Consider the following 71,400-nt stretch of genomic DNA (forward strand, 5'->3'; position numbering starts at 1 on the left):
CTCTCTCCACCTGTCCCTCTCTCTCCACCTGTCCCTCTCTCTCCACCTGTCCCTCTCTCTCCACCTGTCCCTCTTTCTCTCTCTCCCCACCTGTCCCTCTCTCTCTCTCCACCTGTCCCTCTCTCGATCTCTCTCTCCACCTGTCCCTCTCTCTCTCTCTCTCTCCACCTGTCCCTCTCTCTATCTCTCTCTCCACCTGTCCCTCTCTCTATCTCTCTCTCCACCTGTCCCTCTCTCTATCTCTCTCTCCACCTGTCCCTCTCTCTCTCTCTCCACCTGTCCCTCTCTCTATCTCTCTCTCCAGCTGTCCCTCTCTCTATCTCTCTCTCCACCTGTCCCTCTCTCTCTCTCTCCACCTGTCCCTCTCTCTCTCTCTCCACCTGTCCCTCTCTCTCTCTCCACCTGTCCCTCTCTCTCTCTCTCTCTCCACCTGTCCCTCTCTCTCTCTCTCTCTCCACCTGTCCCTCTCTCTCTCTCCACACCTGTCCCTCTCTCTCTCTCCACCTGTCCCTCTCTCGATCTCTCTCTCCACCTGTCCCTCTCTCGATCTCTCTCTCCACCTGTCCCTCTCTCTCTCTCTCTCTCTCCACCTGTCCCTCTCTCTCTCTCTCTCTCCACCTGTCCCTCTCTCTATCTCTCTCTCCACCTGTCCCTCTCTCTATCTCTCTCTCCACCTGTCCCTCTCTCTATCTCTCTCTCCACCTGTCCCTCTCTCTATCTCTCTCTCCACCTGTCCCTCTCTCTCTCTCTCCACCTGTCCCTCTCTCTCTCTCCACCTGTCCCTCTCTCTATCTCTCTCTCCACCTGTCCCTCTCTCTCTCTCTCTCCACCTATCCCTCTCTCTCTCTTCACACCTGTCCCTCTCTCTCTCTCCACCTGTCCCTCTCTCTATCTCTCTCTCCACCTGTCCCTCTCTCTCTCTCTCTCTCCACCTGTCCCTCTCTCTATCTCTCTCTTCACCTGTCCCTCTCTCTCTCTCTCTCTCCACCTGTCCCTCTCTCTATCTCTCTCTCCACCTGTCCCTCTCTCTCTCTATCTCTCTCTCCACCTGTCCCTCTCTCTATCTCTCTCTCCACCTGTCCCTCTCTCTATCTCTCTCTCCACCTGTCCGTCTCTCTCTCTCTCTCTCTCCACCTGTCCGTCTCTCTCTCTCTCTCTCTCCACCTGTCCCTCTCTCTATCTCTCTCTCCACCTGTCCCTCTCTCTATCTCTCTCTCCACCTGTCCCTCTCTCTATCTCTCTCTCCACCTGTCCCTCTCTCTATCTCTCTCTCCACCTGTCCCTCTCTCTATCTCTCTCTCCACCTGTCCCTCTCTCTATCTCTCTCTCCACCTGTCCCTCTCTCTATCTCTCTCTCCACCTGTCCCTCTCTCTCCACCTGTCCCTCTCTCTCCACCTGTCCCTCTCTCTCTCTCCACCTGTCCGTCTCTCTCTCTCTCTCTCTCTCCACCTGTCCGTCTCTCTCTCTCTCTCTCCACCTGTCCCTCTCTCTATCTCTCTCTCCACCTGTCCCTCTCTCTATCTCTCTCTCCACCTGTCCCTCTCTCTATCTCTCTCTCCACCTGTCCCTCTCTCTATCTCTCTCTCCACCTGTCCCTCTCTCTATCTCTCTCTCCACCTGTCCCTCTCTCTCTCTCTCTCTCTCCACCTGTCCCTCTCTCTCTCTCTCTCTCCACCTGTCCCTCTCTCTATCTCTCTCTCCACCTGTCCCTCTCTCTATCTCTCTCTCCACCTGTCCCTCTCTCTCTCTCTCTCTCTCTCCACCTGTCCCTCTCTCTATCTCTCTCTCCACCTGTCCCTGTCTCTATCTCTCTCTCCACCTGTCCCTCTCTCTATCTCTCTCTCCACCTGTCCCTCTCTCTATCTCTCTCTCCACCTGTCCCTCTCTCTCCACCTGTCCCTCTCTCTCCACCTGTCCCTCTCTCTCCACCTGTCCCTCTCTCTCCACCTGTCCCTCTCTCTCCACCTGTCCCTTTCTCTCTCTCCACCTGTCCCTCTCTCTCTCTCCACACCTGTCCCTCTCTCTCTCTCCCCACCTGTCCCTCTCTCTCTCTCTCCCCACCTGTCCCTCTCTCTCTCTCTCCCCACCTGTCCCTCTCTCTCTCTCTCCCCACCTGTCCCTCTCTCTCTCTCTCCACCTGTCCCTCTCTCTCTCTCTCTCCACCTGTCCCTCTCTCTCTCTCTCTCCACCTGTCCCTCTCTCTCTCTCTCTCCACCTGTCCCTCTCTCTCTCTCTCTCCACCTGTCCCTCTCTCTCTCTCTCTCCACCTGTCCCTCTCTCTCTCTCTCTCCACCTGTCCCTCTCTCTCTCTCTCTCCACCTGTCCCTCTCTCTCTCTCTCTCCACCTGTCCCTCTCTCTCTCTCTCTCCACCTGTCCCTCTCTCTCTCTCTCTCCACCTGTCCCTCTCTCTCTCTCTCTCTCTCCACCTGTCCCTCTCTCTCTCTCTCTCTCTCCACCTGTCCCTCTCTCTCTCTCTCTCTCCACCTGTCCCTCTCTCTCTCTCTCTCTCCACCTGTCCCTCTCTCTACCCCACCCTCTGTCATTTTCTTTCTCTCTCTCTCTCTCTGTCTCTGCCTCTTTCCCCCTCTCTCTCTGTTTCTCTCTTTCTGTGTGTGTGTCTCTCTCTCTCTCTGCCTCTCTCCCCCGTCTCTCTGTCCTTTTCTCTCTCTCTATCCCTCTCTCTCTCCCTCTGGCTCTCTCCCGCTCTCTCTGTCTTTATCTCTCTCTATCTCTCTCTCCATCATTCTCTCTCTCTCTCTGCCTCTCCCCCTCTCTCTCTCTGCCTCTCCCCTCTCTCTATGTCCTTTTCTCTCTCTCTGTTGTCTCTGAATTTTTCTTGATTGAAAAGTACTCTGAAATATTTCAGTCTCACTGTTTGAAGTAACAACAATTAAACAGACCAGAGAGGCCTCTCTCCGTCCCTCTCTCTCTCTCCGTCCCTCTCTCTCTCTCTGTCCCTCTCTCTCTCCCCCTCTCTCTGTTTTTCTATCTCATTTAAACAGAGAGAGTCTGACCGAACCGATCATTTTCTCTCTCTCTCTGTCTCTCACTCTATTCACCTTTCTGCAGCATTTTTATTTATTAAAATGTTTTCTATATTAAAACTTCAATTAGAGGCTGGAAACCTGTCAGTTAAATCTCGTTTCTCAACCTTTGGATGATTTGTGTGTTTGAAATGGTGCTGTGCCCTGAGCTCGGAACCTGTTTGCCATCCAGACCCGGGGAGGTGAGAATGAGATGGAGTCCCTGCTCCCTCCACAGCTCTTTACAGTAAACACACAGAGAGAATGAAATGGTCAAACACTGTCTGAGAAACAGCAGCCATTCCAGCTCTGCAGCCCTTGTGTATTCGGAGCAGATTCCGCCCAACTTTAGTTCTTTAAATGTGGACGCCGGGCAGGGTGGGATGTGACGGAGGTCCCCGGGGTGTTTGGGTCACGAGGGGAGAGGGGGAGACAGGCTGAGGGTGGGGGGGACTCGGTTTGGGGTGAGGGAAGAGGGGGAGACAGGCTGTGAGGGTTTCAAATCAGTAAAATAGGTCCTTGAAATGTGGCTCATTCCAACAGACAGGTCTCCTGGTCAAACCAGTCCCTGAGGGAGACCCATTGAGATTCAGTCTAATATCTCAAAGGCTGAAGCAGGGAGCTCCCCGGGGGTCGGGGATGGCCGTGTGTCTCGTCCCAAACCCTCCCCAGGGGCGGGGACAATCTCTCAGTCTGCCGGGGTCCTTCAGCCTGTCCTGAGTGTATTTCTCCCTCTCTGTCTCTCTCCCAACTTTTCTCTCTTTTTAGATTCTCTGGTTTGTAATCGGGATTTGTGTCTCAGTATTGGTGCTGAGGGATTGTTGGTGTAACTGGGAGTGGGAATGGGTGTGGGGGAGTTCTGGGCTCTTGCTGTGCCTTTTTAATCCCTTGCTTTTGTATTTTAATCAATTCCCTCTCTCTCTCTCCCTCCCCTCAGGAAACTTTTCGATGAAATGCTGCAAGGAGATGATCCAGAAAGAGACATTTTGTGAGAAGGAGGAGGAAGAATCCTGGGCCAAGAATCGTTCTCTCGGCTGGGGACTGACTGACTGAGACCTTCACCGCAGCCTGGACCCGATGGGGGCCACGTGAGTAATGTTTAGGTTACTCTGGGGACACTGGGGATCACTGGGACATTCTGGGGACACTGGGGATCACTGGGACATTCTGGGGACACTGGGGGATCACTGGGACATTCTGGAGACACTGGAGGATCACTGGGACATTGTACAGGAGCTGACACTGAGACACACACTGACCGTCTGACAGTGCAGCGCTCCCTCAGTACCGACCGTCCGACAGAATATCACCATCTGTTCGAGCCCAAATTCCTCCCTTCATTCATTACAAGTGCAACTTTTCAGAAATAACACAAAGTGGATCAAACTATTATTCAGAGGCTGACAATGTGACATATCTGGGGTCTTAATTGAAATTAAAAGCTCTTTCAGGAAGCGTCCTGCAGCACGCAGAGGGCCCAAATGTGAAAACAGCCTCCAAATGTTTTCTTCGTTTGAAGTTTAATTTTTGAAAAGGTCACTGACAACTCAGAAAAAAATAGTGTTAATTCCGAAGCCATTTTGGGCCCCCATGTGAAATTGTATTGTAATGGAACCACACAGACACATGGGGAAGCTCGGGAGCAAACTGATTGGAATTTGAGATTTTAATCCCATATTCATTTGTGGCACAGCTCAGCTCAATTCAAACCCAATGTCTGTGCAAAGGACACGTGTCTCCTGACTGTACAGTCTGTGTGTGTGTGTGTGTGTGTCTCAGTCTCACTGGTCCCATAACATAACTTTAAAGCAGTAAAATTAACCAGAACCTGCTCCAAAGACAAAACCGATCCAGATCTTGAAGGTGTGATGATTTCCTCCTTCTCTCTGCTCTGTTGGTGGGAGGCTCATTTCCAGTCCCAGGTATTTGTCTATTCCCCATGTCTGATGGGTTGGTTCCTGTGAACAGTTTGTCAGAGAGTGTTTCACTGCCTCAGGGTGTTTGCAGAGAGAGAGAAGCAGCTCCCATCTTGGTCTGAAAGACCCAGTCAATGAGAGATTTATAAAACAATCCAGCCCAGTGGAGTTAAACCGAGTCCCCCATTAATCCAAACACACCATATTGTGAGCAAAATTCAACATTTCACAGGGCCAGTGAGTCCCAGACACGGATTGTACCCACCTCCCTAAATTAAACTCAACTCCTTACTGCAAAAAGTGTCTGTCAAAACACAGCCCGTTTAGGGACTGAACCCCTCAAATAACCGTTACACTCAACATTGCAATCTCTCAGTGAATCGTTCCCTTTTACCCACTGTGTGCTGTACATGAACAGGAGCTCACACTGAGGCACACACGGGCCGTACAGTACCAGACAGGAGTGAATCGTTTCCTTTTACCCACTGTGTGCTGTACATGTACAGGAGCTGACACTGAGACACACACGGGCCGTACAGTACCAGACAGGAGTGAATCGTTCCCTTTTACCCACTCTGTGCTGTACATGTACAGGAGCTGACACTGAGACACACACGGGCCGTACAGTACCAGACAGGAGTGAATCGTTCCCTTTTACCCACTCTGTGCTGTACACGTACAGTACAGTTGTGGTGGTGGTTGTTGTGGTGGCCCAAACGCAAAGGCCGCCGCTCTGGCATCGCTCTGGGATCCCCAGCTGCACCCTGGCCTCACTCTGGGCTGACTGGGTGCACTCTGGGACCCCGGCATCACTCTGGGGTCACTGGGACATTCTGGGGTCACTGCGGGATAACTGGCGACACTCTGTCGGCCTCTTGCCGCCATGTGACAAGATGGCGGCGGCTGCCATTTTTTCCAAGATTGTGGCCGCGCTTGCCGCTATTTTGCCCAAGATGGCGGCCGCGCCTGCCGCCATGTTTTCCAAGATGGCGGCCGTGCTTGCTGCCATTTTTTCCAAGATGGTGGCCATGCCGGCCGCCATTTTGTCCAAGACGGACTCCGAGCTTGCCTCCATTTTGTCCAAGCTGGCTTCATTTATTGTATGAATAATTGAAAAGTTTAAAATGTAATATAAATAACTCAATAGTTTCATTCATTAAATAAATAATGAATTGCTTATTTTATTATATCAATAATTAAATTGTTTTCAAGTGTTTAATTTATTATATGAATACTTCAAATGTTTCATTTATTATAAAGAGAATTCAATAGTTTAAATTATTCGATTGATTAATTTATTATATAAATAACCAAGAGTTTAATTTATTGTATAAAAAATTCAATAGCTAAATTTATTATATAAATCATTCAATTGTTTAATATATTATAAATAATTCAAGTGTTTAATTTTTTATGTAAATTATTGAATTGTTTAATTTATTATATGAATAATTAAATTGATTAATATATTTGATAAATAATTCAGTAGTTTAATTATATAATAATTCAAGTGTATAATTTAATATATAAATAGCTCCGTTGTTTAATTTATTGTATAAATAATTCAATTTGTGAATTTATTATACAAATAAACAAGTGTTTAATTTATTAATGAAGCATTCAAGTGTATAATTTATTACATAAATAGTTCATTTGTTTAATTTATTATTTAAATAATTCAACTGTTTCATTTATGATCCAAATAATTCAATAGTTCAATTTATTATATAAATAATTAAACGGTTTTATTTATTAAATAAATAATTCAATAGTTTAATTCATTATATAAATAATCAATTGTTTAATTTCTTACATAACAACTTCAGTTGTTAAAATAAACTATTGAATTATTTTCATAAGAAATTAAGCATCTAAATAATTCAATTGATGAAATTATTATACAAATAAACAAGTGTTTAATTTATATAATAATGCATGTCTAATTTATTATATAAAAAACAATTGTTTAATTTATTATATAAATGATTGAACTGATTATTTGATTCTCTAAATAATTCAATTGTTTAATTTATTATATAAATAATTCATGTTTAATTCATTATATAAATAATTCAAGTGTTTCATTTATTATATAAAAAAATCAATTGTTTAATTTATTATATAAATAACCAATTGTTTAATTTATTATATAAATAACCAATTGTTTAGTTTATTATATAAATAACCAATTGTTTCATTTATTATATAAATAACCAATTGTTTAGTTTATTATATAAATAATCCAAGTGTTAAAATTATTATATAAAGAGGTCAAGTGTTTAAATTATATAATTAATTCAAAGGTGTAACTTATCATAGAAAGATTCAAGTGTTTATTTAATCATATTAATAATCCATTATTTAATTTATTGCATGAAGAATTTCAAAATGTTATTTATTATATAAATAATCAATTGTTTAATTCATTATATTCATAATGAATTAAACAATTTCATAATGAATTGTTTAATTGATTATATAAATAATTCAAAGGTTTAATTCATTACACATAATAAATTGTTTACTTTATTATATAATGAAGTCTCGTGTTTAATTTATTAGACAAATCATTCAAGTGTTTAATTTATGATATAAATAATTCAACTAAATATTGAATTCTTTATATAATAAATTAAACGAAGGAAAATGTATATAATGAATTAAACTATTGAATTATTTCTACAATAAATTAAACACTTGAATCCTTTATATAATAAATAAACACTAATTGTTTATGTAATAAATTAAACAATTGATTATTTAAAGAATTGAACTATTCAATTATTTATGAAATGAATTGAACGATTGAATTATTTATATTATAAATTAAACACTTGAATTATCTGCTTCCAATGTTTTTGTTTTTCGGCCTGGTATTAAGATCATCAATGGCGGCTGCATCACCCAGCATGCATCGCGGTGCAGATTGTGCCCTATCTGAATCCGTGGAGCCCAGTGCGCAGGCGCAGTAGTGACTCATTATCGGGCAGTGTGTCCTGAGCATGCGCGGCCAGTCGAGGCTGCGGGAGGAGCGCGTTCGGTGCAGGTCAGAGGATCGGAGCAAGAGGCTCAATAAACCCCGGGGCCCGGGTCCGGGCTCAGGCCCAGGCTCAGGCTTTACAAACCCCGAGTGCGGCCCCAGACCCGAATATAAAACAGTGAACATTATCCCCCCCTCACTACCCGCCGGGAAATGAAGGGGAAATGGGGATCGGTCAGGGAGCGTCTGTAAATGAAGGAGAAATGGGGATCGGTCAGGGAGCGTCTGTAAATGAAGGAGAAATGGTGATCGGTCAGGGAGCGTCTGTAAATGAAGGAGAAATGGTGATCGGTCAGGGAGCGTCTGTAAATGAAGGAGAAATGGTGATCGGTCAGGGAGCGTCTGTGAATGAAGGAGAAATGGTGATCGGTCAGGGAGCGTCTGTAAATGAAGGAGAAATGGTGATCGGTCAGGGAGCGTCTGCAAATGAAGGAGAAATGGTGATCGGTCAGGGAGCGTCTGTAAATGAAGGAGAAACGGTGATCGGTCAGGGAGCGTCTGTAAATGAAGGAGAAATGGTGATCGGTCAGGGAGCGTCTGTGAATGAAGGAGAAATGGTGATCGGTCAGGGAGCGTCTGTAAATGAAGGAGAAATGGTGATCGGTCAGGGAGCGTCTGTAAATGAAGGAGAAATGGTGATCGGTCAGGGAGCGTCTGTAAATGAAGGAGAAATGGTGATCGGTCAGGGAGCGTCTGTAAATGAAGGAGAAATGGTGATCGGTCAGGGAGCGTCTGTAAATGAAGGAGAAATGGTGATCGGTCAGGGAGCGTCTGTAAATGAAGGAGAAATGGTGATCGATCAGGGAGCGTCTGTAAATGAAGGAGAAATGGTGATCGGTCAGGGAGCGTCTGTAAATGAAGGAGAAATGGTGATCGGTCAGGGAGCGTCTATAAATGAAGGAGAAATGGTGATCGGTCAGGGGGCGTCTGTAAATGAAGGAGAAATGGTGATCTCTATACCTTTAGTCATCCAGGGAGCTCTCGCTTTGGATGCTGTTCCTTTCCTCCTCGTGGGAATCTGTCTACTCTGCACCCAAACCAACTCCTCCTTGAAGGCCTCCCACTGTTCAATTACTGTTCTGCCTGCCAATTTTTGATACCAATCCACCTGGACAAGATCCCTTTTTAACTCACTGGAATTAGCCCTCCTCCAGTTAAGAATTTTCACATTTGACTGTCCCCTGTCCTTTTCCATAACTGTTCCAAACCAAATGAGATTATGATCACTGCTGCCCCACTGAAACATGCTCCACCTGCCTCACTTCATTCTCCACACCCAGCCCACTACTGTACTCACACTCTCTCACACCCTCTCACACTCACTCTCTCTCTCACACCCTTTCACTTATGGTTTAGGGCCACTGAAAGATGATGCAATGGGTTTGGATTTCAGCACAGGGAGGAGGGAGAGTGTGTGGGACGGGGATTTACAGCTTTGAGGAATGAGAGAGGAAATAATGTTCCATAGAAAGTAAAGTTATCTGATCTGAATTTCTATCCTGTAGTTACAGTGATAACTTTTATAAACTACTTTTACAGGGGAGGATTTGCAGAGGGAAACTCAAACCAAAGATCACGTCAAGATCTGACAGAGTCACTCGATTCATCAGGACCTGAATATCATCGACCTTTGAATGTGGAAGGAGAAATGTTTGTCTGTTCTGTCTGTGGGAGATGATTTTAGACATCAGTGTGAGTGGAAAAGCACCGAGACACACACCGAGTGAGAGTGTTCCAGTGCACTGACTGTGGAAAGAGCTTTAACCAGTTACACAGCCAGAAAAAACATCGCACCATTCACAGCGGGGAGAAACCGTACACGTGTTCTGTGTGTGGACGAGGCTTCAACTGATCATCAACCTGGAGAGACACAAGGACACCCAGACCATGGAGAAACCGTGGAAATGTGGGGACTGTGGGAAGGGATTCAATTACCCGTCCAGGCTGGAAATTCATCAACACAGTCACACTGGGGAGAGGCCGTTCACCTGCTCCGTGTGTGGGAAGGGATTCGCTCAGTCATCCGGCCTCCTGACACACCAGCGAGTTCACTCTGATGAGAGACCTTTTAAATGTTCTGACTGTGAGATGAGGTTTAAAAGCAAAATTAATCTGCTGATACACCAACGTACCCACACTGGGGAGAGGCCGTTCACCTGCTCCGTGTGTGGGAAGGGATTCACTATTTCATCCAGCCTCCAGACACACCAGCGAGTTCACACTGGGGAGAGACCTTTTAAATGTTCTGACTGTGAGAAGAGGTTTAAATGCAAAAGGAACCTGCTGACACACCAATGTACTCACACTGGGGAGAGGCCGTTCACCTGCTCCGTGTGTGGGAAGGGATTCACTCAGTCATCCGTCCTCCTGACACACCAGCGAGTTCACACTGGGGAGAGGCCGTTCACCTGCTCCGTGTGTGGGAAGGGATTCACTCAGTCATCCCTCCTCCTGACACACCAGCGAGTTCACACTGGGGAGAGGCCGTTCACCTGCTCTGTGTGCGGGAAGGGATACACTCGGTCATCCACCCTGCTGACACACCAGCGACTTCACTCTGATGAGAGACCTTTTAAATGTTCTGACTGTGAGAAGAGGTTTCAAAGCAAAAGTAATCTGCTGTCACACCAACGCACTCACACTGGGGAGAGACCGTTCATCTGCTCTGTGTGTGGGAAGGGATTCACTTGGTCATCTGAGCTTCTGACACACCAGCGAGTTCACGCTGGGGAGAGGCCTTTTCAATGTTCTGACTGTGAGAAGAGGTTTAAAAGCAAAATTGAACTGCTGAGACACCAACGCACTCACACTGGGGAGAGACCGTTCATCTGCACCGTGTGTGGGAAGAGATTCACTCAGTCGTCCATCCTGCTGACACACCAGCGAGTTCACACTGGGGAGAGGCCATTCACCTGCTCCTTGTGTGGGAAGAGATTCACTCGGTCATCCATCCTGCTGACACACCAGCGAGTTCACTCTGATGAGAGACCTTTTAAATGTTCTGACTGTGAGAAGAGGTTTAAAAGCAAAATTAATCTGCTGATACACCAACGTACCCACACTGGGGAGAGGCCGTTCACCTGCTCCTTGTGTGGGAAGAGATTCACTCAGTCTTTCATCCTGCTGAGACACCAGCGAGTTCACTCTGATGAGAGATCTTTTAAGTGTTCTGACTGTGAGAAGAGGTTTAAAAGCAAAATTGAACTGCTGAGACACCAACGCACTCACACTGGGGAGAGACCGTTCATCTGCACCGTGTGTGGGAAGAGATTCACTCAGTCGTCCAACCTGCTGAAACACCAGCGAGTTCACACTGGGGAGAGGCCGTTCACCTGCTCCTTGTGTGGGATGAGATTCACTCGGTCATTCATCCTGCTGAGACACCAGCGAGTTCACTCCGATGAGAGACCTTTTAAATGTTCTGACTGTGAGAAGAGGTTTAAAAGCAAATTTAATCTGCTGACACACCAACGCACCCACACTGGGGAGAGGCCATTCTCCTGCTCTGTGTATGGGAAGGGATTCGCTGGGTCATCAACCCTGCTGAAACACCAGCGAGTTCACACTGGGGAGAGGCCGTTCACCTGCACCTTGTGTGGGATGAGATTCACTCGGCCATCCAACCTGCTGAGACACCAGCGAGTTCACTCCGATGAGAGACCTTTTAAATGTTCTGACTGTGAGAAGAGGTATAAAAGCAAATTTAATCTGCTGACACACCAACGCACTCACACTGGGGAGAGGCCGTTCACCTGCTCAGTGTGTGGGAAGGGATTCGCTTGGTCATCCTCCCTGCTGAAACACCAGCGAGTTCACACTGAGAGACCTTTAAATGTTCTGACTGTGGGAAGAGATTTAAAATCAGAAACGAACTGCTGAGACATCGACGCTCTCACACTGGGGAGAGACTGTTCACCTGCTCCGTGTGTGGGAAGAGATTCACTCGATCATCCCACCTTCTGAAACATTAACTTGTTGACACTATTGAGTGACCTTTTAATGCAGTGACTGTGAGAAGAGCTTTAAAAGCAGAAATGAACTGCTGACACATCAACGCATGCCCATTGGTTGAGAGACTGTTCACCTGCTCCGTGTGTGGGAAGGGATTCACTCAGTCATCACACGTGCTGAGACACCAGCGAGTTCACGAAATGAGCAGGTCCAACGAGCCGGTCTGTAACACAGGCCAATGACTCAGTGCAGCTCGTGACCCAGTCACTGGGCTCCGTTATAGCCTCTCCTGTCAGTAACACACAAAGAGAAATTGTAAATCTGAAACAGAAAGAGATAATGTATAACACTTCATATCAACCACCAGTTTTTCCCTCTTTCCGGCTTTTAAAACAATCTGTTTCACAGTTTGTCAAACCCGAAACAGCCTCTGGGATTTGCTGATTGAGAATTTCAGTGGAAATTGGGACCGTCATTAAGTATCGGAACAAATATCCCCGCTGAGGTTTCGGGATTGTTACTGGTTTATTTATATCAGTGAGTGACCGATTTTAAACCAGGTGAGGGTGTAAACTTAAGGTAAGAGCCTGGGATACACAAGAGACTCTTCAATGTATCAAGTTAAATTACACTGATTCCACCAACATTGGACATCACATCCCTCAAACATTGTTACCTGTTGCTGTATAAAACTGTTGAGGGTGGAAATGGGAAATAACTGAAAAAAACTTCATTGTATCAAAGTTAATTCTGATCATTATTATTATACAAACATTCGACAGCCTATCCCTTAAAAAGGACCCAATATCAAACCAGTCCCCAGTCCTTGGGCCTGTGCCGATGTTGTGATTTGCACCCGCTTCTGACTGACTTGGTATCAGACCCTCTCTTCACTGAAGGGGACCGATTCAGCACCAACTCACACACCCACCATTGGATCATTGAATCACCTTCAACACCTGAATTACATCACCACTTAATCCTCTATACACGAGGAAATACAAACCTTGTCCACGCAACTTGCCCTCATAATGTAACCATTTTAGCCCCGGTATCATTCTGGTCTTTCTGCGCTGCACCTCCTGCAAGGCCAATATATCCTTCCTGAGGTCTGGTGCCCAGGACTGAATGCCGTACTCTGAATGTGGCCTTAACAGAGTTTATAGAATTCTAACATAACTTCCACCCTTTTGAATTCCAGTTCCCTTGAGATAAAGGCCGATATTCCATTAGCCATTTAAATTATTTTTTGCACCTGTCTGCCAACTCTTCCTGATTTCCCGAAGTATCTCTGCTCACCCACAGTTCCTGGCTTCTCACCATTTCGAAAATACTCTGATTTATCTTGCTTCGGGCCAAAGTGGATGGCCTCACACTTCCCCAGATTGAAACTTTGAACAGTCTGGGGCTCTTTTGTATAGAAAAGAGAAGGCTGAGGGTGACCTGATACAGGACTTTAAGATTATGCAAGGGTTTGATAGGTCAGATGTAGATAAGGTGTTTGTACTTTTGGGAGTGGGGACGTCAGAACTTAGGGCCATGAATATAATAGTCATCAATAAATCCAATCTGGCATTCAAGAGAAACATATTTATCCAGAGAGGCGTTAGAATGTGCAGCTCTCTCCCACACGGAGTAGTTAAGGCGAATATCATGGATGCATTTACGGTGAAGTGAGATAAACACATGGAGGAGAAAGGAATATTCGGGTTTGCTCATCGGGTTAGATGAAGAGGGGTTGGAGGAGGCTCGTCTGCAGCATAAACACCGGTATAGTCTAGTTGGGCCGAATTGCCTGTTTCTGTGATGTACATTCGATGTAATTCTATGTAAGCTCCATCTGACACAGTTTTACCAACTCACTGAATCTATCAATTTCCTTTTACAACTTTATGCTCCCATCTACACTACTCACTGTGCCTCCTAACTTGGTGTCGTCAACAAACCTGGATATACCGCTCTCTATTCCTTTATCTGCCTCATTTATACAGATCCCTGGGGGACACCACTAATCAAATCCTGTCAATTTGAGTACATCCCCATTAACCCGACTCTCTGTCTCCTACCTCCAAACCAACTCCCTCCCAATGTCAATGGGTTGCTTTGAATTCCACATGTCAACAGAAATGAGAATAGTCTCTGATGTTAAACCTTAACGAATGCCTCTGGAAGTCAATATACACATAACCCCCATAGACACTCCATCATTTACCACGTTAGTTACATCTTCAAAAAGTTCAACTATTTTCGTTTATCCAAGTGCTCAGTCATTCTTTCCCCAATGACAGATTCTGGTAACTTCCCCACAACAGACGTCAGACTAATAGGTCTATAATTTCCTGTTTTATCTCTCCTACCCTTCCGAATTAATGGAATGATATTTGAATTTTTTCAATCCATGGAACAATTCCTGAATCAAGAGAGTTTTGAACGATCATGACTAAAGCATGTACAATTTCCTCACCTATTCCCCTTAGTCCCCTGGGATGGTAAACATCAGGCCCTGGAGATTTGTTTATCTTTAGTCTAATTGTTTTCTCCAATACCATTATTTTACTTACACTGAATCCCCTTGATTTATTTTCAGTTTTCCTCGTGTCTCTGGTTTATTATCCTCATGCTTTTCTGTGAGGATTTAGCAAGTCTGCCATTTCCTGATTTTCAATTACAATATCACCTCCATCTGTCTTTAAGGGGCCCACATTACTCTTCGTCACCCTTCTTTCTCTTAATATACGTGTAAAAACCTTGAAAGTTGTCCTTAATTTCATTCACAAGTTTTTCTCGTTTTCCCTCTTTGCACCTTTTACGATTTTTTTTAGTTTCAGCACCACAATAAACAACACTTCACTGTGAAATTTGCTCAATTAGTTCTTCAGTGTCAGAGCGAGAATTGTCCATCCCTAATTTATTTAAAGTAACAAACAAACACAAGCACAAATATTCATTCGTCTATCAAAGCACTGATGGACACAGAAAGATAAACACAGCTTGAAACGCAGTCAGTATCGGGATTCACAGGGAAACAGGCAAGCGAAAGAGACAAAGATCAAACAGTCTGAACCCACAACAGAATGTGACGTGTAGCTGATAGATATTAATGAGAGGAGGTGGGAAACAGTACCATGAATTGGTACCGTGGCTTAGTTGGTTAAAGCACCTGTCTAGTAAACAGGAGATCCTGTGTTCAACTCCCAGCGGTGCCTTTGTGTAATTCGTGGTGTTTAGTGAATTTGAGAAGCACACAGTGCTGTGTTTTGTTCAGGATCCAACACGGAACTGATCAGGAGGTCTTTTCAAAAATGCCTTTTCATCATACAGACAGCCCTCTCATAGAATGTGTCCGTGACACGTTCTTGTTTCTGGGCTCGTTGAGGTCGGGGTATAATTCTTGATTCGATGTTTCATACCCTGGAGAAACCCTAATTTAGCCCTGGACTTTGGATCTTGATCTGCGGTTCAAAGTTTTGCGAAGAGGGAAAAGGAGTCCCCAAATCACTCCACCTGAATCTCAAGCGCTTTTGAAAGAAATTCAGTTCAAACAATCAGGACTTTAAAGGCACCTCAATGACCTGCACTTTCATTGAACGAGCTTTGCTTCCAATTACATTCAACCTTGAAACCGCTCTGGGTTTTCCCCTCACTGAAGCAGAGTGTGGCCGCTCTGTATCTGTGAGCATGTCGGTGACGAGGTTCGCTCTGATATTGGTCGCTTTCAATTTTTAAGATCTCGCCAAGCTCAGGGAAAAGAAACCGGGTATCGAATTGTCCCTGTAAGTGATGAATTGAAGGGATTGGTGCTCCAAGCAGATCTGGAAAATTCACAGTGCGGTCACTCAGGAATTCCAAATCCACCCTCTCGCCACTCCCCCCGTCTCAGTCTTTCCATCTTTACCCTTCACTGCCGGTGTTCCAGGTTCGATCATCCGTGGCCGTTCAACGAAGCCTGAGAAGTCCATGAGGGAAAAACACAGCGAGTCAAGAGACAGAGACAAGGTGGGATCAAAGTATAGGAAGAAATAGGATCAATGTCAAGTTCTGCGAACGGGCAGAATTTAAGATGGAGCTTGGGAGAGATTCCTTCACGTGTCTTGCAATTTTGCAAGAGACCATTGGGCTCCGAATTAAAAGCATGAGCCGCGCTGGAGAGTCTCTCTGAGAGAGGGAATGCGGTTCGTCAACTCCAGTTCATCGTTATTTGAGCAGTAAACATAACTTTAAGAAGTCGCGCTGCGAGGAGGATTCGAACGTACGCAGGAAATCCCCAGGGGATTTCGAGTCCAACGCCTTAACCACTCGGCCATCGCAGCTACAAACATCTGTTATGCACGGCTGTAAATCAGAATGTGTAGGTTTATCACAAGCGATCTGTGATACAATGTTCTCTCCGACAGGTGAAAGGCCCTGATCCCTGGTCTGTGCTGATTCTCTGATAGTTTACTGGGTAAAGGCCCTGATCCCTGGTCTGTGCTTTTTCCCTGATAGTTTAGTGGGATTCATTCTGTATCTCTCAGTCTCTGGTACTGTGTGTGAGTGTGGGATTCATTCTGTATCTGTCACTCACTGATACTGTGTGTGAGTTTGGGATTCATTCTCTGTCTTGTCAGCAGTGTGTGTGAGAGTTTGTGATTCATTCTTTATAGGCAGTCTCTCATACTGTGTGTTAGTGTGGGATTCTTTCGGTATCTGTCAGTCTCTGTTTCTCCATGTGAGTGTGGGACTCATTCTTTATATACAGTCCCCAGTACTGTATGTGGGAGTTGAATTCATCCTAAATATGCAGTTACTCATACTGCATGTTAGTGTGGGATTCATACTGTACCTATCAGTCCCTGGTACTTGATGAGAGTGTGGGATTAACTCTGTGTCTGTCAGTCTCTAGTACTGTATGTGAGTTTGGGATTCCTTCTGTATCTGTGAGTGTTGGATTCATTCTGTGTCTGTGTGTCTCTGGTACTGTATCTGAATGTGAGTTTCATTCTGTATCTGTACATAATTATTCTCTCAGATTACATTATTGCGTTCAATACTTCAGCTTTAATATCTTAATGTTTGAAGAGTTTTACTCCTTATTTAATTTGTAAATATGGACGAACTTTAGGATTTAATGTTGGAGGTTTTAATCAGATAATTTGTGTGCTTTTTGGACCACTATTAAATCTGTATCTCTGTGAGTACGATTGTGGATGATAATGAATCTTTCAAACTGATATGGTGACATTTTTGAATTGGTTTGTAATGTGCAGATCAGTCTGTAGAAATGGAATTGATACTGTATCTTTCAGTCTAATATTGTATGAGATTTTTGGACTGGTATATAATGTGTATCTCAGTCTGCACTAATAGAATTGATACTCTATCTTTAAATTTCATTCTACGAGTGCATTCTGAACAGGTATCTAATTTGTTTCTCAGGTTTACTATCTTTCAGTATTTCTCAATCGATACTGTACGTGAGGTTTGGATTTGTTTGCAATTTGTAGCAAATGGTTCACTTTTCGAATGGATATTTCATGTATTAAAGTCATGTGTGAGAGAGTTCTGGGATAGTATTCAATTGGAATCTCAGGTACATTATTGGGATTCATTCTGTCCCTTTCAATCGGATACCATGTGTGATTTCTCTCTGGTATTTAATTCGTAGCTATGTTGCCCGATTGTGAGATTGACACAGTTTCTTTCAATCTGAGAGTGTGATTTTGGACTGGGATTTTTGTATCTGCCTGTCAGCGGGACTGAGTTCGGGGCAAATGGAACAGTGTCTGCCTCACCCGCTCTGTTTGAATGTTGGATTGAAAGTGTGTCTCTGGAACTTGGGATCAGTGTGGGACTGAGTACTTCTGCTGTCTGAGACTGTGGAACTGATGACCTGTCTGTGTCTCTGTGCTCTGTGGGTGATAATGTACCTCCTGTGTGTGAGAAGGAGCTGGCTGCACTCCTCCTTGTGCCTCGGGTGGAGGAAACATCACATTCATTCTGGATCATTCAAGGATTCGCCTGCAGGAAGAAAATGATCTGTTGTAACTCAAGAAACAGCGAGGTTGAAAATAGAATAGAGATCAGTTTAATATCTCTAATGATCATTTTGAATATCCACAAATGAAAACCAGTGATACAAACAGTGTCAGTGTCTGACTCCACTGCAGCACTCAGCTTCTGCACACCAGGTGTGTTGGGCTATTTTACAACAATTTAGTGACATCCAGACACAACCCAACCCCTGCACTGATCCATGAATGGGACCACCCGATGGGGCAGGGACCTTTGTCCAGGTCAGGTTTCTAATCCCCTCTCCCATGGGACTAACCGTTCAATCGAAACCAAACAGCCGCTGTTGAAATTGTGTCCTTCACACTTCTCACCTGCTGCCTGCAATAGATGCTCTTTGTATAACTCCCCACATCCTTACTGTCCGGCTCTGTTCCCACTCTTCACTGTCCAATAACAATAAACAGGGTGAGACTGGAACTAAACCAGGACCATTCACTCCTGGTTTGGGGAGTGAAAGCAGCAATGGTTTTAATAGCAGGTTCTTCCCATTCTCTCTCCCTTCCCCTGGACACACCCTGTCCACACACAGCCCGAGAATGACCTCTCCCTTCCCCCCTCTCACTCCATGTTCCGGGACCAGTTCCTGATCCACTCCGCCTCTTACAAACAGCCCCCGGACTCCCCCTGCCCTTCCCCCGGACTCAATGCCGATCTCTGAGCCCATCTGCGGACACAGTCCCGGAGCGATGAGCTGCTGTAACGAGGCTGCTCTTTGCTCCCTTCCCCCGGGGGCCGTGATCTCTCCATTCCCGCCTGTCTGAGCAAAGGAAGTGGGTCTGGGGGAAAGGTCAGAGGGAATGGGCTCCACAGGCAGTGCAGGAACAGGCACCAGAATGGGAAACAGATGGGATTCCACCAGTGCCCAACGCTGGAATCCAGACTGACTTTACAATCTCCAACTATTAAACTCGAGGTTTCCATCCCTGCTGTTTCTCTCGGGGTCTTTTGATGGGAAAGAGTCTTTCAGAGATAAAGTGAGAGGCTGTGGAATGACCCAATGGGTTCTGTTCATTCTTGGCTCCCTTACTGATAAAGTAACGTTTGACTCCGAAACTGGAGGGAGGATTCCTCAAACCAATCCTGGAGAAACGGGGGAGGAAAGTGGGAGTCGGTGTATTTGCTGGGACCGTGTAGGATTAATATCAGGCAGCAACAGTCCCAGTTTATTTCAATCGGAGTGAAACTCTCGGTCACTGAGAGTAATACAGAGCGGCCCTGAGCTGCAAGATTGCAGAGGGGACAACATGCAAGAGAGGGTTAAATGTGTGACACTGTCCCTGAGAGTGGGATTAATAATGTGTCTGTCTCTGAAATAATATCAGTGAGAGATGAGACTGCATCTTCTGTCACTCCACCTTGGAATAGCAATTGGAATGGAATATTTTCCAATTTGTTACTGGGTGAAAACGGGACATTACAGGTCAGTTTCTCTCTCTCTCTTTTGTACAGATTATGAAGGTGGGATACTGTTCCTGAGAGTGATACAGAGACACTGATAGGAAGTGTAATTCTGATACTGTGCCTGTCTGTTTTTATCTCTCTCCAGCGCTGTACATGAAGGTGGAATATTGTTACTGAGTGTGAAACGGACATACTGATGGGAAGTGTAATTCTGATACTGTGTTTGTTTGTCTGTGTCTCTCTCTGTCTGTCTTTCCCTCTCCCCAGTGCTGTACAAGGAGGCGGGATACTGTTACTGAGCATAATATAGACACACTGATAGAAAGGGAAAGACTGATTCTGTGTCTGTGAACAAACCTCCGGTGCTATTGGTGAGACGGTCACTGTCCCTTTTACTGTATATCAGCCGGTCTGACGGGGCATTCATCATTCGCCAGTCCTGTAAGGAAAGGTGGAGAGAAACCGTCTGTAACTGTCTGACACTGGACTGTCTGTGAGTGTTGAATTTATTCAGTAACTTGTCGTGTCTGGGTGTTGAGAACGGGATGGAGAGGACACCAGTTACTATTATCTGTCAGTCAGTTTAGGAGGAGAGAGAAACACAGAGAGACTGGAGGAGCCCAGAGCGGATAATTTTAATTTTCATCTTAACCAAACGGACAATACAATAATGTAAAAGGAGGAGGACAAGGTGAGGCACAGACAGCATTGAGTCTCATTTCACTATAGACGGACACAGGACTTGTCCCAGGTGAGGGTTTTGTGTTTAAAGATCACTTCACGAAAAACACCTTGACGATCTGGGGTTACAGACGGACATGACGGGCAGGAAAAGACCAGCTCGTTCATCAATCCTGCCCCACATGCCTGGAGCATCGTGACTGGACACTTCCTACACACACCACCAGCCCCACCCACCGGGAACATGGAATCTCCTGGGAGCGGTTACAAACCAGAAAAAAATCCAGGGCCAATCAGGAGGGGAAATTCTGGGAAATTCCTCCCCGACTCCCTCAGGCTATCGAATCGAGTCCAGTGGATCACACTGACCATGCGTAGGTTAACTGTAAAACCACTCACCTTCCATATGATGCGATCTCTGCCCCAGTCAAGAACCGGTCCAGATCCCTCGAGAAGGCAGGGAGAGAGTCAGCACTTACCGCACCAAAGAGAGTCAGAGTCAGCGCCCACCGCACCAGAGAGAGTCAGAGTCAGCGCCCACCGCACCAGAGAGAGTCAGAGTCAGCACCCACCGCACCAGAGAGAGTCAGAGTCAGCACCCACCGCACCAGAGAGAGTCAGCACCCCCCGCACCAGAGAGGGTCAGCACCCACCGCACCAGAGAGGGTCAGAACCCACCACACCAGAGAGGGTCAGCACCCACCGCACCAGACAGAGTCAGCACCCACCGCACCAGCCGGGAATACATTCCAGATGCTCACTCCTCTCTGGGAAAAGAAGAAGCTCCCAACATCCAGACTATTCTTCCCTCTTTGTGGTCGGAACGCCGGTCCGCTGCTTCCCCCCGATCTGTGAAACTGGAAATAATCTATCACTGGGCAAGCTGTTCAACCATGAGATGGGAGCCATTGAAACACCGTGGGCGCTCTCGCATTGAATGATATTCTGTGCGGAGCGTTCGGTTTTTCGCGAGGTGAAGAAACTCTTGTCTCTCCTTGTGTGTAAATGTGAGGCGAGTCTCAGATGATATTCTCACAGTTGAATCTAAAATTTGAAATGTAACTTGTTTGGAGTTGCCGGGGATTGAACCCGGGACCTCATACATGCAAAGCATGCGCTCTTCCACTGAGCTACATCCCCACGGGGCAAAAGGTACCTGAGAAATAAACAAGCAGACACTTTAGAAGTGAAGCCGTGAGCTTTCTGCTCCGTCTCTCCAGGATATCGAGATGCCCAGCAGTCCCGCGTGTTCACAATGTTCAACCTCTGCTTCAGTTCACGGGGTTTCTGCTCCTCTTTACTTTGAACTTTCCAAAAAAAATCTGCGGAAATAAAAAAACCCAATCGCTAATGGTCAGTGACAAGGCTGAAATCCAACCTCTGAATCATAAAGTGAGATGGAAGAATGACAGAGCGTCAAACAGGAACAAGAGCTGGGACTGCTCGCTCGATATTGCACCGTCACACATTCCCCTCAGTCGGCGGCTGCTTTGAGTTGAGCTGTTGAGGGGACCGTGAGATGAAGTCCCGCTCCGGGACAATTTAATGCTTGTGGAGCCTCAGAAGTTGGAACTCGCTGAGCTCAAAAAGCGTCATTCAACTTTCCGTGGGTAATTCTGGTGAAAAATTATTTAGGAAGATGCTGAGAGTTGAACCCAGGACCTCAACACATGCAAAACATGCGCTCGACCACTGAACTAAATCCCCAGATCACAAAACCCTCTAACCAAGGAAAGAAGAACTGATTGTCCTCATTTTATGAGGCCACCCGTGGTGGGTGTGCACTCCACTCTGCATTTTACTGGAGAAATAATCAATTTATATTATGTAACTATCCCCCACTCACTGCATTTTACTGGAGAAATAATCAATTTATATTATGTAACTATGCCCCACTCTGCATTTTACTGGAGAAATAATCAATTTATATTATGTAACTATCCCCCACTCACTGCATTTTATGCCTGAGAGACACCTTGATTTAATGAACCTTCAGTCCCTTTATCTACATGTCTTTTAGACATTATGCTATCACAGCACATTCCTCCCTTAGGTCTGTTCATTCCCACTTTACTGTTGTCAGCATCCTTTTAGTTTTAACTGCAAACTTGACTATAATAACCATCATGCATCCTTCTCGGCCCACCAGCACTTTCTTATTGAACACACGTTACATGGTTCATTCTATATTAATACACAGTACAGTTTACATTTATAGATACATAGATTCACAGTACATTTTGTTCTACTTCTACTATTGATTATAATTATACTAAATTCTATCTGTTAATGGGTTAATCCTTACACGTTGTTCTTCCTGACTCGAAACACCGTAGTTCAATCCTGGATGTGATTAACTGCAGAATCCAACCCCTGCAGTCACTTGTGAACTCGCTGGTGTCTCAGCACATGTGATGACTGAGTGAATCCCTTCCCACACACGGAGCAGGTGAACAGTCTCTCCACAATGTGCGTGAGTTGATGTGTCAGCAGTTCATTTCTGCTTTTAAAGCTCTTCTCAAAGTTACTGCATTAAAAGATCACTCAATAGTGTGAACAAGTTGATGTCTCAGAAGGTCAGATGAATTTGTGAATCCCTTCCCACACATGGAGCAGGTGAACAGTCTCTCCCCAGTGTCAGTGTGTTGGTGTTTCAGATCATTTGTTTTAAAGCCCTTCTCACAGTCAGAACATTTCAGAGGTCTCTTATCAGAGTGAACTCGCTGGTGTCTCAGCAGGTGTGATGACCGAGTAAATCTCTTCTTACACAGGGAGCAGGTGAACGGCCTCTCCCTAACGTGAGTGTGTCGATGTCTTCACAATTTGTATCTGCATTTAGAGCTCTTCGTGCAGTCAGAACATTCAAAAGGTCTCTCCCCAGTCTGAACAAGTTGATGTTTCAGCAGGGAGGATGAATGAGTGAATGTCTTCTTACACACGGAGCAGGTGAACGGCCTCTCCCCAGTGTGAACTCGCTGGTGTGACAAAAGTTGTGATGACAGTGTGAATCTCTTCCCGCACACGGAGCAGGTGAACGGCCTCTCCCCAGTGTGAGTGCGTCGATGAGTTTCCAGCTCTGAAGGGTAATTGAATCCCTTCCCACAGTCCCCACATTTCCACGGTTTCTCCATGGTCCGGGTGTCCTTGTGTCTCTCCAGGTTGGACGATCAGTTGAAGCCTCGTCCACACACAGAACACGTGTACGGTTTCTCCCCGCTGTGAACGGTGTGATGTTTTTTCAGGCTGTGTAACTGGTTAAAGCTCTTTCCACAGTCAGTGCACTGGAACACTCTCACTTGAGTGTGTGTGTCTCGGTGCTTTCCCACTCACACTGATGTTTGAAATCTTCTCCCACAGATAGAACAGACAAACATTTCTCCTTCCACATTCAAAGGCCGATGATATTCAGGTTCTGATGAATCGAGTGACTCTGTCAGATCTTGGCGTGCTGTTTGGTTTGAGTTTCCCTCTGCAAATCCTCCCCTTCTAATACCCTGCAAAAGGAGTTTATAAAAGTCATCACTGTAAGTACAGGATAGAAATTCAGAACAGACACTTCTAGTGTCTACAAAACATTCTTTCCTCTATTGTGCCTCAAAGCTGTAAATCCCCGTCCCACACACTCTCCCTCCTCCCTCTGCTGCAATCCAAACCCATCGCATCATCTTTCAGTGGCCCTCAACCATGAGTGAAAGGTTGAGAGAGTGAATGTGAGAGAGTGAAAGGGTGAGAGAGTGAAAGGGTGAGAGAGTGAATGTGAGAGATTGAATGTGAGAGAGTGAGTGTGAGAGTGTGTGAGAGAGTGAGTGTGAGAGAGTGAGTGTGAGAGAGAGTGAGTGTGAGAGAGTGAATGTGAGTGAGTGTGAGAGAGAGTGAGTGTGAGAGAGTGAATGTGAGTGTGAGAGAGTGAATGTGAGTGAGTGTGAGAGAGTGAGTGAGAGAGAGTGATTGTGAGTGTGAGAGAGTGAATGTGAGTGAGTGTGAGAGAGTGAGTGTGAGAGAGTGAATGCGAGACATTGAATGTGAGAGAGTGAATGTGAGAGTGAATGTGAGTGTGAGAGTGAGTGTGAGAGAGTGAATGTGAGTGAGCGTGAGAGTGAATGTGAGAGTGTGAATGTGAGAGAGAGTGAGAGTGAGTGTGAGGGAGTGAGTGTGAGAGAGTGAGCGTGAGAGTGTATGTGAGAAAGTGAATGTGAGAGTGAGTGTGAGAGAGTGAGTGTGAAAGAGTGAATGTGAGAGAGTGAGTGTGAGCACAGCAGTGGGCTCGGTGTGGAGAATGAAGTGGGGCAGGTGGAGCATGTTTCAGTGGGGCAGCAGTGATCATAATCTCATTCGGTTTGGAACAGTTATGGAAAAGGACAGGGGACAGTCAAATGTGAAAATTCTTAACTGGAGGAGGGCAAATTCCAGTGAGTTAAAAAGGGATCTTGTCCGTGTGGATTGGAATCAAAAATTGTCAGGCAGAACAGTAATTGAACAATGGGAGGCCTTCAAGGAGGAGTTGGTTTGGGTACAGAGTAGACAGATTCCCACGAGGAGGAAAGGAACCGCATCCAAAGCTCGAGCTCGGATGAATAAAGATATAGAGATCACCATTGCTCCTTCATTTACAGACGATCACTGACCGATCACCATTTCTGCTTCATTTGTAGACGCTCCCTGACAAATCACATATCTCCTTCATTTACAGATGCTCCCTGACCAATCACATATCTCCTTCATTTACAGACGCTCCCTGACTGATCACCAGTTCTTCAATTACAGACGCTCCCTGACCGATCACCAGTTCTTCAATTACAGATGCTCCCTGACCAATCACCACTTCTCCTTCATTGGCAGAAGCTCCCTGACCGATCACCATTTCTTCTTCAATTGCAGACGCTCCCTGATCGATCACCATTTTCCTTCATTTACAGACGCTCCCTGACCGATCTCAATTTCTCCTTCAATTACAGACGCTCCCTGACTGATCACCATTTCTCCTTCAATTACAGACACTCCCTGATCGATCACCATTTCTCCTTCATTTACAGACACTCCCTGACCGATCACCATTTCTCCTTCATTTACAGACGCTCCCTGACCGATCCCCATTTCCCCTTCATTTCCCGGCGGGTAGTGAGGGGGGGATAATGTTCACTGTTTTATATTCGGGTCTGGGGCCGCACTCGGGGTTTGTAAAGCCTGAGCCTGGGCCTGAGCCCGGACCCGGGCCCCGGGGTTTATTGAGCCTCTTGCTCCGATCCTCTGACCTGCACCGAACGCGCTCCTCCCGCAGCCTCGACTGGCCGCGCATGCTCAGGACACACTGCCCGATAATGAGTCACTACTGCGCCTGCGCTCTGGGCTCCACTGATTCAGATAGGGCACAATCTGAACCGCGCTGCATGCTGGGTGATGCAGCCGCCATTAATGATCATAATATCAGGCCGAAAAACAAAGACATTGGAAGCAGGGAGAGCGCGTTTGGACCAAGGATAATAAAATAAACTGAAACCCCAGCGCTTCGAGCCATTAAAACCGGCACAAACACACAGCATAGAAGCCCTCCCCCCTCCACCCCGAATTTGGTGAACTCCAGAAAAAAACATTTCAGTGACTTTTATTAATTTCGTTTTATTAACTGAAGGGTTCAATTTATGTTTATTTTCCAAATGCACCTCGGGACCGCCAGTCTCACCATTCATCCCGCCTGGCGATTAAGGAGAGATCCGGACCAATAGGAGGAGCGGAAATTTATAGGCATTTCATATAACTCGTGGGGTGTTGCAGGGATCAGTACTGTGGCTCAATTATTTACAATGTATATCAATGACTTGGATGGAGGAACAGAGTGTCTTGTGGCCAGATTTGCTGATGATGCAAAGATAGGTGGAATAGCAAGTTGCAATGAGGACACAACGTGTCTGCGAAGGGATGTTGCCTGGTTAAGCGAATAGGCAAAAATTGGCAGATGGAATATAATGTGGGAAAATGTGAAGTCATCCACTTTGGGAGGAAAAAAATATTTTGCTTTTTTATTTGAATGGAGAAATACTACAAAATGCTGCAGTACAGAGGGATCTGGGTTTCCTCGTGCAAGAAAGACACAATTCAACATACAGGTGCAGCAGGTAATCCGGAAGGCAAACGGAATATTGGCTTTTATGTCTCGGGGGATGGAGTATAAAAGCAGTGAAGTCATGCTACAAATGTACAGGGTGCTGGTGAGACCACAACTGGAGTACTGCGTACAGTTCTAAGGAAGGACATACTTGCATTTGAGGCAGTTCAGAGAAGGTTCACTAGGTTGATTCCGGGTATGAAAGGGTTGTCTTATGATGAAAGTTTGAAGAGGCTGGGTCTATACTCAATGGAGTTTAGAAGAATGAGAGGAGATCCAATTGAAACAGACAAGATTCTGAGGGGACTCGATAGCGTAGATGCTGAGAGGATGTTACCCCTCATGGGGGAATCTAAAACTAGGGGGTACAGTCTCAGAATAAGGGGTCACCCGTTTAAGACGGAAATGAGGAGGAATTTCTTCTCCCAGAGCGTCGTGAGTCTTTGGAATTCTTTACCCCAAAAAGCTGTGGAGGCTGAGTCATTGAATACATTGAAGTCTGAGTTAGACAAATTTTTGATCAGCAAGGGAGTCAAAGGATATGGGGAAAGGGCGGGAAAGTGGAGCTGAGGTAAAAATCAAATCAGCCATGATCTCATTAAATGGCGGAGCAGGCTCGAGGGGCCGAATAGCCTACTCCTGCTCCTATCTCTTATGTTGTTATGGTAAATTGACTGGACGGCTGTGCGGACAGTTGGTCCTCCAACCAATCGGAGTGTGTGAGGGGCGGGAGTTGCGCCACTGAATGGGCGGTTCCAAGTCCAGATATCCGTCATTGTCTGAAGCATCATTTTTTAAAAGTAATTTATCTTAAGCTCCAGGAGAAAACTCGACCTTTCTGTTGTGGCTTGAAACAGATGAAACCAGATGAAGTGGAGCAAATATTTCAACATTTATTAGAAAAACACATTAATTAAGAACAGCCAACATGCATAATTTGAGATATCTCAATTCTACTGATAAAGGGAATGTAGTGGATGTTGTGTTGATGGATTGTGAAAAGGTGTTTGATAAGATGACGGACAGGAGGCTTGTTGATAAAATTAATACCCACGATATTAAAATGAATGCGGCAGTGTGGATAGGAAGTTGTGTAAAGGGCAGAAAACAGAGAGTAGTGGTTAATGGATGTTCTTCAGACTGGAGGGATGTAAACAGTGGTGTCTCCCAGGGTCAGTGTTGGGACCATTGCTCTTCTCAATATAGAGAATGATCTCAGCTTGGGTATGTGGGACACAAGGTGAAAATCTCGAGATGACTTCAACGTTGGCAGCGTGGGGAACTGTGACTTCATTGTAATGTGCACAGGTTCGTAAACAGGCAGGTGAAATTTAATGCAGAGAAAAGTGACGTGATACATTTTGAGAGGAAGAAAAATGAGATGAAATGTACACTAAATGGTCAAAGTTTAAAATTAGAGGAGCAGAGAGACTTAGGGATGGAAGGTTCTAAATAATGCATTGTCTTATTAATTAACAAGTCTGAGAGTCAGCAACTTTAATACATTATTGAGAAATATATGAGCAAATTCTCTTTCCTGTACTGTACCAGAGTAAACATGCAAATCCCCGTGTACACGAGATGATCCCGCTGGATGGAACCTCAGGCACCCTGAGCTTGATCTCCGGTGTCTCCAGTCCTGACTGTCCCTTACATCAGTATCCCCTCACTTTTATACTGTGTTGTGATCCATCTCTGTCACTGGAGCTGGAACTTCCCCAGTCTGTGGTTTACAAGGACACATTGCTTGGTTCCCAGCAGTTATTTATCTTCAGTAGCGTTCTCATGATCACTGAACTACCCTGCTTACTGTTAATTAGACTCATAGAATCAAAGAAATTCATGGTACAGAAAGAGGCCATTCGGCCCATCATATCTGTGCCGGCCGAAAAAGCGCTATCCAGCTTAATCCCACTTTCCAGCTCTTGGCCCATAGCCTTGTAGCTTCCGGCAGTTCAAGTATTCTTAAAATGCGATGAGAGTGTCCGCCTCAACCACCCTTTCAGGCAGTCAGTTCCAGACCCCCACAACCCTTGGGTGAAAGAATTTCTCCTCAGTTCCCCACTAAACCTTCTACCAATCACTTTAAATCTATGCCCCTGGTTATTAACCTCTCTGCTAAGAGAAGTGGGTCCTTCCAATCCACGCTATCTGGGACCCTCATAATTTTGTTCACCTCAATTAAATCTGCCTTCAGTCTCCTCTGTTCCAAAGAAAACAACCCCAGCCTATCCAATCTTTCCTCATAGCTAAAATTCTACAGTCCAGGCAACATCCTTGTAAATCTTTCTTGCCTTGTATAAAATGTCTGCTATTTGAAAGTCGTGACATTGATCAAAGTCCATGTTAAGTTTTCTTGCCATTTGTGTCAAGATTTGGAAAAGATCTGCTGCCTGATACTTTAAATATTGCCGACCTTTAACTGTAGCTCACAGTGTCTGAACAGTCACTGTTATCATTATCCTTTTATGTATCTCCTTGTACTCCACCTCCTTAACAGCACAAGCTGATCACAGCAATGTTTTCTTCAAATGGAATCCCAATGTGAAAAAATGCACAATTTCAAAGCGAAGCATCATGTGCAAGATTGGAAGGAGAGTGCGAGTGGAGATAATGGGCTTGGATCAGTGATCCCTTTAGCATTAAGACATTCATTATCTGAAAGAAGCCCGGAGATGAGATTTTTGTCTATATTTATCAGTATAGAAAAGAAGGGAGTTGAAATCTTTTTGTCTATTCATCCTGCTATCGACAAAATCCTTCGCCTCTCAATGCCCAGCATCTTTCTTTCCAACTCCCTGCTCTCTGCAGGGAAGGATTGGTTTCATTAATTCTCTGTGTTTTCAGCAAACATCTCATTCACCTCGCAGATCTGGCCGTGTCTTCTACTTATAAGTCATCCCATCATGTTAGCAACTCAAGATAAGCTGTTTTATGTTGATGGAATGCATTTGAGTCAGTTTTCTAGATCAATATGTCGAGGAATCAACAAGGGAACAGGCTATTTTAGATCTAGTATTTTGTAATGAGACAGGGTTAATTAGTAATCTTATATTAAATGATCCTCTGGGGAACAACCATCATAATATGATAGAATTTCACATTGAGTTCGAAAGTTTGAGAGTGATGTCATTAAGTCGGAAACTAGGGTCTTAAATTTAAACAAAACCAATAACGTAGTTATGAGGATTGAGTTGGCTAAGGTAGTTTGGGAAATTAGATTAAAAATATGATGATAGACAAGCAATAGTGAACATTTAAAGAAATAATTTATAATTCCTCAACAAAATTACATTCCCTTGAGGGTTAAAAACTCCACCGGAAAAGTGGTCCAACCTTGGTTAATTGGAGAAATTAATGATATTTTAGGTTAAAAGAGGCTTATAATGTTGCCAAAAAGAATAGTAAGCCTGAGGATTAGGAGAGTTTTAGAAATCAGCGAAGGATGACCAAGAAATAGATAAATATGTATAAAGGAAGAGATTAGCGAAAGTAAACATGGGTCCCTTGGAGACAGAGACAGGAGAATTTATAATGGAGAATAAGGAAATGAAAGAGATGTTAAACAAGTATTTTGTATCTGTCTTCACAGTAGAGGACACAAAAATCATACCAGAAGTATTAGGGAACCAAGGTTCTAATGAGAGTGAGGAACCTGAAGCAATTAAGATTAGTAATGAAAAAGTACTGGAGAAATTAATGGGACTAAAAGCTGACAAATTCATTGGCCCTGATGGCCTACATCCTAGGGTTTTAAAAGAGGTGGCTGCAGAGAAAGTGGATGCATTGGTTTTATCTTCCAGAGTTCCCATGATTCTAGAAAGGTCCCCGTGGATTGGAAGGTAAGAAATGTAACCCCTCTATTCATAGAATTACATAGATAGAATTACAGCACAGAAACAGGCCATTCGGCCCAACAGGCCTATGCCAGTGTTTATGCTCCACATGAGCCTCCTCCCTCCCTACTTCATCTCACCCTATCAGCATATCCTTCTATTCCTTTCTCCCTCATGTGTTTATCCAGCTTCCCCTTAAATGCATCTGCTATTCGCCTCAACTACTCCTTGTGGTTGCGAGTTCCACATTCTCACCGCTCTCTGGGTAAAGAAGTTTCTCCTGAATTCCCTTATTGGATTTATTAGTGACTGTCTTATATTTATGGTCCCTAGTTCTGGTCTCCCCTGCAGACATAAGGGTCAACCACATAGCACAGAACAGGAGTCATAAGTCGGCCAGAGAGTAGATGTGGCAAGTTGCCCTTCCCTGAACTAGTTGGGTTCGTATGACAACCCACGGTTTGTTTTCTGGTGCTGTCTAATGAAGCACCAGATTTATTGAAGTCAATTTCACAACTTGTCATGGTGTAATTTGAGCTCATTATTCCCGGCTGCTAGTCCAATCACACAATCACTACACTACTGTACCCATAATAGTGTCCTTTGAACGGGCACTTAATAATTCGAGAAAGGAGGGTGAGAGAAAACAGGGAACTACAGGCCATTTCGCCTGACAATAGTAGCAGGGAAAATGCTAGAATCTATTACTAGGGACGTGGTAAAAGGGCACTCAGAAAATGATAATACGATTAGGCACATGAAACACGGTTTTATGAAAGGGAAAATTGTGTTTGACAACTCTATTAGAGGTTTTGAGGGTTTAGATAGCAGGGTAGATAAGGGAGAACCAGTGGATGCAGAATACTTGGATTTTCAAAAGGCATTCGATAAGGTGCCGCACAAGGTTGTGACACAAGATTAGGGTTCATGGGATTGTGGGTAATATATTAGCATGGTTTGGGGATTTGATGACGGACAGAAAACAGGAAGTGGGAATAAAGAGGTCATTTTGGGGTTGGCAGGTTGTAACTAGTGGGGTGCCGTGAAGATCAGTGCTTGGGCCTCAGATATTTACAATCTATATTAATGACTTAGATGAGGGGACCGAGTGTAATGTATCCAAGTTTGCTGACGATACAAAACTAGGTGGGAAAGTAAGCTGTGAGGAGGACGCAAAGAGGATGCAAAGTGATACAGACAGGTTAAGTGAGTGGGCTAGAAGTTGCCAAATGAAGCATAAAGTGGGGAAATGTGAGATTATTCACTTTGGTTGGAAGAATCGAAAAGCAGAATATCTTTTAAAATGTAAGAGACTACGAAGTGTTGGTATTCAGAGGGATTTGTGTGTCCTTGTACACGGATCACAGAAATTTAACATGCAGGTGCAGCAAGCAATTAGGAAAGTAAATAGTATCTTGGCCTTTATTGCGAGATGGTTGGAGAACAAGGATAAGGAAGTCTTGCTGCAATATCGGGCTTTGGTGAGACCACATCTGGAGTACTGTGTACAGTTTTGATCTCCTTACTTGTGGAACGATACACTTGCCTTAGAGTGGGTGCTAAAAAGTTTGGCTAGGTTAACTCCTGGGGTGAGAGGGTTGTCCTGTGAGGAGAGATTGAGTAGAATGGGCCGATATTCTCTGGAGTTTAGAATAATGAGGTGATCTCATTGAAACATATAAAATTCTAAAAGGACTTGACAGTGTAGATGCTGGGAGGCTGTTTCCCCTAGCTGGAGAGTCTAGAACTAAGGGTTATAATGTCAAGATAAGGAGTCGGACATTTAGGACAGATATGAGGAATAATTTCTTCATTGAGAGGGTTGTGAATCATTGGAATTCTGTACCCCAGAGGGCTGTGGATGCTGAACCATTGAGTATTTTCAAAACTGAGATCGATGGATTTTTGGGTGCCATTAATTTATGGATTGGCGGAGCAGGCTCGAGGGACTGAATGGCCAACTCTTGCTCCTTTCGCTGATGTTGGTCCGCTGGAAAAGCAGAACTTGCCAGCTGTTTTAAAACTTTTAGCCTGAACAGGGACTTGAACCCTGGACCCTCAGATCACTACCTGTTTTAAAAGTCTGATGCTCTACCGACTGAGCTATCCAGGCTCGCTATATGATTGGTTTCCATCATACAGATTCATGGTGGGACTCTGAATTATCCCTATCGCTGTCGAATTCGGGGGAGTATCTCTTTTATACAATTCTCAGCAACGTGTTGAGGAGAATCCTTGTTTCTGTTGAACATGATGTAAGAAACATGGACAGCGAACTCGTGAGTTTACAATTCTTCTTGTTTGTACAAAATGTCTTGTCATTCGTTCGCAGCAATTTAAAAAATACACTTTACCCAATGGCTCAAAAGCTGAACTTGTTCCACACGGGAGCTGGGAAAGGCCTCTCGACATTTCAGCCGATCAACAATTGAAAGCTGAATAATTTCACCCGTTACACCGTGACACCAGGCAGCAGATTTGCCTCCCGAATTTTCCCTACACGACACTTCAAACCGATGAATCCCTGCTTCACGGAAAGAAGAATTGTGTGTTTGGTTCTTTAGATTTAAAGATCTCGTGCCGGCCGCTTTACCATTTCAGCTCTCGCCAATCGCCCCCTTTCCCTCCGATAAACAAATAAACTCTCACCTGCTATTGCAAGACGGGAGGCCAGAGGAGCCTCAGTGCCCACATGGGGACAGGAAGAAGTCGATGTGTTATGGAACCGGTTGTACCTTGAACTCCAGTCAAAATGTTTAGAAGGTTCAACTACTTTAGATGGTGCTGGAGCTCACAACCCCAGCATTTCTCGAGTGTATAATTATTGTAGAAATAACGCGCGCTGACCGATTGCTCCACTGGAGCCGCGCACGGTCTGTGTCCCCAGTGCTCCCATCAAACAGCTTCATCCTCGGTCTCTCAATTATCACTTCCTGATCTTTCCCACACAGAAACCTCCAACCAAGAGGCGATTCGTTAAACATCCGCAGTGACCTTTAAAAGCCGTGGAATCTGAAACAAAACCCCAGACAATAAGAACTTTTAATTATATTATTATTAACTTAAGGACAATTATTTTCATGGTACTTTAAGGAAGATTTGGGTAAATTGGGAGCTGAAATTATGAAACTCTCTCTGGGCTGTCGGTGATTGGAGAGATGGGCGTTATTTCATTTGAAAACCGAGGTTCGGAACTTCCTGATGGAGAAGTGTGAGAGAAGATTGTGGTTAGTGGCAGTTGCCGGGGAGATCGAGAGGAGAGGGAGAAAAGTCAAAGTCACAGCTGTGACAGCTCAAGTGCTCTGCTTATCTGTAATATTTAGACAGTAATGTACAGTACAGGGCAAACCGATTTGGTATCAGTTCGCAAAAATATTAAAAGACACGGGTTTAAAGGCGGATTTGTGAAGAGGGAACTGATTTAACCGCCAGACCAAAATCATTCCCCATGAATCTGAAGCATCTTGGGGAAAATGGCAGTGCGAACTGTAATGTTCATGTCATGACTTGAAAGACCCTCCAATTACCGACAGTGTCTTTGAACGAGTTGTGCAGCAAAACCGCGATAGAAGCCGCTTTGCACTCGTCAAACGTGTTGGTGACGATATTGAAACATAGGAACAGGAGTCGGCCATTCAGCCCCTCGTGTCTGCTCCGCCATTAAATAAGATCATGGCTGATCTGTGATCTAACTCCATATACCTGCCTTTGTCCCATATCCCTTAATACCTTTGGTTGCCAAAAAGCTATCTGTCTCACATTTAAATTTAGCAATTGAGCTAGTATCAATTGCCGTTTGCGGAAGAGAGTTCCAAACTTCTACCACCCTTTGTGTGTAGAAATGTTTTCTAATCTCACTCCTGAAAGGTCTGGCTCTAATATTTAGACTGTGCCCCTACTCCTAGAATCCCCAACCAGCGGAAATAGTTTCTCTCTATCCACCCTATCTGTTCCCCTTAATATCTTATAAACTTCGATCAGATCACCCCTTAACCTTCGAAACTCCAGAGAATACAACCCCAATTTGTGCAATCTCTCCTCGTAACTTAACCCTTGAAGTCCGGGTATCATTCTAGTAAACCTACGCTGCACTCCCTCCAAGGCCATTATGTCCTTCCGAAGGTGCGGTGCCCAGAACTGCTCACAGTACTCCAGGTGCGGTCTAACCAGGGTTTTGTATAGCTGCAGCATAACTTCTGCCCCCTTGTACTCTAGTCCTCTCGATATAAAGGCCAGCATTTCATTAGCCTTCTTGATTATTTTCTGCACCTGTTCATGACACTTCAACGGTCTATGTACCTGAACCCCTAAGTCCCTTTGGACATCCACTGTTTTTACCTTTTTACCATTTAGAAAGTACCCTGTTCTCTCCTTTTTTGATCCAAAGTGGATGACCTCACATTTGCCTACATTGAATTCCATTTGTCACAGTTTTGCCCATTCACCTAATCTATCAAAATCCCTTTGTAATTTTATATTTTCATCTACACTGCTTACAATGCCAGCAATCTTTATGTCATCGGCAAACTTAGATATGAGACTTTCTGTGCCTTCATCCAAGTCGTTAATAAATATTGTGAATAATTGAGGCCCCAAGACAGATCCCTGCGGGACTCCACTAGTCACATCCTGCCAATGTGAGCACCTACCCATTCTCCCTACTCTCTGTCGCCTTTCGCTCAGCCAACTACCTAACCAAGTCCGTACTTTTCTCTCGATTCCATGGGCTTCCATCTTATCTAACAGTCTCTTATGTGGGACTTTATCAAATGCCTTTTGGAAGTCCATATAAATAACATCCGTTGACATGCCCCTTACCACTACTTTAGTCACCTCTTCAAAAAAATCAATTGGGGTTGATTAGGGTCGATTTCAATTATTTGAAATCTCACCACGTGACCCGAAAATTGATGGCAAAATCGAGTTTTTCCTGTAAGTCCTGAATTGAAGGGAAAGGCGCAACAAGCAGGTCGGAGAAATGAAAAGCAGAAACTGTGGATGAAACTTGCACGACTGAAAATCCCTGTATGTTGGAAGACTCAGTCCCCAGTGGTGGAGAGGATTGGGATTTCAAGCTGTCTCACAGCTCACACACACACCATTGGCTCATTTAATCACCATCAACAACTGGAATACATCAACACTTAATCTTCTATACACAAGGAAATACACACCTTTCCTACGCAATTTTTCCGCATAATTTAACCATTTTAGCCCCGGTATCATTCTGGTGAATCTGCGCTGCACCCCCTCCAAGGCCAATATATCCTCCCTGAGGTGTGGTGCCTAGAACTGAATGCAGTGCTCCAAATGTGGTCTCAGCAGAGTTTATATAACGATTTGTGCACGTATAACCCCAGGTCCTTCTGTTCCTCCAACCCTTTTAGAATTGTGCCCTCCAGTTTATATTGCCTCTCCTCGTTTTTCCCACCGAAATGCATCACCTCGCATTTTTCCGTGTTAAACTTCATCTGCCACGTGTCCGTCCATGCCACTGGCTTGTCCATATCCTCTTCAAGTCCATCCTCCTCACTGTTCTCTACCCTTCCAAGTTTTGTGTCATCTGCAAATTTTGATATTGTACCCTTTACTTCCAAGTCCAAGTCATTAATATCTATCAAGAAAAGTAGTGGTCCCAGCACCGACCCCTATGGAACACCATTGCCCACCTCCCTCCAGCCCGAAAATCAACCGTTCATCACAACTCTCTGTTTCTTGTCATTTAGCCAGTGCTGCATCCATGTTGCTATTGCCCCCTGTATTCAATGGGCCGTAATCTTGATAGCACGTCTGCCACGTAGCACTTTATCAAACGCTTTTTGAAAGTCCATATACACCACGTCAACTGCATTGACCTCATCTACCCTCTCTGTTACCTCATCAAACAACTCTATCAAGTTGGTTAAACACGATTGGCCTTTAACAAATCCGTGCTGGAATTCCCTAATCAATCCACACTCGTCCAAGTGACTGTTAATTCTATCCCCGATTATCATTTCCAAATCTTTCCCCATCACCGAGCTTAAACTGACTGGCCTATAGTTGCTGGGTTTATCTTTACACCCTTTTTTTGAACAAGGTTGTAACCTTTGCAATTCTCCAGTCCTCTGGCACCATTCCCATGTCGAAGGATGTCTGGAAGATTATGGCCAGTATCTCTGCAATTTCCCCCTTTACTTCCCTCAGCATCCTCGGGTATATCCCATCCGGACCAGGTGACTTATCTATATTAAGTACAGCAAGCCTTTCTAGTACCTCTTCTTTCTCATTTTTTAGCCCATCCAGTATCTTAACTATATATTCCTTTATCGAGAATCTGGCAGCATCTTCTTCCTTGGTAAAGAACAATGCAAAGTACTCATTTAGTACCTCTGCCATGCCCACTGCATCCATGAGTAGATCTCCTTTATGGTCCCTAATCGTCCCCGCCCCTCCTCTTACTACCCGTTTACTGTTAACATGTCTGTAGAAGACTTTTTGATTCCCTTTTATGATGTCCGCTATTCTTATACTCTCTCTTTGCCCCTCTTATTTCCTTTTTCACTTCCCCTCTGAACTTTCTATATTCTCTCTGGTTGGCACTTGTGTTATCAACCTGACACCTGTCATACGACACTTTTTCCCGCTTCATCTTACTCTCTATTTCTCTTATTATCCAGGGAGCTCTGGCTTTAGTTGCCCAACCTTTCTACCTCGTTGGAATGTACCTTCTCTATCCCCGAATCATCTTCTTAAAAGGCGCCCACTGTCCAATTATAGTTTTTCCTGACAATCTTTAATTCCAATTTACCGGGGCCAGATCTGATCTCATCCCACTGAAATTGACCCTCCTCCAATTGAGTACTTTTACTTTAGAGTGGACAGAGTCCATTTCCATAGATAGTCCAATCCTTATGATACTGATCGCTGCTCCCTAAATGCTCCCCCACTGACACTTGCTCCACTTGGCCCGCCTCATTCCCTTGCACCAAGTCCAGCAATGCCTCCTTCCTCAGTGGGCCAGAAACGTACTGGTCGAGAAAGTTATCCTGAACACATTTCAAAAATTCTTCCCCTTCTTTGCGCCTTATATTATTGTTATCCCAGTCTATATTAGGATAGTTGAAATCCCCTGTTATCACTACTCTATGGCTTTTGCAACTCTCTGTAATTTCCCTGCAAATTTGCTCCTCTATATCGGTCCCACCAGCTGGTGGCCTATAGAATACAGCAAGTAGTGTAATCGGACCTCTATTGTTCCTTAACTCGAACTCAGTACCCAGTAGAAATCCCCTCGTTCCTGGGAACTTTGTATTAAGCAGAAGTTAGCAGCAAAAAGTGTTCGTGGTGGGACTGAGAAATGCTGAAACAGCCGGCACCCTGTAAAACAGAGCTCCAAGTGTCGGTTTAAATAAAGTCCTGAACTGACAGAGCGGCGGACAGATGAGGATTGAATTAAATCCCAATTCACTGAATCTAAACAAGGTTTAAATAAGTGAACCTGTCAGGAGTGGGATTCCTGAGCTTGTGTGTGAGCTGAAACTGGATCGGTCCCGTTCTGTAAAGAAAGAATGGCAGGCGGCTCCCAGACAGGGCTCAGGCCGGGACTGGCAGCTCTCCGCTGGGAACGGCTGGATTGGAGATCGGGGCTCCTGCGGTGTTGCTGCTGCTGCTTCCGCCTCTTCGAGTCCCTGTGGCGGTCGGTACCGATCTCCCTCCTATGGATCCGGCTCCAGGTGGGCGCTGTGGACCTCGTGGCGCAACGGTAGCGCGTCTGACTCCAGATCAGAAGGATGCGTGTTCGAATCACGTCGGGGTCATTGCATTTTCGCAATGTTTCAGTGTCACTCTGTTTTATCGCGGGGCAGTCTTTCAGGGATGGTCTGTTCACTGTGTGTAAAATAATATTTATCACAGAATGAACACACCACAGAAGGAGGCCATTCAACCCATCAATCCCTTACCTGCCTTTTGTAAGACCAATCCCATTGGTCCCATTCCCCGTCCCTTTCCCCGTGGCCCTGCATTTTCCCCTTCAAGTATTTATCAAATTTCTTTTTGAAAGCCACGATTGAATCTGCTTCCACCGCCCTTTCAGGCAGCGCATTCCAGATCATAACTCGTCGCTGCGTAAAAAAGATTTTCCTCATGTCGCCTTTGGTTCTTTTGCAATCACCTCAAATCTGTGTCCTCTGGTTCTCGACACTTCCGCCAATGAGAACAGCTTCTCTTTATTAACTTTATCTGAACCCTTCATGACTTTGAACACTTCTATCAAATCTCCTCTGAACCTTCTCTGCTCGAAGGAGAACAACCCCAGCACGGGGTAAATGCGGTCAATTAGCTCCAATTTATTTATTTGGGCATTAAACAAAATGTGAGAGACTGGCGAGGCGTTGTGTGAACGGAGCTCACTGCTTTAAGACAATAAATCCAATCACTGTGTTGGCGCTGGGTTCAAATCTCACTACTGATAGAATTTCTGACAATGTTCATTTTGACCTGTTCGCAGAAAACCCGATTGTCGTGCGATGGAGCAGAGGATGTGAAAGAAGCTGAAAGTGGAAGTGCAGATATTATTTTCATCACAGTGACTGGACACGTTTCCACAGGTTCGGGCCTCTCACCTTAAGATTCTTTCCAGCAGAGTGGGACAGGTGATCAGAGTGACCGGGCTCCAGCGGCGCAATCGGTCAGTGCGCGGTCCTTATCTGACAGGACAGGGTCGGGAAATACCGAGGTTGTTAATTCGAGTCTCACCGAGATCAAACAATCCTTTTGCTTGTGAACATTTCGACCGGAGTTGAAGGTACAATCAGTTTGTTCCAAAATGCATCTACTTATTTGTATTGCCATGTGGTTCCTCCGGTCTGCGCTGTTGTAATAGCAGATGAGATGTTCAGTATTCCTTGTTTACAGGAGGGAGGCTGTGGTTTTGGAGACACAAACTATGATTTTGAACCATCCACAAATCGTGGGATTTAACTGGAACTTTAAACCAGCGCCTTCGACCGCTCAGCCAGGATACTTTCCAACCTACACTTCAGGAGCTAGTTTTACAGGAATAGAATTACTACAAGCAAGAATTCTACCCCTCCAGCACCAATGCTCACACGGCAGCAGGATGCATGTGTCCAGTGAGAAACCTGTCTGAAGGAACATGCAGTCTGACAGAGCCGGAAGTCCAGCAGATTGACTTTCGGTCTGAGCAGATGTTGAGTCTCCTCCTTGAGAGAGTTTGCGCGGTTTTGCTGCAAAATTTCACTTCCCAGCTCCTGATCCGTGAACTAAAATCCAACTCTGGTGGGACTCGAACCCACAACCTTTGAATGTCCCCTCCGATTATTAAGTAGAAGTCCAACACGCTATCCATTGCGCCACAGAGTCAGTTATGCAACGTGAGGGAGAGCGGGGATCCTGTGCTGTGGTTGAGGCGGTCAGGCTGCTCCTCTTTCCGCCTCTCACATTCCGAGAGCCGGGGCGGCAGTCTGCACCGATCGCCCTCCAATGGATCCGGCTCCAGCCGCTTGTTGTGGGCCTGGTGCAAGAACAGTCGCGTCTGACTCCACATCAGAAGGCTGCGTGTTTTGAACCAGGTTGAAATCACAGCATTTTCACTGTGTCTCAGGGTCCTGCCGACTGATTTTAGATCGGGACAGTGTTTTAGCGATGGGATGTTCAGTGTTTGTGCAACAATATCAAAATTAAATTTGATACATTAATGAGCTTTTTGTTCTGTTACTTTCTATTGACACCCTCTCCAGTTTTATGTAGAAAGAGTTTACAATGTTTAAGGGATGTGGTGTGCAGTGTTTGTGGAATCAGTGTAATTAAATTTGATACTTTCATCTGTTCCTTCTCCAACCCAGACTCTTATCATTAGATTTGTACCTTCATCCTGTTTAAAATAGGTTACTCAGTGATAGAAATAAATCAGTAACAACCCCGAAACCTCAGCGGGTATATTTGTTCCAATGCTTTGTGACGGTCTCGATTTCCATTCAAATTTTCAATCAGCAAATCCCAACGGGTGTTTTGGGTTTGACAAACTAATTTAAGTACTTGACTGTTTCCTGGAAATGATCCAGTGGGGATTTCCTTACCGGTACAGATATAGAAATAAATACATTCCATCATTTCACAAATGACAGTTGCGTAAATAACTATATCGCGATATCCAACATGGAAAAGCAGCTCTTCGTGTTCTTCGACAAACTTCCACATTTTATTTTATTAATCCACTTACGTTTCAATGTAGAACATATATTCAGAGCATCCCTCTAAACTTAAAGAATGGTAAAACAATTGCAGATTTTACAAACAAATAACACGCTATCGTATAAGTAAGATTAAGGCCTATTTTGTGAAATTTGTATTCTAATTGTCTTTATGATGGCACAAAAAATATTTCTAGATGTTCGTCCCCAACTTAACGGAGAAACTAAGATAAAAACCAAAAGGATTTTTCAAAAACTATTTGGGGCGATATGATCAGTTCCCCTTCTCCTTTCTTTAATTGTTACCTTTTGTTAATTGTTCATCTTGATCCGTTTGCTTCATTTTTTCTCAGGCATTTATGGTGAATTTTCTATCTGTTAACATTCTTAAATATTTGATTTGTTTGTTCCCTTCCTCTTGACTTGTGATTTGTTGACCTCCAGATAAAAGTCTGAAGCAGAAATGTGGTTATATTCAGGCGTGACTCTGAAGTGTGAGACCGAGAGGTGATGCCGGATGTGTGACCGAGAGAACAACTGCTGGAGGCGGAACTGTCCGTAACCTAACATACCCCCTGTGGCATTGCTCATGGTCGGTCGGATGACAATGTTTTATATTGACTGAACGGCTATGTATATAACACACAACGGATTTTAATGCTGCTTTAACTCCACAAAGTATAATCACCATAAATGACCAAAGTCTCAGATCAGTTGGAATTGAATTACTGTTGGTGAGGGGAGTTTGTACATTGGAAGGAGTTTATATATTTACAGCTCCAGGTAAACCTGCAAACCTCTCTCGCCTGCAGGTTACGTCACCATGAGGTGTCGACCTTCCTTTGCGCTTCTGGTCTTCTGAAGTGTGATTGAACCTGACCAAAAGTTTCCTATAATTAGTGAGGAAGGAAGGTATCAGTGTAAATGGGAGATATAAACGTGGATATTTCACTGGGTACCATGGGAACCAGATCCACTGCTCATTCCAGTTATGTGTCCAGCAGGAAACAGAAATCATTCTCTTCAACTGTACTCGCCCGAAGGAAAAGGAAACAAACAAAACTGCTCAGTTCTTTGTTTTGGCTTCTTCTGCTGGTTTGCGTTCACTCACCGAGAAAGTGACAGAGAGACTGAGAGATTGGATTGGCTTTTTCACTTTATAATCTATTACATTTTGAAATTATTATAAGAGACGGTTCCATCCCAACTGTACTGTGCCTGACATTCTCATTGATACTTAGATGCATTTTAACTGAGTTTCTACTAATTGCGCATTGCGGACAAAAGCTGAACGCCGAAAACTGCTCTGAAACCAGCTTCACTTCACAACCTTTAATGGAGATTGGTTGCTGGTTGTAGGTAAAGAAGTTTGTAAAATAAGCCCTCTGGAGCATTATCCTCAAAACATGTTTTGGACACATTCGCAGGTCAAATATCTTACATTAAATATAACAAATATTCAAATACGTCACAAGTGTTAATATTAACACATAATGATACGAGGAAGGAGGCATTGGAGGATCTGGTTCTGGGGAATGAGGTGGATCAAGTGGAGCAAGTGTCAGTGTCATATTTAGGGAACGGTGATCGTAGTATCATAAGGTTTAGATTAGTTATGCAAAAGGAGAAGGAGCTATTTTGAGTAAAATGCTTGATAGGAGAAGGGCCAATTTTAGTGGGTTGAGAACGTACCTGGCCCGTGTAAATTGGAATCAAAGATTGGCAGGCTAAAATGTAATCGAACAATGGGTGGCCTTTAAAGAGGACATGTTTTGGGTACAGTCTATGTAGATTCCCAGGAGGGGGGAAGGCAGGGCACCTAAAGCCAGAGCTCCCTGGATGACAAAAGAGATAGGGGTTTAAATGAAGCAGATAAAGGGGGTTTATGATAGATATCAGTTTGACAACACAAGTGAGAACCAGGCTGAAAATAGGAAGTACAGTGAAAAGATAAATAAGAGGGGCAAAGAGAGAGTATGAACATAGATTGGCGGCTAACATAAAAGGTAATCCAAAAGTCTTCTACAGGCATTTAAATAATGAAAGGTTCATAAGAGGAAGGGTGGGGCCGATTAGGGACCAAAAAGAAGATCTACGCATGGAGGCAGAGAGCATGACTGAGGCACTAGAAGAGTACTTTGCATCTGTCTCTACCGAGGAAGAAGATGCTGCCAAAGTCACAGTAAAAAGGGAGGTAGTTGAGACACTGGATGTGGTGAAAATTGATACAGAGGAGGCACTTGAAAGGCTGGCTATGCTTAAAGTTGATCATTCACCCGGTCCGGATGGGACGCTTTCAAGGTTGCTGAGGGAAGTAAGGGTGGAAATTTCAGAGGTCCTGGTCATAATCTTCCAATCCGCCTTACATGCAGGGCTGATGCCAGAGACCTGGATGATTACAAATGTTAGAACCTTGTTAAAATAGGGTGTAAGGAAAAACCCAACAACTACAGGCCAGTAAAATTAAACTCGGTGGTGGGGAAGGTTTTATAAACGATGGTCCGGGCCAAAATGAATCGTCACTTGGGCAAGTGTGGATTAATAAAGGAAAGCCAGCATGGATTTGTTAAAGGCAAATTGTGTTTAACTAACATGATTAAGTTTTTTGATGAGGTAATAGAGAGGGGTTGATGAGGGCAATGCGGTTGATAAAGTGCCGCACAACAACAACAACAAAACAACAACAACTTGCATTTATTTCGCGCCTTTAACATACTGAAACGACACAAGGCGACTCACAGGAGCGACTATCAAACACAATTTCACACTGAGCCACATAAGGAGGTATTAAGACAGATGAACAAAAGCTTGGTTAAAGAATTAGGTTTTAAGGAGCATCTTAAACGAGGAGAAAGAGGTAGAGAGGTGGAGAGGTTTAGGGAGGGAAATCAAGAGCTTAGGGCCGAGGCAGCGAAGGCACGGCCGCCAATGGTGGAGCGATTAAAATCGGGGATGCAAAAGAAGGAAGAATTGAGGAGTGTTAAGTGTTGTAGGGCTGGAGGAGGTTACAGAGACAGGGAGGGGCGAAGAGATGGAGGGATTTGAAAACAAGGATGAGAATTGTAGGGCTGGAGGAGGTTACAGAGATAGGGAGGGGCGAAGAGATGGAGGGATTTGAAAACAAGGATGAGAATTGTAGGGCTGGAGGAGGTTACAGAGATAGGGAGGGGCGAAGAGATGGAGGGATTTGAAAACAGGGATGAGGATTTTAAAATCGAGGCGTTCCGTGACCGGGAGCCAATGTTGGTCAGTGATCACAGGGGAGATGGGAGAACAGGACTTGGTGCGAGTTAGGATAGGGGCAGCAGAGTCTTGGATGAGCTCAGGTTTATGGAGGGTAGAAGATGGGAGGCGAGCCAGGAGACCATTGGAATAGTCCAGTAATAAGCTTGTCAGCAAAATTGAAGCCATTGGAACAAATTGGGGCAGTGGCTGCTTGCATGCGAATTCGCTAACTGATGGGAAACAGACTGTAGTGGTGAACGGTTGTTTTTTGGACTACAGGGAGGTATACAGTGGTGTTCCCCAGGGGTCGGTACTAGGACCGCTGCTTTTTTTGATTTATATTAATGATTGGACTTGGGTGTACATGGCACAATTTCAAAATTTGCAGATAACACAAAACTTAGAAGTGCAGTAAACAGTAAGGAGGATAGTAATATACTTCAAGAGGACACAGACAGGCTGGTGGAATGGACGGACACATAACAGATGAAGTTTAATGCAGAGAAGTGCGAAATGATACATTTTGGAAGGAAGAACGAGGAGATGCAAAATAAACTAAATGGTACAATTCTAAAGGGGGTGCAGGAACAGAGACACCTGGTGGTATATGTGCACAAATCTTTGAAGATGGCAGGAGAGATTGCGCAAGCGTTTAAAAAGGATACTGAATCCGGGGCTTTATCAATAGAGGCATAGAGCACAAAAGCAAGGAGTTTTGCTGAAGCTATATAAAACACTGGTTCGGCCACAACTGGAGCATTGTGTCTAATTCTGGGCACCGCAGTTTAGGAAGGATGTGAAGGCCTCAGAGAGGGTGCAGAAAAGATGCAGAAAAGAGGGTGCAGAAATGGTTCCAAGGATTAGTGACTTCAGTTACGTGAATAGACTGGAGAAGCTCGGGTTGTTCTCCTTGGAACAGAGAAGGTTGAGAGGAGATTTGATGGAAGTGTTCAAAATCATGACGGGTTCAGATAAAGTGAATACGGAGAAACTGTTCCCATTGGCGGAAGGATCGGGAACCAGGGGACACAGATTTAAGGTGATTGGCAAAAGAACCAAAGGCGACATGAGGAAAAAAAATAAGCAGCGAGATGTTCTGATCTGGAATGCACTGCCTGAAAGGGCGGTGGAAACAGATTTAATCGTGTCTTTCAAAAGGGAATTGGATAAATAGTAGAAGGGAAAACATTGCAGGGCTACGGGGAAAGAGCGAGGGAATGGGACCAACTGGATTGCTCTTACAAAGTGACGGCACAGACTCGATGGGCCGAATGGCCTCATTCTATACTCCAACGATTCTATGATTTGTCAAGCTCAAATGCTTGCTCCTTCAGTGAGAGGTCCGTCTGTACAAAGAACGAGCACTTCCGCGTTACAGTTCAGCAGACCTTTCCTTGTTGGATCCGGAATTAATACAAATACCGCTCTGTGTTCCTTTGTTGTTTTATTCACAAATGGGCTAAATATCAGATAGAATAAAAAGGCACCGCTTGGAATCGAACCGAGGACCTCTTGTTACGAAAAAGGCAATTTGCCCAGCTTTTGCAAATTAAGGAGACAAATTAAGCTGCAACGACCCCACCTCCTCTTCCTGATATCTACCTCTCACTGTCTGTTAGCGTTTGAGGCAGTTTATATTTTTCTATTTCTCTTATCCATTTCGCTGTGTTTACCGATACTCTGTATCTCCCGCTGTGTTTACCGATACTCTGTATCTCTCGCTGTGTTTACCGATACTCTGTATCTCTCGCTGTGTTTACCGATACTCTGTATCTCCCGCTGTGTTTACCGATACTCTGTATCTCTCGCTGTGTTTACCGATACTCTGTATCTCTCTGTGTTTACCGATACTCTGTATCTCTCGCTGTGTTTAACGATACTCTGTATCTCTCGCTGTGATTACCGATACTCTGTATCTCTCGCTGTGTTTACCGATACTCTGTATCTCTCGCTGTGTTTACCGATACTCTGTATCTCTCGCTGTGTTTACCGATACTCTGTATCACTCGCTGTGTTTACCGATAGTCTGTATCTCTCGCTGTGTTTACCAATACTCTGTATCTCTCGCTGTGATTACCGATACTCTGTATCTCTCGCTGTGTTTAATGATACTCTGTATCTCTCGCTGTGTTTACCGATACTCTGTATCTCTCGCTGTGTTTACCGATACTCTGTATCTCTCGCTGTGATTACCGATACTCTGTATCGCTCGCTGTGTTTACCGATACTCTGTATCTCTCGCTGTGTTTACCGATACTCTGTATCTCTCGCTGTGTTGACCGATACTCTGTATCTCTCGCTGTGTTTACCGATACTCTGTATCTCTCGCTGTGTTTACCGATACTCTGTATCTCTCGCTGTGTTTACCGATACTCTGTATCTCTCGCTGTGTTTACCGATACTCTGTATCTCTCGCTGTGTTTACCGATACTCTGTATCTCTCGCTGTGATTACCGATACTTTGTATCTCTCGCTGTGTTTACCGATACTCTGTATCTCACGCTGTATTTACCGATACTCCGTATCTCTCGCTGTGTTTACCGATACTCTGTATCTCTCGCTGTGATTACCGATACTTTGTATCTCTCGCTGTGTTCACCGATACTCTGTATCTCTCGCTGTGTTTACCGATACTCTGTATCTCTCGCTGTGTTGACCGATACTCTGTATCTCTCGCTGTGTTTACCGATACTCCGTATCTCCCGCTGTGTTTATGTCTCTGTGTCAATCCGTGGTCTGATTCTGAATGAACAATGAAGTAAATGAGGAGTTTTGGACAATTCTCCCTCTGTCACTGAGGAACCAATGAGCGAAACTTTATAATAAGATATTGTTTATTGTGAAGCAGCAAAGAAAACATTGTATTTGGAACGACTGAAGTTCAGTGATGTACAAAAAGAAACTGTGACCACAACGTGTTTACAACAAGCCGCCTTTTAAGTTGATGTCAGGCTCGCTAACATTGCAGCACGAGGTGTGGGCACCGCACTGATAACCTTCGTGTGTATCCGGGCCTTTCAGACACTTCGTGTGACACAAGAGCTTTCCAATCCCTTGGACACCGACACATCCGTTGAAGCAGCATTCACCGGCAGGACCGATATCGCGCCCCCTTTGCCGGACTTCAGCAAATTTAACGCTGAAAATACAAAACAGGACGTGTCGTAAGAGTTGTTTTATAAAGTGTGGGAGTCCATATATGAGTGTGATGTTCACATATGAATTGTGGGTGTGTATATATGAGTTCGATGTTTATATATGAACTGTGGGTGTGTATATATGAGTGCGATGTTTATATTTGAACTGTGGGTGTGTATATATGAGTGCGATGTTTATATATGAACTGTGGGTGTGTATATATGAGTGCGATGTTTATATATGAACTGTGGGTGTGTATATATGAGTGTGATATTTATATATGAACTGTGGGTGTGTATATATAAGTGCGAAGTTTATATATGAATTGCAGAATGAACAGGAGGGGCAATTCCTCCTGGGGTTATATTTTCTTCCAAGACAATGAAATAAAGGGAAACTGTGATCATGGGGCCGAAATAGCTCAGTTGGGAGAGCGTTGGACTGAAGATCTAAAGGTCCTTGGTTCAATCCCGAGTTTCGGCAGTTTTTGGTTGTTTAGTTTCTTCTTCTTCGCTTCGATTCTCGCATTTATTTACAGTGAAATTTGATCCCCGCCACTGAAGGATTGGGGATTGAATAGAGAGACATCAAGAAATGGAAATATTTCTATCGTCTGTATTTGGTTTTTATTTCCCTGTTACCTTCTGCCTTTTTCTCTTGGTTTTGTCTCTCTCGGTGCCGGGTGACTATTTGATTTGATGCATTTTATTCGAAAGTGATGCCTTTTCCCCATCTCGGGGCGGTCAGACCCGCTCTGTCTGTCTGTTGCTGCTGATGATCATTAATGGGAACAGGCCGTGAGTTAAACGTTTATCTGCAAACCGGAGAAAGACAAATGAAAAGAAAGACCTGTTTCTCCGGCCCAGGGGTAAAGTTACAATGGATGTTATTCAATAAACTGTCCCCGGGAATTTGTCTGTGGATTTTTTTTGTTCAGCTTCGATTTTGAAAGTTACAAAAACCCGAAATAAATAAAGTAAATTACAAGAATCGAGTCCGCGATCATTATATTACGGTATACTCTTTGCAAATGAACTAACCGGCTGTACCAACGGCACATTGGGCTGTTCAATTAATTTTTGGACATGCAGTGATTTCTGTACTTGGATCCCTAAATCTCTCTGCTCCTCCACAGTTCCTAGTTTATCACCATTTAAAAAATATTCTGATTTATCTTTCTCAGATTTAAAGTGGATGACCTCGCTCTCCCCACATTGAACTCTATTTGCTGCAGTTTTGCTCACTCACTTAATTTATCAATTCCCACTTTTCAACTTCCTGCTTCTATCCACATTATTTATTCCGCCACCAGAAGGCTGAGTGTTCAAATCACGGGGTAACCGTTGCTTTTCGAGCTGATCGGATTCTGGATCGTTCCGGAATGAATGTTTTATCTGCTTTTTCACAATAAACAGAACCTTGCTCTAAAGTCTGTTTCCCGAGTTCTCAAATTGCAGCCAATCGTTTCATTCTGCCCTCGACTTTTGATCTTGACCTGCGGTTGGAACTGTTGCAAAGAGGGAGAAGAATCCCCAAATCGCTTCAAGTGTATCTCAAACGCTTTGGGAACAAGTTCAGTGCAAACAATCAGGACTTTAAAGGCCCCTCAATGACCTGCACTTTCATTGAATGAGTTTTGTTCGCCATTGTATTCGACCGTGAAATCGCTCTCCGCTTTCATCTCACTGAAGTGAAGAGTGTGACCGCCTTGTATCTGTCAGAGTGTAAGTGACGAGTTTGGGGTGAGCACGGGTCGCCTTTATTTTTAAAATCTCACCAAGCACCGGGGAAAAGAAACTTAGAATCAAACTGTCCCTGTCAGTGATGAATTGAAGTGAATATCGCTCCAAGCAGATCTGGACAATGCGCAGCGCAGCCGCACAGGAGTTCCAAATCCACCCTCTCCCCACTCGGCAATCACATTAACTGAACTTTACTCTGGCCCAGTGTCACCGCGCTGAAATCGAGTATTTCTCGGCCACATTTTTTCAGAACATCATAGTTACTGGTTTAATAGTGAAAACTGCCGTCCGCTTCACTGTAAGTGCAAGAGACAACTTTGTAGACACCGTGTGGTGTCACAGACCTGCTCGTTGGACCTGCTCATTTCATCTCATCTCATTTTCAGCAAACCTGAATATTACTGGAATATAGAATGGGGAATCACAGCTCAAAAAATCAATCCTCTCGACCACGAGGGGACCGAGTCTTCCAACATACAGGTGTTTAATGGCAAGGTGAGCTTCATGTTCAGAAATAATACAGCACTGATTTTCACTGGTGGAAAAGTAAACTGATTGTCAGACAGCTGTTATATTGAGCGCGGCCACCTGAAGTTTTAGCTCAGTGAATTAGTCCTTCAGCAGATTTAACGTTTTGTCCCTGTCGCGCAATTGGTTAGCGCGTTCAGCTGTTCACTGAAAGTCTTTGTGGTTTGAGCCCACCCGAGGACGCAAGAGTACCTTTTACCTTAACATTAATTGTCTCACAATTCCAGGGTCTTGTCTCCAAGAAAATGTAGCAGAAATTGCCAGCTGAGTGCGTCTGATTTTCCACCATTTAATCTGCGGTCGGATAACAGGCATCTGAAAAATATCGGGAAAAAAAGAGATTGGCTTGAAGGCAATCGGAAGACTTCTTGATAGACAAAGTTCGAAGGTTGCAGGCGAGCTTTCGTTCATCTGACATGGATATTTCTGCAGTGAGCCACACCAGAATGTTTCCACATTGAATGACACTCCCTTTATTTTGGAAAAGTAAAATGGTCGTCACATTCCCACAGTTGTCAGTTGATTTGTGAGAGATCGTTAAAGGATCAATCTCCGGTTAAGGCGGCCTTTTTCTCTCTCTCTCCGTTGGCCGAATCCAAAATGAAATTGGAGCTGGACCAATCAGGCAAGAAATCAGGAATCACTTCAGCAAACGAAATACGGCCGAAAGCTGGAACTCTCTCACCCCATAGGATGTGGATTGAGGCTCAATTCAAATTTTCAAATCAGATATTGATCGATCTTTTTCCGGTTCGGTTACCAAGGGATATGAGTTACAGATCACCTCATGATCTAATTGAATGGGACAGCAGGTTCGAGGGGCTGAATGGTCTTCTCCTGTCCCGATGTTCCTATACTGCTCAGCGCGGGGCTGGACGACTGGTGAGAGGCATCAGACTGACTCCAGAATAGAAAAGCGGGTGTTCAGGTTCAGCCACCTTGCGATTGTCCGACAAACTGAACCCCGACAGCAACGTCACCACCCGCCTCTCTGCAATAATCGGATGGGAAGGAGCCCTGCCGCTGGCCCGGCTCGCTCAGTCGGTAAAGCACGAAATTCCTAATCTCAAGGTCGTGGGTTTAAACCACACATTGGGCGTTTTGTGGTCTATTTTTCACAGTGGGTGATGAAAGGTTCAAAGTGCAACCTCTTATCTCCAGTTCAAGAAATCCAGTTATGTAAACAGACACAACCCTGAGCTGTGTGAAAGGAAACCGTGAGCGTTGCCAAATATCCAGTCCCTCCCGATTCTATCTTCTTATTCCCTCCACATGGGACACGGCAGATACCGTTTCAATAGGCTTCATTTTTGCTGTTATTAAAAATGTTGATGGTTAGGAAGTGTAATATTTAGAAGATGCCAACTCTGGATCCATTCGCCTCTCTGATACCTCCTGAGCCCACCTGACCCTCTTTGATTCTCGCTGAGCTCCTTATCTTCTCTGATACCCTCAGAGAGTCCATTATCCTCTTTGAACCTTGTCATTGCCCTTTACACTCTCTGATACCCGCTGAGTGCCCCTCACCCACTGATACGCCCTAAGCGTCCATACACTCTCTGATACCCTCTGGCAGTCCTTCCCCTCTGTGAGACCTCAATATACTCTCTGATACCCACTGATTGCCCCTTGCCCTCTCTGAGCGTCGTTACACTCTCTGATACCCTCTGACTGCCCTTCCCCTCTCTGAGCGTCCATACACTCTCTGATACCCTCTGGCAGTCCTTCCCCTGTGCGAGATCTCAATATACTCTCTGATACCCTCTGACTGCCCCTACCCCTCTCTGAGCCCCGTTACACTCTCTGATACCCTCTGACTGCCCCTTCCACTCTCTGAGCCCCGTTACACTCTCTGATACCCTCTGACTGCCCCTACCCCTCTCTGAGCCCCGTTACACTCTCTGATACCCTCTGACTGCCCCTTCCACTCTCTGAGCCCCGTTACACTCTCTGATACCCTCTGACTGCCCCTTCCACTCTCTGAGCCCCGTTACACCCTCTGATACCCTCTGACTGCCCCTTCCCCTCTCTGAGATTCCTTTGCCCCAATGGATCGCCACTAAGAAGCCATTAGACGCCCTGATGCCTTCTCAGAACCCATTACCGTCCCTGATATCAAAGTGCGGTGTAACTTCACAGGTGGATCTACCGGTCTGTGTTAAGGATGAGATCCAGAGTTTGTTCGGTCGCTGTTGCTTCCGCCTCTCCCACTCTGAGAGCTCTATCGACGGTCTGTACTGATCTTCCTCTTATAAACTGGGTGTGGATCTATGAGTGCGCTGCTGATTTATAAACCTTGGGAGTTTATGTATGACAGTGCTGTTTATATATGAACTGTGGGTGTGTATATATGAGTGCGATGTTTATATATGAACTGTGGGTGTGTATATATGAGTGTGATGTTTATATATGAACTGTGGGTGTGTATATATGAGTGCGATGTTTATATATGAACTGTGGGTGTGTATATATGAGTGCGATGTTTTTATATGAACTGTGGGTGTGTATATATGAGTGCGATGTTTTTATATGAACTGTGGGTGTGTATATATGAGTGCGAAGTATTTATATGAATTGCGGAATGAACAGGAGGGGCAATTCCTCCTGGGGTTATATTTTCTTCCACGACAATGACACAAAGTAAATATTGGATGTGGAGCCGAAATAGCTCAGTTGGGAGAGCGTTAGACTGAAGATCTAAAGGTCCTCGGTTCAATTCCGAGTTTCGGCAGTTTTTGGTTGTTTAGTTTCTTCTTCCTCGCTTCGATTCTCACATTTATTTACAGTGAAATTTGATACCGGCCACTGAAGGATTGGGGATTGAATAGAGAGACATCAAGGATGGGAAATATTTATATCGTCTGTATTTGGCTTTTATTTCTCTGTTACCTTCTGCCTTTTTCTCTTGGTTTTGTCTCTCTCGGTGCCGGGTGACTATTTGATTTGATACATTTGTTCCAATTTGATGCCTTTTCCCCATCTCGGGGCGGTCAGTCCCGCTCTGTCTGTCTGTTGCTGCTGATGATCATTAATGGGAACAGGCCGCGAGTTAAACGTTTCCCTGCAAACCGGAGAAAGACAAATAAAAAGAAAGACGTGTTTCTCCGGCCCCAGGGGCAAAGTTACAATGGATGTTATTCAATAAACTGTCCCCGTGAATTTGTCTGTGGACCTGTTTGTAAAGCTTCGATTTTAAAAGTTACAAAAACCCGAAATAAATAAAGTAAATTACAAGAATCGAGTCCGTGATCGTGATATTACGGTAAACTCTATGCAAATGAGTTAACCGGCCGGACTAACAGCACATTCGGCTGTTTAATTAATTTTTGTTCCTTTGCGCTGGTTGGGAGCGGTTTCTGTACATGGACCGCAAAATCTCTCTGCTCCTCCACAGTTCCGAGCTTCTCACCATTTAGAAAATACTCTGATTTATCTTTCTGAGGTTTAATGTGGATGACCTCGCTCTCCCCGACATTGAACTCTATTTGCCGCAGTTTTGCCCACTCACTTAAATTATCAATTCCCAATTTTCAACTCCCTGTTTCTATCTACATTATTTATTCCGCCAACAGAAGGCTGAGTGTTCAAATCACGGGGTAACAGTTGCTTTTGGAGCTGATCGGATTCTGGATCGTTCCGGGATGAATGTTTTATCTGCTTTTTCTCAATAAACAGAACCTTGCTCTGAAGTCTGCTTCCCTCGTTCCCAAATTTCAGGAAGGCGTCTCATTCTGCCCTCGACTTTTGATCTTGACCTGCGGTTGAAACTTTTGCAAAGAGGGAAAAGATTAACCCAAATCACTCCACCTGAATCTGAAACGCTTTGCGAAGAGGTTCACTGAAAACAATCAGGAATTTTATAGGCACCTCAATGACCTGCACTTTCATTGAATGAGTTTTGTTCGCCATTGTATTCGACCGTGAAATCGCTCTCCGCTTTCATCTCACTGGTGAAGAGTGTGACGGCCTTGTATCTGTCAGCGTGTAAGTGACGAGTTTGGGGTGAGCACGGGTCGCCTTTATTTTTAAAATCTCACCAAGCACCGGGGAAAAGAAACTCAGAATCAAACTGTCCCTGTCAGTGATGAATTGAAGTGAATATCGCTCCAAGCAGATCTGGACAATGCGCAGCGCAGCCGCACAGGAGTTCCAAATCCACCCTCTCCCCACTCGGCAATCGCATTAACTGAACTTTACTCTGGCCCAGTGTCACCGCGCTGAAATCGAGTATTTCTCGGCCACATTTTTCCTCAACATCATAGTTACTGGTTTAATAGTGAAAACTGCCGTCCGCTTCACTGTAAGTGCAAGAAACAACTTTGTAGACACCGTGTCGTGTCACAGACCTGCTCGTTGGACCTGCTCATTTCATCTCATCTCATTTGCAGCAAACCTGAATATTACTGGAATATAGAATGGAGAATCACAGCTCGAAAAATCAATCCTCTCGACCACGAGGGAACTGAGTCTTCCAACATACAGGTGTTTAATGGCAAAGTGAGCTTCATGTTCAGAAATAATACAGCACTGATTTTCACTCGTACAAGCTGCATACCCTTTATTTTAGAAAAGTAAACTGATTGGAAGGCAGCTGTTACATTGAGCGCGGTAACCTGAAGTTTTATCTCGGCGAATTAGTCCTTGAGCAGCTGCAAGCTCTGTCTCTGTGGCGCAATTGGTTAGCGCGTTCGGCTGTTAACTGAAAGGTTGGTGGTTCGAACCCACCCGGGGACGCTTGAGGAACCTTTTACCTGAACATTCATTGTCTCGCATTTCTTGGGTTCGAATGTGTGTCTCGTCTGCCAGAAAATGTACCGTAAACATTGCCAGCTGAGTGCGTCTGATTTTCCACCATTTATTCTGCGGTTGGAGAACAGGCATCTGAAAAATATCCAAAAAAAACGAGATTGGTTTGAAGGAAATCGGAATACTTCTTAACAGACAAAGTTCGAAGGTTGCAGGCGAGCTCGTTCACTCTGACATGGATATTTCTGCAGTGAGCGACATCAGACCATTTTCACAATGAATGACACTCCCTTTATATTGGTAAAGTAAAATGGTATTCACATTCCGACTGGTTTCAGTTGATTTGTGAGCGATCGTTCAAGGAACAATCTCCGGTTAAGGCGGCCTTTTTCTCTCTCTCTGTCTGTTGGCCGAATCAAAAATGAAATTGGAGCTGGACCAATCAGGCATAAATCAGGAATCACTTTAGCAAACAAAATACGGCCGAAAGCTGGAACTCTCTCATCCCAAAGGATGTGGATTGAGGCTCAATTCAAATTTTCAAGTCTGATATTGATCGATCTTTTTCCGTTTCGGTTACCAAGGGATATGAGTCCAAGGCGGGGAAACAGAGATGAATTACTGATCACCTCATGATCTAATTGAATGGGACAGCAGATTCGAGGGGCTGAATGGTCTTCTCCTGTCCCGATGTTCCTCTCCTGCTCAGTGCGGGGCTGGACGACTGGTGAGAGGCATCAGACTAACTCCAGATGAAAAGCGGGTGTTCAGATTCAGCCACCTTGGGATTGTCGGACAAACTGAACCCCGACAGCAACGTCACCACCCGCCTCTCTGCAATAATCGGATGGGAAGGAGCCCTGCCGCTGGCCCGGCTCGCTCAGTCGGTAAAGCACGAAATTCCTAATCTCAGGGTCGTGGGTTTAAACCACACATTGGGCGTTTTGTGTTCTATTTTTCACAGTGGGTGATGAAAGGTTCAAAGTGCAACCTCTTATCTCCAGTTCAAGAAATCCAGTTATATAAACAGACACAACCCTGAGCTGTGTGAAAGGAAACCGTGAGCGTTGGCAAATATCCAGTCCCTCCCGATTCTATCTTCTCATTCCCTCCACATGGGACACGGCAGATACCGTTTCAATAGGCTTCATTTTTGCTGTTATTAAAAATGTTGATGGTTAGGAAGTGTAATATTTAGAAGACGCCAACTCTGGATCCATTCGCCTCTCTGATACCTCCTGAGCCCACCTGACCCTCTTTGATTCTCGCTGAGCTCCTTAACCTTGTCAGCGCCCTTTACACTCTCTGACACCCGCTGAGTGCCCCTCACCCACTGATACGCCCTGAGCGTCCTTACACTCTCTGATACCCTCTGGCAGTGCTTCCCCTGTGCGAGATCTCAATATACTCTCTGATACCCTCTGACTGCCCCTTCCCCTCTCTGAGCCCCGTTACACTCTCTGATACCCTCTGACTGCCCCTTCCCCTCTCTGAGCCCCGTTACACTCTCTGATACCCTCTGACTGCCCCTTCCCCTCTCTGAGCCCCGTTACACTCTCTGATACCCTCTGACTGCCCTTCCCCTCTCTGAGCCCCGTTACACTCTCTGATGCCCTCTGACTGTCCCTTCCCCTCTCTGAGATGCCCTTGTCCCAAAGCATCGCCACTAAGAAGCCATTAGACGCCCTGATGCCTTCTCAGAACCCGTTACCATCCCTGCGAACAAAGTGCGGTGTAACTTCACAGGTGGATCTACCGGTCTGTGTTAAGGATGAGATCCAGAGTTTGTTCGGTCGCTGTTGCTTCCGCCTCTCCCACTCCGAGAGCTCCATTGGCGGTCGGTACCGATCTTCCTCCTACAAACTGGGTGTGGATCTATGAGTGCGTTGTTGTTTTATAAACTTTGTGAGTTTATGTATGACAGCGATTTTTAGAAACCAACTGTGGGTTTGTATATCTGTGTGCGATATTTATAGGTGACCTGTGGGAGTGTATCGATGAGTGTGATATTTCTATATGAACTGTGGGTGTATCTCCATGAGTGCGATGTTTTTATATGAATTGAGGAATGAACAGGAGGGGCAATTCCACCTGGGGTTATATTTTGTTCCAAGACAATGAAATAAAGGAACTTTTTGATATGGGGCCGAAATAGCTCAGTTGGGAGAGCGTTAGACTGAAGATCTAAAGGTCCTTGGTTCAATCCCGAGTTTCGGCAGTTTTTGATTGTTTCGTTTCTTCTTCCTCGCTTCGATTCTCGCATTTATTTACAGTGAAATTTGATCCCCGCCACTGAAGGATTGGGGATGGAATAGAGAGACATCAAGGATGGGAAATATTTCTATCGTCTGTATTTGGTTTTTATTTCTCTGTTACCTTCTGCCTTTTTCTCTTGGTTTTGTCTCTCGGTGCCGGGTGACTATTTGATTTGATGCATTTGTCCTGAACTGATGCCTTTTCCACATCTCGGGGCGGTCAGACCCGCTCTGTCTGTCTGTTGCTGCTGATGATCATTAATGGGAACAGGCCGCGAGTTAAACGTTTATCTGCAAACCGGAGAAAGACAAATAAAAAGAAAGACGTGTTTCTCCGGCCCAGGGGCAAAGTTATAATGGATGTTATTCAATAAACTGTCCCCGTGAATTTGTCTGTGGACCTGTTTGTAAAGCTTCGATTTAAAAGTTAAAAAACCCGAAATAAATAAAGTAAATTACAAGAATCGAATCCGTGATCATGATATTACGGTAAACTCGATGCAAATGAACTAACCGGCTGTCCGAATGGCACATTCGGCTGTTTAATTAATTTTTGTTCCTGTGCGCCGGTTGGTAGCGGTTTCTATACATGGACCAAAAATCTCTCTGTTCCTCCACAGTTCCTAGTTTATCACCATTTAGAAAATACACTGATTTATCGTAGATTTAAAGTGGATGACCTCGCTCTCCCCACATTGAGTGATATTTGCCCACTCACTTAATTCATCAATTCCCACTTTTCAACTTCCTGCTTCTATCTACATTATTTATTCCGCCACCAGAAGGCTGAGTGTTCAAATCACGGGGTAACCGTTGCTGTTCGAGCTGATCGGATTCTGGATCGTTCCGGAATGAATGTTTCATCTGCTTTTTCTCAAATCTGCTTCTCTGGTTCCCAATTTTCAGGAAGGCGTCTCATTCTGCCCTCGACTTTTGATCTTGAACTGTGGTTGAAGATTTTGCAAAGAGGGAAAAGAAGTCCCCAAATCGCCCCACGTGACTCTCAAACGCTTTGGGAAGAAGTTCAGTTCAAATAATCAGGACTTTAAAGGCCCCTCAATGACCTGCACTTTCATTGAATGAGTTTTGTTCGCCATTGTATTCGACCGTGAAATCGCTCTCCGCTTTCATCTCACTGGTGAAGAGTGTGAGGGCCTTGTATCTGTCAGATTGTAAGTGACGAGTTTGGGGTCGGTATGGGCCGCTTTCAATTTTGAAATCTCACCAAGCACCAGAGAAAAGAAACTTAGAATCAAACTGTCCCTGTCAGTGATGAATTGAAGTGAATATCGCTCCAAGCAGATCTGGACAATGCGCAGCGCAGCCGCACAGGAGTTCCAAATCCACCCTCTCCCCACTCGGCAATCACATTAACTGAACTTTACTCTGGCCCAGTGTCACCGCGCTGAAATCAAGTCTTTCTCGGCCACATACTTTCTTAACATCATAGTTCCTGGTTTAAGAGTGAAAACTGCCGTCCGCTTCACTGTAAGTGCAAGAGACAACTTTGTAGACACCGTGTAGTGTCACAGACCTGCTCGTTTGACCTGCTCATTTCATCTCATCTCATTTTCTGCAATACTGGGACAGAGAATGGTGAATCACAGCTCGAGAAATCAATCCTCTCTACTACTGGGGGACCGAGTCTTCCAACATACAGGCATTTAGGGGCAAGGGGAGTTTGATGTTCAGAAAGAAGACGGCACCGATTTTCACTCGTGCAAACTGCACACCCTTTATTTTGGAAAAGTAAACTGATGGTCAGACAGCTGTTACATTGATCGCTGCAAGCTGAAACGGTAGCTCGGTGAATTAATGGCTCAAGATGGCCACTGTGGTGCAATTGGTTAGCGCATTTGGTTATTAACTGTGAAGGTTGGTGGTTCGAGCCCACCCGGGGACAATAGGGAGGTTTTACCTTAAAATTCGTTGTTTCGCATTTCCAGGTTTCGAATGTGTGTTCTGTTTCCAGAAAAATGTAGCGTAAACATTGCCAGCTGAGCGCGGCTGATATTCCACCTGCCGCTGGATAACAGGTATCTGAACAATATCCAAAAAACCGAGAATGGCTTGAAGGTGATCGAAATACTTCTTGACAGACAAGGTTCAAAAGGAGGGCTCACGATTAAAGTGAAATATTATTCACCTTCCGACAGGTTTCAGTTTATTTGTGAGAGATCGTTAAAGGATCCTGCAGCGCTGCCTCAGTTAACAAAAGCAGTTCTCAGCCGCATTTTTGACGCAGCATCAAACCCATCAGTTTTTCGCTGTTCCCCAGCTCCCCGAGTGAGTGAGGCCGTGACAGCAGTAACATTGTCCGGCCCCGCTCTCTCCAATCACCCGCTGCCGGTGGAAAGCAGCGAATGCAGCCTCAGACAGCGCATTACTGTCCATCCCTGGGAAACAATTTCCAACTGAAACAGATTGGAGTTGTGCTGAGCTTTGAGTCTGCAGCGTGTCCGTGACGAGGTTCAGGTTGATATCATCCATTAATTTTTTTATATCTCAGAAGCGCACCAGGAGAAAACAGGAACTGAGAATCAAATTGTCCCTGTAGGTGATGAATTCAAGGGAATATCGCTCCAAGCAGATCTGGGAAAGTCACAGTGCAACCGCACAGAAGTTCCAAATTCTCCCTCTCGCCACTCGGCAAACATTAACTGACCTTTGCTCTGGCCTGGTGTCGCCTCGATCAAACCGTCTCTTTCGCGTATGATTTTTTTACGAGTGCAAAGCGTCCCCGCTTCAGTGAAGCTGCAATCGACATTTTCTTCTAGATGCCATGTCATGGGCCAGATAAAGGATGTGAACAGTTACTGCTGAGAACAAATTAAAAAGTAGCAGAAGTTCATCAAAGTTGCACCATTGAAAGTCCTGGGTGGAGGTTTAGAGGCTGCGATTGTAGGAAGAGTTTTGTTGCGATTCTAACAGACCTTCGAGTGAATTTCCGGGATGTCCAGAACACCGAAATAACTCAGTCAGACTGAAGATCTGAAGGGTTCAGTCCCGGGTTTCAGGAGCGTTTTCTCTCCCTCTCTGTTATCTTGATACCTCCTCCGTGCCCTTTCCATTTTCTGATACGCTCGGAGGGCCCCTTACCCACTGACACACCCTGACTCTCCCTGATAACATCTGGCAGTCCCTTGCCCTCTCTGATAACATCTGGCAGTCCCTTGCCCTCCCTGATAACATCTGGCAGTCCCTTGCCCTCTCTGATAACATCTGGCAGTCCCTCGCCCTCTCTGATAACATCTGGCAGTCCCTTGCCCTCTCTGATAACTTCTGAGAGTGCCGTAAACTCTTTGATACCTCATAGCCTCACACCCCTTGATAACCCCTGAGAAGCCCTTTGATTCCCTGACAGCCTCTGGGATCCCGTTGCCCCACCGGATCCACACTAATAAACCCTTAGACTCCCTGGTTCATTCTCAGGAGCCATTAACCTCTCTGCTACCCAAGTGCGATTTAATTCCACATGTGGATCTACCAGTCTGTGTTAAGGATCAGATCCACGGTTTGTTCGCTCTCATTACTCCGAAGCACTCTGTTCACCGAGAGGGAAATCGCACCTACGTTTATGTGATCTTCAAAGAAAAATAAAACATTGCATGTACAGAATACAGAAATAGCTCAGATGGGGTAGCGTTAGAATTAAAATCCACAGATCCTTTGTTCAATCTCCGCTTAAGGCGGCCTTTTTTCCTCTTTCTCTGTTGGCGGAATGCATAATGAGGGGGCTTAATCTTGAAATTAGTGCTCGATTAATGAGGCGAGAAATCAGGAATCACTTTCGCAAACAAAATACGGCTGAAAGCTGGAACTCTCTCGGCCAAAAGGATGTGGATTGAGGCTCAATTCAAATTTACAAGACTGATATTGACAGATCTTTTTTCGGTTCGGGTCCCAAGGGATATGTTTCCAATGCGGGGAAATCGAGTTGAGTTGCAGACCACCTCATGATCTAATTGAATGGTGCAGCAGGAAGAGGGGCTGAGTGGCCCTCTCCTGTCTCGATGTTCCTATACTGCTCAGCGCGGTGCTGGAGGACGGGGAAAAGGCATCAGACTGACTCCAGAATGAAAAGCGAGTGTGCAGAAGGAGCTTCGCTGGGATTGTCAGACAAACTGAACCCCTGCAGCAAAATCAACAGCTGCCTCTCTACAATAATAGGATGGGAAAGGATGTTGAAGGCGGCCTGGCTAGCTCAGTCGGTAAAGCATGAGACTCTTAATCTCAGGGTCGTGGGTTCGAGCCCCACGCTGGGCGTTTCGTGTTTTATTTCTCAAACTGGGTGATAAAAGGTCCAAAGTGCGACCTCTTATCTCCAGTTCATGAAATCCAGTTATATGAACAGACACAACACTGAGCTGTGTGAAAGGAAACCGTGAGCGTTGGCAAATATCCAGTCCCTCCCGATTCGATCTTCTCATTCCCTCCACATGGGACACGGACAGATTATCGGATCAACCGGCTTCATTTTTTGCTGTTATTAAATGTGTTGATGCCTTCAAAATGTAAGATTTAGAAGATGACAACTCTGGATCCATTCGCCTCTCTGATACCTCCGGAGACCCCCTTACCCTCTTTGATTCTCCCTGAGCTCCTTATCTTCTCCGATATGGTCCGAGAGTCCATTATCCTTTTTGAACCTTGTCAGCGCCCTTTATGTTCTCTGATATCATCAAAATGCTCCTTACCCACTGTTACGCCCTGAGTCCTCTTACACTGTCTGATACCCTCTGACACTCCCTTCCCCTCTCTAAGATCCACTTACACTCTGTGATACTCTCTGACACTCCCTTCCCCTCTCTGAGATCCTGTTACACTCTGTGATACTCTCTGACACTCCCTTCTCTTCTCTGAGATCCTGTTACATTGTCTGATACCCTCTGACACTCCCTTCCCCTCTCTAAGATCCACTTACACTCTCTGATACCCTCTGACACTCCCTTCCCCTCTCTGAGATCCTGTTACACTCTGTGATACTCTCTGACACTCCCTTCCCTTCTCTGAGATCCTGTTACACTCTCTGATACCCTCTGACACTCCCTTCCCCTCTCTGAGCCCTCTTCCGCTCTCTGATACCCTCTGACAGTCCCTTCGCCTCTCTGAGATCCTCTTACGCTCTCTGATACCCTCTGACAGTCCCTTCGCCTCTCTAAGATCCCCTTACACTCTCTGATACGCTCTAATAGTCTCTTCCCCTCTCTGGGATCCCCTTGCCCCATCGGATCGCCACTAAGAAGCCATTAGACTCCCTGAACCCTTCTCAGAGCCCATTACCCTTCCTCATACCCGAGTACGATGTAATTTCACAGGATGATCGATCGGCTTGTGAATTGTGGGTGTGTATATATGAGTGCGATGTTTATATATGAACTGTGGGAGTGTATATATGAGTGCGATGTTTATATATGAACTGTGGGAGTGTATATATGAGTGTGATGTTTATATATGAACTGTGGGTGTGTATATATGAGTGCGATGTTTATATATGAACTGTGGGAGTGTATATATGAGTGCGATGTTTATATATGAACTGTGGGTGTTTATATATGAGTGCGATGTTTATATATGAACTGTGGGAGTGTATATATGAGTGCGATGTTTATATATGAACTGTGGGAGTGTATATATGAGTGCGATGTTTATATATGAACTGTGGGTGTTTATATATGAGTGCGATGTTTATATATGAACTGTGGGTGTGTATATATGTGTGCGATGTTTATATATGAACTGTTGGTGTTTATATATGAGTGCGATGTTTATCTATGAAGTGCGGTAATGAACAGGAGGGGCAGGGCTTCGGAGGGGTTGTATTTTCTTGGAAGACAATGGCGCAAAGTTGCATTTGCTCTGGGGTCCAAATACTCAGTTGGAATTGCATTGGACTGAAGATTTAAAGGTCCTTGGTTCAATCCCGGGTTCGGCAGTTTTTGGTTGTTTAGTTTCTTCTTCTTTGGGTCCATTCTAGCATTTATTAACAGAGAAATTTTATTCCCACCACTGAAGGATTGGGGGTGGATTAGAGAGACATCAAGGATGGGAGATATTTATATCGTCTGTATTTGGTTTTTATTTCTCTGTTACCTTCTGCCTTTTTCTCTTGGTTTTGTCTCTCTCGGTGCCGGGTGACTATTTGATTTAATGCATTTGTCCTGAACTGATGCCTTTTCCCCATCTCGGGGCGGTCAGACCCGCTCTGTCTGTCTGTTGCTGCTGATGATCATTGATGGGAACAGGCCGCGAGTTAAACATTTCTCTGCAAACCGGAGAAAGACAAATGAAAAGAAAGACGTGTTTCTCCGGCCCAGGGGTAAAGTTACAATGGATGTTATTCAAAAAACTGTCCCCATGAATTTGTCTGTGAATCTGTTTGTAAAGCTTGGGTTTTAAAAGTTCCGAAAACCCAAAATAAAGCCCCTTAACAGCCCATACAGGAATCAAACCCACGATTACAACATTATGGTGTGTTTTAAGCAAGTCAGCTGACCAGCCGTTACGAACATCCCAATCATCGTTTTTTTTAACCTATACTAGTTTGAAGTGATTTCTGCACACGGACCCCGAAATCTCTCTGGCCCTCCACAGTTCCCAGCTTCTCACCATTTAGAAAGTACCCTGTTCTATCCTTTTTTGATCCAAAGTGGAAGACCTCCAGAAAAAGAGACTAAAGTAGTGGACAGGGGAATGTCAATGGATGTTATTTATATGGACTTCCAGAAGACATTTGATAAGGTCCCACATAAGAGACTGTTAGCTAAGATAGAAGCCCATGGAATCGAGGGAAAAGTACTGACTTGGTTAGGTAGTTGGCTGAGCGAAAGGCGACAGAGAGTAGGGAGAATGGGTAGGTACTTACATTGGCAGGGTGTGACTAGTGGTGACCCGCGGGGATTTGTCTTGGGGCCTCAATTATTCACAATATTTTTTAACGACTCAGATGAAGGCATAGAAAGTCTCATATCTAAGTTTGCCGATGACAAAAAGATTGCTGGCATTGTGAGCAGTGTAGATGAAAACATAAAATTACAAAGTGATATTGATAGATTAGGTGAATGGGCAAAACTGTGGCAACTCATGGACCAGCATATTCCTCACTCTACCATTACCAACAAGCCAGGGGATCAACCCTGGTTCAATGAGGAGTGTAGAAGAGCATGCCAGGAGCAGCATCAGGCGTACCTAAAAATGAGGTGCCAACCTGGTGAAGCTACAACTCAGGAATACATGCGTGCTAAACAGCGGAAGCAACATGCTATGGACAGAGTTAAGCGATTCCACAACCAACGGATCAGGTCAAAGCTCTGCAGTCCTGCCACATCCAGTCGTGAATGGTGGTGGACAATTAAACAACTAACGGGAGGAGGAAGCTCTGCAAAAATCCCCATCCTCAATGATGGCGGAGTCCAGCACGCGAGTGCAAAAGACAAGGCTGAAGCGTTTGCAACCATCTTCAGTCAGAAGTGCTGAGTGGATGATCCATCTCGACCTCCTCCCAATGTCCCCACCATCACAGAAGCCAGTCTTCAGCCAATTCGATTCAGTCCACGTGACATCAAGAAACGGCTGAGTGCACTGGATTCAGCAAAGCTGTAGTGCTGAAGGCTTGTGCTCCAGAACTAACTGCGCCTCTCGCCAAGCTGTTCCAGTACAGCTACAACACTGGCATCTACCCGACAATGTGGAAAATTGCCCAGGTGTGTCCAGTCCACAAAAAGCAGGACAAATCCAATCCGGCCAATTACCGCCCCATCAGTCTGCTCTCAATCATCAGCAAAGTGATGGAAGGTGCCGTCGACAGTGCTTTCAAGCGGCACTTACTCACCAATAACCTGCTCACCGATGCTCACTTTGGGTTCACTTTGGAGCCAGGACCACTCGGCTCCAGACATCATTACAGCCTTGGTCCAAACATGGACAAAAGAGCTGAATTCAAGAGGTGAGGTGAGAGTGACTGCCCTTGACATCAAGGCAGCATTTGACCGAGTGTGGCACCAAGGATCCCGAGTAAAATTGAAGTCAATGGGAATCAGGGGGAAAACTCTTCAGTGGCTGGAGTCATACCTAGCACAAAGGAAGATGGCAGTGGTTGTTGGAGGCCAATCATCTCAGCCCCAGGGCATTGCTGCAGGAGTTCATCAGGGCAGTGTCCTAGGCCCAACCATCTTCAGCTGCTTCATCAATGAACTTCCCTCCATCATAAGGTCAGAAATGGGGATGTTCGCTGATAATTGCACAGTGTTCAGTTCCATTCGCAACCCCTCAAATAATGAAGCAGTCCGAGCCCGCATGCAGCAAGACCTGGACAACATCCAGGCTTGGGCTCATAAGTGGCAAGCAACATTCGCGCCAGATAAGTGCCAGGCAATGAGCATCTCCAACAAGAGAGAGTCTAACCACCTCCCTTGACATTCAACGGCATTACCATCGCGGAATCCCCCACCATCAACATACTGGGGGTCACCATTGACCAGAAACGTAACTGGACCAGCCATATAAATACTGTGGCTACGAGAGCAGGTCAGAGGCTGGGTATTCTGCGGCGAGTGACTCACCTCCTGACTCCCCAAAGCCTTTCCACCATCTACAAGGCACAAGTCAGGAGTGTGATGGAATATTCCCCACTTGCTTGGATGAGTGCAGCTCCAACAACACTCAAGAAGCTCGACACCATCAGGGAAAAAGCAGCCCGCTTTATTGGCATCCCGTCCACCACCCTAAAGATGCACTCCCTTCACCTCCGGTGCACAGTGTGTGTACCATCCACAGGATGCACTGCAGCAACTCGCCAAGGCTTCTTCGACAGCACCTCCCAAACCCGCGATTTCTACCACCTAGAAGGACAAGAGCAGCAGACACATGGGAACAACACCACCTGCACGTTCCCCTCCAAGTCACACACCATCCCGACTTGGAAATATATCGCCGTTCCTTCATCGTCGCTGGGTCAAAATCCTGGAACTCCCTTCCGAACAGCACTGTGGGAGAACCTTCACCACATGGACTGCAGCGGTTCAATAAGGCGGCTCACCACCACCTTCTCAAGTGCAATTAAGGATGGGCAATAAATGCCGGCCTCGCCAGCGACGCCCACATCCCACGAACGAATATAAAAAAAGGTTTTGGAGTCCTCACCGCCAAAATTGCAAACACCTTATCCACATCTGACCTATCAAACCCTTGCATAACCTTAAAGTCCCACATCAGGTCACCCCTCAGTCTTCTCTTTCCAATGGAAAAGAGCCCCAGTCTGTTCAAACTTTCAATATGGGGAAGTGTGAACTTTGGACCTAAGCAAGATAGATCAGAATATGTTCTAACTGGTGAGAAGCTGGGAACTGTGGAGGAGAACAGATGTTTACAGGTCCAAGTACAAAATCACTAAATGTCAGTGGACAGTTACAAAAAATAATTCAAAAGGCCAATGGAACTTTAGCCTTTATCTTAAGGGAGCTGGAATTCAAAGGGGTGGAAGTTCTGTTCCAGTTATATAAACTCTGCTGAGACCACATTTCGAGTCCTGCATTCAGTTCTAGGCCCCACACCTCAGGGAGGATATATTGGCCTTGGAGGGGGTGCAGTGCAGATTCACCAGAATTATACCGGGGCTAAAATGGTTAAATTATGCGGACAAGTTGCAGAGAAAAGGTTTGTATTTCCTTGTGTATAGAAGATTAAGTGTTGATGTATTCGAGTTGTTGAAGGTGATTAAATGAGCCAATGGTGTGTGTGAGCTGTGAGACAGCTTGAAATCCCAATCCTCTCCACCACTGGGGACTGAGTCTTCCAACATACAGGGATTTTCACTCGTGCAAGTTTCACCCACATTTTCTGCCCTTCATTTCTCCGACCTGCTTTTTGCGTCTTTCCCTTCAATTCAGGACTTACAGGAAAAACTCGATTCTGCCGTCAATCTTCGGGTCACATGGAGAGAATTCAAATAATTGAAATCGACCCTGATCACCCCCAATATCGTCACCTGCACGTTTGACGAGTGCAAAGCGGCTTCTATCGCGGTTTGTCTACACAACTCGTTCAAAGATACTGTCGGGAATTGGAGGGTCTTTCAAGTCATGACACGAACAGAACAGTTCGCACTGCCGTTTTCCGCAAGACGCTTCAGATTCATGTGGAATGATTTCGGTCTGGCGGTTAAAACCGTTCCCTCTTTACTAAAAATACTAAAAGTCCCGCCTTTGAACCCGGGACTTTTAGTATTTTTGATAACCGATACCAAACTGGTTTGTCCTGTGCTGCACATTACTTTCTAAATATTACAGATAAGCAGAGCACTTGAGCTGTCACAGCTGTGACTTTGACTTTTCTCCCTCTCCTCTCGATCTCCCCGGCAACTGCCACTAACCACAATCTTCTCTCACACTTCTCCATCAGGAAGTTCCGAGTCTCGGTTTTCAAATGAAATAACGCCCATCTCTCCAATCACCGACAGCCCAATTTCCGAAATCCTCAAAGTAGCATGAAAATAATTGTCCTTAAGTTAATAATAATAATATCATTAAAAGTTCTTATCGTCTGGGGTTTTGTTTCAGAAGCCACGGCTTTTAAAGGTCACTGCGGATGTTTAACGAATCGCCTCTTGGTTGGAGGTTTCTGTGTGGGAAAGATCAGGAAGTGATAATTGAGAGACCGAGGATGAAGCTGTTTGATGGGAGCACTGGGGACACAGACCGTGCGCGGCTCCAGTGGAGCAATCGGTCAGCGCGCGTTATTTCTACAATAATTATACACTCGAGAAATGCTGGGGTTGTGAGCTCCAGCGCCATCTAAAGTAGTTGAACCTTCTAAACATTTTGACTGGAGTTCAAGGTACAACCGGTTCCATAACACATCGACTTCTTCATGTCCCCATGTGGGCACTGAGGCTCCTCTGGCCTCCCGTCTTGCAATAGCAGGTGAGAGTTTATTTGTTTATAGGAGGGAGAGGGGGCGATTGGCGAGAGCTGAAATGGTAAAGCGGCCGGCACGACATCTTTAAATCTAAAGAACCAAACACACAATTCTTCTTTCCGTGAAGCAGGGATTCATCGGTTTGAAGTGTCGTGTAGGGAAAATTCGGGAGGCAAATCTGCTGCCTGGTGTCACGGTGTAACGGGTGAAATTATTCAGCTTTCAATTGTTGATCGGCTGAAATGTCGAGAGGCCTTTCCCAGCTCCCGTGTGGAACAAGTTCAGCTTTTGAGCCATTGGGTAAAGTGTTTTTTTTTAATTGCTGCGAACGAATGACAAAACATTTTGTACAAACAAGTAGAATTGTAAACTCACGAGTTCACTGTCCATGTTTCTTACATCATGTTCAACAGAAACAAGGATTCTCCTCAACACGTTGCTGAGAATTGTATGAAAGAGATACTCCCCCGAATTCGACAGCGACAGGGATAATTCAGAGTCCCACCATGAATCTGTATGATGGAAACCAATCTCATAGCGAGCCTGGATAGCTCAGTCGATAGAGCATCAGACTTTTAAAACATAGTCGTGATCTGAGGGTCCAGGGTTCAAGTCCCTGTTCAGGCTAAAAGTTTTAAAACAGCTGGCAAGTTCTGCTTTTCCAGCGGACCAACATCAGTGAAAGGAGCAAGAGTTGGCCATTCAGTCCCTCGAGCCTGCTCCGCCAATCCATAAATTAATGGCTGATCTTCGACCTCAACTTGATTTTTGACCGATCTCCACATCCCTTGAGTCCCCGAGCACCCAAAAATCCATCGATCTCAGTTTTGAAAATACTCAATGGTTCAGCATCCACAGCCCTCTGGGGTACAGAATTCCAATGATTCACAACCCTCTCAATGAAGAAATTATTCCTCATATCTGTCCTAAATGTCCGACTCCTTATCTTGACATTATAACCCTTAGTTCTAGACTCTCCAGCTAGGGGAAACAGCCTCCCAGCATCTACACTGTCAAGTCCTTTAAGAATTTTATATGTTTCAATGAGATCACCTCATTATTCTAAACTCCAGAGAATATCGGCCCATTCTACTCAATCTCTCCTCACAGGACAACCCTCTCACCCCAGGAGTTAACCTAGCCAAACTTTTTAGCACCCACTCTAAGGCAAGTGTATCGTTCCACAAGTAAGGAGATCAAAACTGTACACAGCACTCCAGATGTGGTCTCACCAAAGCCCGATATTGCAGCAAGACTTCCTTATCTTTGTACTCCAACCATCTCGCAATAAAGGCCAAGATACTATTTACTTTCCTAATTGCTTGCTGCACCTGCATGTTAAATTTCTGTGATCCGTGTACAAAGACACACAAATCCCTCTGAATACCAACATTTCGTAGTCTCTTACATTTTAAAAGATATTCTGCTTTTCGATTCTTCCAACCAAAGTGAATAACCTCACATTTCCCCACTTTATGCTTCATTTGGCACCTTCTAGCCCACTCACTTAACCTGTCTGTATCACTTTGCATCCTCTTTGCGTCCTCCTCACAGCTTACTTTCCCACCTAGTTTTGTATCGTCAGCAAACTTGGACACATTACACTCGGTCCCCTCATCTAAGTCATTAATATAGATTGTAAATATCTGAGGCCCAAGCACTGATCTTCACTGCACCCCACTAGTTACAACCTGCCAACCCCAAAATGACCTGTTTATTCCGACTTCCTGTTTTCTGTACGTCATCAAATCCCCAAACCATGTTAATATATTACCCAGAATCCCATGAACCCTAATCTTGTGTCACAACCTTGTGCGGCACCTTATCGAATGCCTTTTGAAAATCCAAATATTCTGCATCCACTGGTTCTCCCTTATCTACCCTGCTATCTAAACCCTCAAAACCTCTAATAGAGTTTGTCAAACACAATTTTCCCTTTCATAAAATCGTGTTTCATGTGCCTAATCGTATTATCATTTTCTGAGTGCCCTTTTACCACGTCCCTAGTAATAGATTCTAGCATTTTCCCTGCTACTATTGTCAGGCGAAATGGCCTGTAGTTCCCTGTTTTCTCTCACCCTCCTTTCTCGAATTATTAAGTGCCCGTTCAAAGGACACTATTATGGGTACAGTAGTGTAGTGATTGTGTGATTGGACTAGCAGCCGGGAATAATGAGCTCAAATTACACCATGACAAGTTGTGAAATTGACTTCAATAAATCTGGTGCTTCATTAGACAGCACCAGAAAACAAACCGTGGGTTGTCATACGAACCCAACTAGTTCAGGGAAGGGCAACTTGCCACATCTACTCTCTGGCCGACTTATGACTCCTGTTCTGTGCTATGTGGTTGACCCTTATGTCTGCAGGGGAGACCAGCACTAGGGACCATAAATATAAGACAGTCACTAATAAATCCAATAAGGGAATTCAGGAGAAACTTCTTTACCCAGAGAGCGGTGAGAATGTGGAACTCGCAACCACAAGGAGTAGTTGAGGCGAATAGCAGATGCATTTAAGGGGAAGCTGGATAAACACATGAGGGAGAAAGGAATAGAAGGATATGCTGATAGGGTGAGATGAAGTAGGGAGGGAGGAGGCTCATGTGGAGCATAAACACCGGCATAGGCCTGTTGGGCCGAATGGCCTGTTTCTGTGCTGTAATTCTATCTATGTAATTCTATGAATAGAGGGGTTACATTTCTTACCTTCCAATCCACGGGGACCTTTCTAGAATCATGGGAACTCTGGAAGATAAAACCAATGCATCCACTTTCTCTGCAGCCACCTCTTTTAAAACCCTAGGATGTAGGCCATCAGGGCCAATGAATTTGTCAGCTTTTAGTCCCATTAATTTCTCCAGTACTTTTTCATTACTAATCTTAATTGCTTCAGGTTCCTCACTCTCATTAGAACCTTGGTTCCCTAATACTTCTGGTATGATTTTTGTGTCCTCTACTGTGAAGACAGATACAAAATACTTGTTTAACATCTCTTTCATTTCCTTATTCTCCATTATAAATTCTCCTGTCTCTGTCTCCAAGGGACCCATGTTTACTTTCGCTAATCTCTTCCTTTATACATATTTATCTATTTCTTGGTCATCCTTTGCTGATTTCTAAAACTCTCCTAATCCTCAGGCTTACTATTCTTTTTGGCAACATTATAAGCCTCTTTTAACCTAAAATATCATTAATTTCTCCAATTAACCAAGGTTGGACCACTTTTCCGGTGGAGTTTTTAACCCTCAAGGGAATGTAATTTTGTTGAGGAATTATAAATTATTTCTTTAAATGTTCACTATTGCTTGTCTATCATCATATTTTTAATCTAATTTCCCAAACTACCTTAGCCAACTCAATCCTCATAACTACGTTATTGGTTTTGTTTAAATTTAAGACCCTAGTTTCCGACTTAATGACATCACTCTCAAACTTTCGAACTCAATGTGAAATTCTATCATATTATGATCATTCTTCCCCAGAGGATCATTTACTATAAGATTACTAATTAACCCTGTCTCATTACAAAATACTAGATCTAAAATAGCCTGTTCCCTTGTTGATTCCTCGACATATTGATCTAGAAAACTGACTCAAATGCATTCCATCAACATAAAACAGCTTATCTTGAGTTGCTAACATGATGGGATGACTTATAAGTAGAAGACACGGCCAGATCTGCGAGGTGAATGAGATGTTTGCTGAAAACACAGAGAATTAATGAAACCAATCCTTCCCTGCAGAGAGCAGGGAGTTGGAAAGAAAGATGCTGGGCATTGAGAGGCGAAGGATTTTGTCGATAGCAGGATGAATAGACAAAAGGATTTCAACTCCCTTCTTTTCTATACTGATAAATATAGACAAAAATCTCATCTCCGGGCTTCTTTCAGATAATGAATGTCTTAATGCTCAAGGGATCACTGATCCAAGCCCATTATCTCCACTCGCACTCTCCTTCCAATCTTGCACATGATGCTTCGCTTTGAAATTGTGCATTTTTTCACATTGGGATTCCATTTGAAGAAAACATTGCTGTGATCAGCTTGTGCTGTTAAGGAGGTGGAGTACAAGGAGATACATAAAAGGATAATGATAACAGTGACTGTTCAGACACTGTGAGCTACAGTTAAAGGTCGGCAATATTTAAAGTGTCAGGCAGCAGATCTTTTCCAAATCTTGACACAAATGGCAAGAAAACTTAACATGGACTTTGATCAATGTCACGACTTTCAAATAGCAGACATTTTATACAAGGCAAGAAAGATTTACAAGGATGTTGCCTGGACTGTAGAATTTTAGCTATGAGGAAAGATTGGATAGGCTGGGGTTGTTTTCTTTGGAACAGAGGAGACTGAAGGCAGATTTAATTGAGGTGAACAAAATTATGAGGGTCCCAGATAGCGTGGATTGGAAGGACCCACTTCTCTTAGCAGAGAGGTTAATAACCAGGGGCATAGATTTAAAGTGATTGGTAGAAGGTTTAGTGGGGAACTGAGGAGAAATTCTTTCACCCAAGGGTTGTGGGGGTCTGGAACTGACTGCCTGAAAGGGTGGTTGAGGCGGACACTCTCATCGCATTTTAAGAATACTTGAACTGCCGGAAGCTACAAGGCTATGGGCCAAGAGCTGGAAAGTGGGATTAAGCTGGAT

General features: G+C 44.8%; 1 protein-coding gene and 12 non-coding genes across 13 annotated transcripts; 9 read left to right on the plus strand and 4 right to left on the minus strand.

Moving 5' to 3' along the window:
* Positions 1–3,104: 3,104 nt before the first annotated feature.
* Positions 3,105–17,470, plus strand: LOC137310274 (zinc finger protein 268-like). Its single transcript, XM_067978173.1, has 3 exons — positions 3,105–3,228; positions 3,963–4,113; positions 9,521–17,470. The coding sequence occupies exon 3, from the start codon at positions 9,869–9,871 to the stop codon at positions 11,858–11,860; it is 1,992 nt and encodes a 663-aa protein (XP_067834274.1). The 5' UTR covers positions 3,105–3,228; positions 3,963–4,113; positions 9,521–9,868; the 3' UTR covers positions 11,861–17,470.
* trnat-agu (transfer RNA threonine (anticodon AGU)) lies at positions 15,065–15,138 on the plus strand. The gene has a single exon. It is a non-coding gene; the product is annotated as a tRNA-Thr (tRNA).
* trnas-cga (transfer RNA serine (anticodon CGA)) lies at positions 16,161–16,242 on the minus strand. The gene has a single exon. It is a non-coding gene; the product is annotated as a tRNA-Ser (tRNA).
* A 3,663-nt stretch (positions 17,471–21,133) lies between the features above and the next one.
* Positions 21,134–21,205, minus strand: trnaa-ugc (transfer RNA alanine (anticodon UGC)). The gene has a single exon. It is a non-coding gene; the product is annotated as a tRNA-Ala (tRNA).
* Positions 21,206–32,032: 10,827 nt separating this feature from the next.
* Positions 32,033–32,117, minus strand: trnak-uuu (transfer RNA lysine (anticodon UUU)). Its single transcript is given in 2 exon segments — positions 32,033–32,068; positions 32,081–32,117. It is a non-coding gene; the product is annotated as a tRNA-Lys (tRNA).
* Positions 32,118–37,731: 5,614 nt separating this feature from the next.
* On the plus strand, positions 37,732–37,803 carry trnaw-cca (transfer RNA tryptophan (anticodon CCA)). The gene has a single exon. It is a non-coding gene; the product is annotated as a tRNA-Trp (tRNA).
* Positions 37,804–39,278: 1,475 nt separating this feature from the next.
* On the minus strand, positions 39,279–39,370 carry trnar-ucu (transfer RNA arginine (anticodon UCU)). The gene is given in 2 exon segments: positions 39,279–39,314; positions 39,334–39,370. It is a non-coding gene; the product is annotated as a tRNA-Arg (tRNA).
* Positions 39,371–46,973: 7,603 nt separating this feature from the next.
* On the plus strand, positions 46,974–47,046 carry trnaf-gaa (transfer RNA phenylalanine (anticodon GAA)). Its single transcript has one exon. It is a non-coding gene; the product is annotated as a tRNA-Phe (tRNA).
* A 4,445-nt stretch (positions 47,047–51,491) lies between these two features.
* Positions 51,492–51,564, plus strand: trnaf-gaa (transfer RNA phenylalanine (anticodon GAA)). Its single transcript has one exon. It is a non-coding gene; the product is annotated as a tRNA-Phe (tRNA).
* A 1,929-nt stretch (positions 51,565–53,493) lies between these two features.
* Positions 53,494–53,567, plus strand: trnan-guu (transfer RNA asparagine (anticodon GUU)). The gene has a single exon. It is a non-coding gene; the product is annotated as a tRNA-Asn (tRNA).
* A 2,157-nt stretch (positions 53,568–55,724) lies between these two features.
* On the plus strand, positions 55,725–55,797 carry trnaf-gaa (transfer RNA phenylalanine (anticodon GAA)). Its single transcript has one exon. It is a non-coding gene; the product is annotated as a tRNA-Phe (tRNA).
* A 4,230-nt stretch (positions 55,798–60,027) lies between these two features.
* On the plus strand, positions 60,028–60,100 carry trnak-cuu (transfer RNA lysine (anticodon CUU)). Its single transcript has one exon. It is a non-coding gene; the product is annotated as a tRNA-Lys (tRNA).
* Positions 60,101–67,289: 7,189 nt separating this feature from the next.
* Positions 67,290–67,375, plus strand: trnak-uuu (transfer RNA lysine (anticodon UUU)). The gene is given in 2 exon segments: positions 67,290–67,326; positions 67,340–67,375. It is a non-coding gene; the product is annotated as a tRNA-Lys (tRNA).
* Positions 67,376–71,400: the final 4,025 nt, after the last annotated feature.

This window comes from Heptranchias perlo, unplaced genomic scaffold (assembly GCF_035084215.1).
Source record: "Heptranchias perlo isolate sHepPer1 unplaced genomic scaffold, sHepPer1.hap1 HAP1_SCAFFOLD_240, whole genome shotgun sequence".
Lineage (NCBI taxonomy): Eukaryota > Metazoa > Chordata > Chondrichthyes > Hexanchiformes > Hexanchidae > Heptranchias > Heptranchias perlo.

Coding starts and splice junctions, on each gene's coding strand:
- LOC137310274 (XM_067978173.1), top strand. CDS start 9,869: ATGGAGAAACCGTGGAAATGTGGGGACTGTGGGAAGGGATTCAATTAC.